Source organism: Pristiophorus japonicus, chromosome 11, assembly GCF_044704955.1.
Source record: "Pristiophorus japonicus isolate sPriJap1 chromosome 11, sPriJap1.hap1, whole genome shotgun sequence".
NCBI classification, from domain to species: Eukaryota; Metazoa; Chordata; class Chondrichthyes; family Pristiophoridae; genus Pristiophorus; species Pristiophorus japonicus.
In genome coordinates this window covers 15,189,548-15,261,636 of record NC_091987.1, presented here as the reverse complement: position 1 = coordinate 15,261,636, position 72,089 = coordinate 15,189,548, and the positions used below count along the sequence as shown (strand labels likewise).

At 47.6% G+C, this 72,089-nt stretch overlaps 1 protein-coding gene across 2 annotated transcripts; it reads right to left on the bottom strand.

Moving 5' to 3' along the window:
* Window positions 1–23,012: 23,012 nt before the first annotated feature.
* Window positions 23,013–55,369, bottom strand: LOC139275694 (lysozyme C, milk isozyme-like). Of its 2 annotated transcripts, none has more exons than XM_070892870.1 (5): window positions 55,283–55,369; window positions 43,766–43,965; window positions 32,198–32,371; window positions 26,766–26,844; window positions 23,013–23,827 (listed from the first exon to the last, which is right to left on the bottom strand). In XM_070892870.1, exons 2-5 carry the CDS (start codon window positions 43,893–43,895, stop codon window positions 23,761–23,763), a joined length of 450 nt encoding a protein of 149 aa, XP_070748971.1. In that variant the 5' UTR covers window positions 43,896–43,965; window positions 55,283–55,369; the 3' UTR covers window positions 23,013–23,760. The 2 variants fall into 2 exon arrangements, with proteins under 2 accessions (XP_070748971.1, XP_070748970.1); XM_070892869.1 differs by having other exon boundaries at window positions 55,316–55,361.
* Window positions 55,370–72,089: the final 16,720 nt, after the last annotated feature.

The window sequence follows — 72,089 nt, the reverse complement described above, 5'->3', positions numbered from 1 at the left end:
AACACAAGTTTCTTACATGGGTCATATAGCGTTAACAGATTGTTGGAACATAACAAATTGCGTGCTCCAGTAAAAGCTCTTTCCTAGCTGTCCCCCAGACCCATTCGCGACCTTTGCATAGAAGCACGTGTAGCGGCTCTAGCAGCGTGCTCAATTTGGGAAGAAAGTTACCAAAATAGTTCAGGAGCCCCAGGAATGAACGCAGCTCCGTCGTGTTACGGGGTCTGGGTGCTCTCTGGATCACTTCCATCTTGGACGCAGTAGGGCTGATCCAGTCTGCTGCTACCCTCATCCCCAGGAATTCTACCTCTGGAGCTAGGAAGACACACTTCGCCTTTTTCAGTCGCAGCCCTACCCGGTCCAGTCTGCGTAGCACCTCCTCCAGCTTGTGGAGGTTTTCTTCACTATCGTAACCCGTGATGAGGATGTCGTCCTGAAAAACCATCGTCCCTGGAATCGACTTGAGGAGGCTTTCCATATTTCGTTGGAAGATCGCGGCGGTCGAGCGAATCCTGAACTGACATCTGTTGTACTCAAACAACACCTTCTGTGTCATGGTGGTGGTCAGCTTCTTCGGCTCACTCGCCAGCTCCTGGGTCATGTAAGCTAAGGTCAGGTCCAATTTTGAAAAAAGTTTGCCACCGGATAGCGTTGCAAAGAGGTCCTCCGCTCTCGGTAGTGGTTACTGGACTTGGAGTGACACCTGATTGTTGGTGGCCTTGTAATCACCACATATCCTGACCGACCCATCCACCTTGAGCACCAGCACAATCGGGCTCGCCTAGTCACTGAATTCGACTGGCGAGATGATGCCTTCCCTCAACAGGCGGTCCAATTCGCCTTCTATCTTTTCCCGCATCACGTACAGCACCGCTCTGGCCTTGTGGTGTACTGGCCTGGCATCCGGGTTTATGTGAATCACTACCTTGGCCCCCATGAAAGTGCCAATGCCGGGTTGAAATAATGAGGCAAATTTGTCCAGGATCTGTGAGCATGATACTTGCTCCACAGAGGAAATTGCACTGACATCGCCCCATTTCCAGTTCATGACAGCAAGCCAACTCCTCCCCAGTAGTGCGGGACCGTCCCCCGGGACAACCCAGAGTGGCAACCTGTTATCCGAATCTTTGTGGGTCACGACTACCGTGGCGCTGCCTAGCACCGGAAAGATCCCCTTTGTGTATGTCCGTAGCTGTGCATCAATCGGCGATAATTTTGGCCTCCTGGCCTTGGACGCCCACAACTTCTTGAACTGTTTGATACCCATCAGGGACTGGCTGCCCCCCGTGTCTAGCTCCATTGATACTGAGATGCCATTGAGGAGCACTTTCATCATTATCGGTGGCATCCTGGTGTATGAACTGTATACGTGCTCCACATGAACTCGCTGAACTTCAGCTTCTAGCGATTTGCCCCAGCGTTCATTTCTGCAATTTCTGCAGGTATTTTGCTCATCTCTGCAAACTCCGGCTGAGTGTGTGCCTCCACACCTCCAACATGAGCTGTTGTTGGAAACAAAAGATCCCTTGCCAGTCAATCGTCACTGACTGCCCCTGTGACTGTCCTGAGTGCACCATTAACAGGTGTTGATGGCCCCATTACTGGCCGCATTGTCCCTTGCAATGGTGTGAATCGCCGTTCAGCTTGCCATTGTCTCTGTCGAACTCCCCTTCTGGGTTCGACTACATGTTGGGGCATGCCCGATTGCCCTTGTCTGCCTGGAGTACTGTGTGCTGCTTTAACAATGTTGAATCTCTGCCCCAACCATTCCTTAACACAGTACCTCTCGCCTGTTCTGGTAGTGGCCATGCTCGCGTGGTTTAAATCCCAGTTTCTTGTCGCCATTGATACGTCCTTCCTATACAGTATAAATGCATATGAGACCCATGCTTGAGAGAAGGTCAGTCTGTGACCTGTCCTTTATTCCTTAGCACTCAAGTGCAAGAAGTGGGTGGAGCTTCCCCTTTTATACCTGAAGGTCCAGGTTAGGAGTGTCTCCCACAAGTTCACCACCTAGTGGTCATTGTTCTCACGGTGTACAACTTAGGTCAGGTTATACATGGGTTACAATGCTGGTTGAATAAATGACACTCTCATTCTTCTAAACTCCAATGAGTATAGGCCGAACCTGATCAACCTTTCTTCATATGACAACCTCTTCATCTCAGGAATCAACCTCATGAACCTTCTCTGAACTGCCTCCAATGCAAGTATATCCTTCGTCAAATAAGGAGACCAAGACTGTATGCAGTACTCCAGGTGTGGTCTTTCCAACGCACTGTAGAGTTAGAGCAGGACTTCGCTGCTTTTATACCCATCCCCCTTGCAATAAAGGCCAACATTCCATTTGCCTTCCTGATTACTTTCTGTACCTGCATATTAACTTTTTGTGTTTCATGTACAAGAACCCCCAGATGACTCTGTACTGCAGCATTGTGTAATCTCTCCTCATTTATATAGAAATTTTATTTTTTATTTTTCCTACCAAAGTTTTGCAGATGCAATAACTCAATCGGCTTAGTACCGTGAACTCAATCAGGTGCGACCTGACTCTACTTTATTAGCTCTCAAAGTGAATTTTAAATATGGAGGCTTTCTTTAGATACAAGGGCTGCACATATGTGCCTGTGGCCCAATGACCTCCGACAGTTGCTCCCCCTGGTGGCAGGTAAACCCAGGCATACATACATGACATCATTCCCCCCCCCCCTCAAGATCTTGGTATCAGTCCTATTTACAAATTGGGACAGTTCGGGACGTTCCACTCCCTCGTTGATCATCTCAGTTCAATTCCCGATCTGGGTGAGCTCTCATGATTTGAGGCTGGGTAGCCGATCTAATGGGAGTGGCAGTGTGCATGTCAGGGATTGAAGGTCCAGATTCCTGACAACAGAGGGTCTTCAGATGGCTGAATATGAATCGGGTGATGGTGCCTTCTTCAAGCTGTTCTGGTTCATCTGTGTGCTGCAATTTTGTTTGATCAATGTGCGTCCTGCATGTTTGCCCATTAGTGAGCCTGACAGTACGCACCCTGTTACCCTCCTTGGCCGTAACAGTACCAGTGACCCACTGGGGGCCTTGACCATAACTTAGCACATACATAGGATCATTAATAGAGATGTCACGTGACACAGCAGTGCGATCATGATACCACTGCTGATGTTGATGTCTGTTTTCGACGTGATCGTTAAGATCAGGGTGGACAAGCGAGAGCCTGGTCTTGAGACCTCTCTTCATCAACAGTTCAGCAGGGGGGACCTCGGTAAGTGTGTGGGGTCTCGTCCTGTAACTAAGCAGTATGCGTGACAAGCGAGTCTGCAAAGAACCGTGAGTTACGCGTTTCAGGCACTGCTTGATGGATTGGACAGCCTGCTCCGCTTGACCATTGGACGCGGGTTTGAATGGTGCTGACCGTATATGTTTGATACCATTGAGTCTCATAAATTCTTGAAACTCCAAACTCGTGAAGCACGATCCGATGTCGCTCACAACGATGTCAGGCAGAACATGGCACGAGGGCTCCCAATGGTGGCTGGATGACATGATTACACATTCTATCCATTTGGAATATGCATCCACCATCACCAAAAACATTTTGCCCAGGAAAGGACCCGCATAGTCGATGTGGATCCTTGACCATGGTTTGGATGGCCAAGACCACAGACTTAGCGGAGATTCCACTGGTGCATTACTTAACTGCGTGAAAATGTTTCACTGATGCACACATGATTCCAAATCAGAGTCAATGCCAGGCCACCAAACGTGAGACCTGGCAATGGCCTTTATCATCACAATACCGGGATGGGTATTGTGTAAATCCCGTACAAATCTCTCCCTGCCTTTCTTGGGCATAACAACATGATTACCCTATAGCAAACAATCAGATTGAATGGATAGTTCGTCTTTGCGCTGGTTGTAAGGTTTGGTCTCATCACACACTTCCCTGGGAATGGCCACTAATGACACAACGTTTTACAACCGATAAGATCGGATCCTGGCTGGTCCAGGTCCTAACCTGTTGAGCAGTGACAGGCGACCTTTCCTCTCAAAGGCATCCATGATCAACATTAGGTTTGCGGGCTGTGGCGTTTCCACTTCCGGTGTGGGCAACGGTAAATGGCTCAATGCATCGGCACAATTCTTGGTACCAGGTCTATGGCGAATGACATAATCATAGACAGATAATATCAGCGCCCACCTCTGGATGCGGGACGACGCGTTGGTATTATTACCTTTACGCTCTGGAAACAAAGATATGAGCGGCTTGTGATTGGTTTCAAGCTCGGAACGAAGCCCAAACAGATATTGGTGCATCTTTTTAACCCCATATATGCAGGTTAAAGCTTCTTTCTCTGCCAAGCCATAGGCTCTTTCTGCTTTAGACATGCTTCTCGACGCGTACGCAACGGGTTGTAGTTTGCCCGACTCATTGGATTGTTGGAGCATGCAACCAACCGCATGTGATGAAACGCATGGGTCATAATATACCAGCCATTTGTTGGAACAAAGCAGATTTCTGGCCTTCTCAAAGGCCCTGTCGTGAGATACACCCCAAACCCAGTTGTCGCCTTTTTTGAGCAGCATGTGCAGTGGCTCTAATAATGTGCTCAATTTAGGTAAGAAATGACCGAAGTTGTTGAGAAGACCAAGTAACAAATGCAGCTCTGTCACATTCTGGGTGCATTTTTGATGGCCTCTGTTTTCAAGCCCATAGGTCTGATGCCGTCTGCAGCAATCTTCCTTCCCAGGAATTCAACTTCCAGTGCCATAAAGACGCACTTTGTACATTTCAGCCTGAGCCCCACTTTGTCCAGACGATATAGAACCTCTTCCAGGTTGTGCAGGTGTTCGGCAGTGTCACGACCTGTGACCAGAATGTCGTTTTGGAACACCACGGTTCTAGGGACAGACTTCAGTAAACTCTCCATGTTTCTCTGAAATATGACTGCAGCTGAGCAAATTCTGAAAGGACACCTGTTGAAAATGAACAGTCCTATATGTGTATTGATGCGCGTAAGTTTCTTTGACGATTCGACAAGCTCCTGTGTCATATAGGCTGACGTCAGATCCAATTTGGTGAATGACTTTCCCCCGGCTAGCATTGCAAACAGGTCATCAGCCTTTGGTAACGGGTACTGATCCTGTTTCGAAACTCGGTTGATCATAACCTTGTCGTCGCCACAAATCCTGACAGTGCCATCACTCTTCAGCGCAGGAACAATGGGACTAGCCCATTCGTTAAATTTGACCGGTAAAATGACCCCTTCATGTTGGAGTCTGCCCAGTTCGATTTCGACCTTCTCCCTCATCATGTATGGAACCGCCCGGGCTTTGTGATGGACGGGTCTTGCATCCGAGTCCAGGTGGATCTACACCTTGGCTCCCGTAAAGTTGCCGATGCCCGGTTCAAACAGCGAGGGAACTTGTTCAGTACTTGAGCACACGAAGCGTCATCCACCGATGACTAAACTTTAATATCATTCCAGTTCCACTTTATTTTTTCGACCAACTCCTGCCGAACAGCGTTGGACCATTGCCTGGAATGATCGACAGCGATAGATCATGAACCGCCCCATCGTACGACACCTTGACTGCTGCACTACCAATCACTGGTATGAGCTGTTTGGTGTAGGTACGCAATTTTGCATTTACTGGACTCAGCTTGGGTGATGTGTCGCAGCACACTTGCTGAGCTGCAAACACATTTGCTGAAGGTGCCCCATTTTCGCACAGCCTCTACAAATATATTGTCTGAAACATCACTGATGAGGCCGATGATTGCCCCCACAATGCCGATAGAGTGAAATCGGATTCGTGCCCAATGGCGGACTTCGAGCAGCTACAGGTTTTGCAAACACAGTCGGGTAGGTCCTGCCAGGTGCAGCTCTGCCAACCGACGACACAATCTGGTGCACAGTACTTGCCGTGGAGTTCCGACTCTGCGAGGATATCTGCTTTGTACTATAGACCGTGGTCAGGCAAGCCTGGGCGATCGTGATGGCCCTGCTCAGATCCAGCGTCTCCGCAGCCAGCAGCTTCCACAGGATCACCTCGTGGTTTATGCCTATTACAAAGACGTCGTGCAGCATGTCTTCCAACGCGGTTCCAAACTTACACGGCCCAGCGAGACGTCTCAGGTCGGCAACAAATTCCACCACGTCCTGGCCCTCAGAATAAACATGCTTGAAATAATGATGCCTTCTTTAGGTTTGAGATGGTCCCGCATCAGAGCACACAATTCCTCGTAGGTCTTTTCCGTTGGATTTGCAGGTGAGAGCAGATTCTTTATGAGGCCATAGATTTTTGGACGACAAATTGTGAGGAAAACCGCCCTGCGCCTAACTGCATCAGCATCTTCATCCAGCTTGTTGGCCACGAAGTACTGGCCGAGGCGATCTGTAAAATCCTCCCAGTCTTCTCCCTCCACGAATCGCTCCAGGATTCCAACGGTGCTCATTTTTTTTTGTGGGTGAAAGTTTGAATTGTGCCTCGTCGCCAAATGTTGCATATCCAATAACTCAATAGGCTTTGTACCGTGAACTCAATCAGGTGTGACCTGACTCTACTTTATTAGCTCGCAGAGTGAGGATTAAACATGGAGGCTTTCTTTATATACAAGGGCTGCACGTGTGTGCCTGTGGCCCAATGACCTCCGACGGTCGCTCTCCCTGGTGGCAGGTAAATCCAGGCATACATACATTACATGGACAACTTCACATTTTCCTACATTATATTCCATTTGCTAAATGTTTTCCCACTCACTGAACCTATCTATATCCCTTTGTAGATTCTTTGCATCCTCCTCACTAATTGCTTTATCATCTATCTTTGTATCATCAGCAAATTTGGCTACGTTACACTCGGGTCCCTTCATCCAAGTCATTAATATAAATTACAAATATTTGAGGCCCAGCACCGATCCCTGTGGCACCCCACTAGTTACAGTTTGCCAACCTGATAAAGACCCATTTATCCCGACTCTCTGTTGTGTGTTAGCTGGCCAATCCTCTATCCACACTAATATATATTACCTCCAACCCCGTGAGCTCTTCTCTTGTGCAGTAACCTTTTATGTAGCACCTTATCGAATGCTATCTGGAAATCCAAATACACAACATCTACTGGTTCCCCCTTAGCCACCCTGCTTGTTACATCTTCAAAGATCTCCAGCAAATTTGTCAAACATGATTTCCCTTTCATACAACCATGCTGACTCTACTTGACTGCATTATGATTTGTTAAATGTCCTGCTATTACTTCCTTAATGATGGACTCCAGCATTTTCCCAATGACAGATGTTAGGCTAACTGGTCTATAGTTTCCTGCTTTTTGTCTCCTTCCTTTCTTAAATAGGGGCGTTACCTTTATGGTTTTGCAGTCCGCTGGGACCTCTCCAGAATCCAGGGAATTTTGGTAGATTACAATCAATGCATCCACTATCTCTGCAGCCACTTCTTTTAAATCCCTAGGATGCAGACCATCAGGTCGAGGGGACTTGTCCGCCTTTTGTCCCAGTAGCTTGCCTAGTACTTTATCTCTAATGACAGTGATTATTTTAAGTTCCCCCCCCAAAGCTCTTTAATTATCAATTATTGGGATGTTTTTAGTGTCTTCTACCGTGAAGACCAATACAAAATATTTGTTGTTCCCCATTGTTAATTTCCCAGTCTCATTCTCGAAGGGATCAAAATTTACTTTAGATACCCGCTTCCTTTTTATATACCTGTAAAAGCTCTTACTGTCAGTTTTTATATTTCTTGCTAGTTTATTCTCATATGCAATTTTCTCCGTCTTTATAATTTTTATTAGTTGTCCTTTGCTGGGTTTTTTTAAATTACCAATCCTCTGGCCTCCCACTAACCTTGGCAACTCTGTATGTCTTTGTTTTCAATTTGATACCATCCTTTACTTCCTTTTTAGTCACGGATGGTTCTCCCTTCTCTTAGAGTCTTTGTTTCTCACTGGAATATGTCTTTGTTGAGAATTATGAAATATCTCCTTAAATGTCTGCCACTGCTTATCAACCATCTTCCGCTTTAATCTATTTTCCTTTTCCACTTTAGTCAACGCTGCTTTTACACCTTTGTAATTGCTTTTATTTAAGATCAGGACACTGGTTTGAGATTCAACTTTCTCACCCTCCAACTGAATTTGAAATTCAACCATGCTATGATCACTCTTTCCTAGAGGATCCTTTACTATGAGATAATTTATTAATCCTGTCTCATTACACAGTACCAGATCCAAGATAGCTTGCTCCCTGGTTGATTCCGCAATGTATTATACAAGGAAACCATCCTGGATACACTCTATCAACTCTTCTTCAAGGCTACCTTGGCCAATTTGATTTGTCCAATAAGAAGATTAAAATCGTCCATGATTATTGCCATACCTTTCTTACAAGCCTCCATTAGTTCTTGATTTGTACTCCGTCCAACAATGTAGCTACTGTTAGGGGGCCTATAGGCTATGCCCATCAGTGACTTCTTCCCCTTATTATTTCTTATCTCCACCCAAACTGATTCTACATTTTGATCTTCTGAGCCAATATCATTTCTCACAACTGCACTGATCCCATTCTTTATTAACAGAGTTACGCCAGTGCACTTCAGTCCTCTCGAGACACTGAACAACTGAGCACAGAACAGTAGATCAGTGAGAGTACCACTGGTGGGGTGACGACCCCTCATTGGAAGGACATCTGCTGCTAGTAATTATGTTCAAACTGGTTAACTAACAGTTGGCACAGGCAAAATCTACCTAAACTGTTTGCACACAGCTGGTAGACTGAATGATATCTGTTGGACAATGTGACTCTATCCGGGTCTGAGGCCTACAACAAACCTCCTTCAAGATGGCGACATCAACACTGGAGCTTGTTACAGTGAGAGGCTGTCATGGTAACTAGTAACTTGCCCCAGCCTTGTTATAATTCCTTCCATTGCTTAAAATCAATTTTATTGTGTATCACACAGAGAATCCAAGGATAAATTCTGCTCTGTAATGCTTCTAGTTGTGATTTAAACCTTGGGGCAGACATTTTTCAGCTGTACTCAATAAATAAACAAAGACAGTAAACATCAGGCTTCGAGTATTTCATTCCCTCTTCACACACATCTTAAATGTTACATTCTCACCGTCACTGATCCGCCCACAAACAGGATTGAGATAAATGACCACTTTTTAATGCTGTTGGTTCAAGAATAAAGTACATATTATTATGTAGCACATCACATTTACAACACAGAAACTGGCCATTGGGCCCAACTGGTCCGTGCCGTGTTTATGCTCCACACGAGCCTCCTCCCACCCCTCTTCATCTCACCCTATCAGCATGTTCCTCTATTCCCTTCTCCCTCATGTCTTTATCTAGCCTCCCATAAATGCATCTCTGCTATTTCGCCTCAACCATTCCTTGCACTAGCGAGTTCCACATTCTCACCACTCTCTGGGTGAAGAAGTTTCTCCTGAATTCCGTATTGGATTTATTAGTGACTATCTTATATTTACGGCCCCTCATCATCATAGGCAGTCTCTCGGAATTGAGGAAGACTTGCATCCACTCTTAGCATGAGTTCTTAGATGGCTGAACGGTCCAATATGAGAGCCACAGTCTCTGTCACAGGTGGGACAGACAGCGGCTGAAGGAAAGGGTGGGCAGGGAGTGTGGTTTGCCACACACTCCTTCCGCTGCTTGCGCTTGGTTTCTGCATGCTCTCGGTGACGAGACTCAAGGAGCTCAGCGCTCTCCTGGATGCACTTCCTCCACTTTGGGCGGTCTTTGGCCAGGGACTCCCAGGTGTCAGTGGGGATGCCGCACTTTATCAGGGAGGCTTTGAGGGTGCCATTGTAACGTTTCCATTGCACACCTTTGGCTCGTTTGGGAGTCTCGCATCTGGCATGCGAACTATGTGGCCTGCCCAGCAGAGCTGATCAAGTGTGGTCAGTGCTTCAATGCTGGGAATGTTGGCCTGGATGAGGACGCTAATGTTGGTGCATCTGTCCTCCCAGGGGATTTGTAGGATTTTGCGGAGACATCATTGGTAGTATTTCTCCAGCGACTTGAGGGGTCTACTGTACATGGTCTACGTCACTGAGCCATACAGGAGGTCAGGTATTACTATGGCCCTGTATACCATGAGCTTGGTGACAGTTTTGAGGGCCTGGTCTTCAAACACTCTTCTCCTCAGGCAGCCGAAGGCTGCACTGGCGCATTGGAGGTGGTGTTGGATCTCGTCGTCAATGCCTACTCTTGTTGATAAGAGGCTCCCGAGATAAGGGAAGTGGTCCACATTGTCCAGGGCCGCGCCGTGGATCTTGATGACTGGGGGGCAGTGCTGTGCGGTGAGGAGATGTTGGTGGAGGACCTTTGTCTTACTGATGTTTAGCGTAAGGCCCATGCTTTCGTAAATATCTTGACGATGGCCCCTAGTTCTGGTCTCGCCCACAAGTGGAAACATTTTCTCTACGTCTTCCCGATCGAACATTTTCGTAATGTTAAAGGTCTCTCTCAGGTCACCACTCATCCTTCCCTTTTCTAAAGAATAAAGCCCCAGCCTTTCAATGCAGGCTAGGACATCAAAAGAGCTCCCCTACTCTTTGAATAGGTTTGTTGCAGGGCTGCCAAACCTGCAGGATTGTCCAGGAGTCGTCAGGAATGAAAGATTCATCTCCAGTACACTGCTGCCAGCAATTCGACAAAAAAATCCATTCGGGATTTTTTAATTTTTTAAAGTGCGTCGTTTGCTTTTATTTTCTTTAAACTCTTTCATTTCTTAGTTATAAAAATAAAGGGGAAACAAGGCTGTTTGACTGGGTGAGGCGGTTGGAGATGGGAGGTCATGTGATGAAACCTTCAAGAATATGGGCAATCAGAGTTGGCAACCCTAATTTCACACACGTTTTTCTGTCCAATGGTGCAGCCTAAGACCTTGCGGTGAGAAAGGGACAATATTTATGAATTGAATATAGAGGGATCAGCTAAAGTTACCACAGCGAAAGAGAAAAGAGCAGCGAAAAGAATTTCGACAGTACCTGGAAGAAGTAATGCTGTGATTATTAATTTTACAGGCTGCAAGCCAGCCAGGGGCAAAATGGAATAAAGAAATGTAAAAAAATTTGCTTCCAAAGTTTAAAGTGAAGAACTAAAAATAAAAGTCAGCAACAAAATACATGAGGGCTTTGAAAGCAGGCAGTTATTTGGACGAGGCTAAGATAAGTTCAAGGCCTCAGTCGCAAGAGAAACCGTGGAACTAAAAGTCAGTTTGCGTGACATCAGTATCAGGAAAATGCTGAAATCCATTATTAAGGAAGTGGTTCGTACTTATTTGGAGGAAGGCAAATTTCAATGGGTTGAGAATTTTTTAGTTAGTTCCTGGGATGTGGGCATTGCTGGCAAGGCCAGCATTTATTGCCCATCCTTAATTGCCCGGGTAAATTGGAATCAAAGAATGACAGGCAAAACTGTAAAGAGAAGATGTTCGGGTGCAGTCGAGGTACATTTCCACAAGGGGGCAACGTAGGGCAACCAAAGCCATGGCTCCCTGGATGACGAAAGGGGTGCACCTTCCGTTTCCTGTAGCTTTTCTCCAACGCATGGGTTGCGGAGGAGATGCCGTCGATATTCGGCACTTGAAAGTTTTTTTTTGCTTGGGGCGGATAGAGTTGCGGCTGAGGGGCTGAAGTGCCCTTGCAATGAGTCGGCCGCCCCGATAACTCATCAGCGACACGCTAATGATGTCAGTTAAAGGGGAGGGCCATTGCATTTTTTAAGTTAGGTCCACTGGGCCACGAGGGAGGGTTTTGGCCGGGCCAATGGCCTGGCACCCAAGAGGGGGTGCCAAGTTGCCTGTTGGCGGCCCGGCCGAACCTGGGGGGGCATAATTATTGGGCCGACTGCCAATAAAAAATAAAATGGCGTCGCCGGCAGCACCACTTCCACTTTAAGGGCGGCCGCGTCACCGACCAACGAGGACCAGCAAGGATTGCACCGACACAAAGAGCTGTCGGGGGCGCACACCCGCGGACAATTCCGCAAAAGGGATGTTTCCCGCGGGGCAATTTCGGCATGGGGTCGCCGCCAGTCGGTAAGGGGTCGGCAGGTGAATGCATGGCAGTCCCCTCCACTGCTCCGCCCCCGACAAAGGCCGATTTCCATAATGGCGGCCCCTCCGCGGAGAGTCGCTGGCCATTCCGCGCCGCCTCGTGGCCGCTGCTTTCAGACAGCCAGACACCTTTTCGGGAGGGGCAACTTCAGCCCCCGAGAGTAACTTGAAGCAGAAAAAGAGCGCGTATGACAGATGTCAGATTGAGAATACAAGTGAGAATGAGGCTGAATATAGAAAGTTTAGAAGAGATGTGTTTGCCCCACCCTTTTTCTTTAAGGGAACATACTTGCTCTGAATCCTCAGGATCTCCTCCTTGAAGGCCTCCCACTGCTCTGACACTGATTGACCATCAAGTAGCCGTTTCCAGTCCACTTTGGCCAAATTGCATCTCAGCTCAGCAAAATTGGCTTTATCCCAGTTGAAAACTTTTATTCCTGGTCCATCCACCTTTGACCTTTTCCATCACTACACTAAATCTTACTGAATTATGATCACTAGCACCAAAATGCTCTCCCACTGATATCCCTTCCACCTGCCCCTCTTCATTCCCCAAAACCAAGTCCAGATCCGCCCCCCTCCTTTGTTGGGCTTGTTACATACTGGCTAAAGAAGTTCTCCTCAATGCATTTTAGGAATTCCGCACCCTCTGTACCATTCACACTGCTTTTTTCCCAGTTACTATTAGGGTAGTTGAAATCCCCTACTATTGCAGCTTGATAGTTTTTGCACTTCACAGCAATTTGCCCACATATTTGTTCTTCTATCTCCCACTGACTGCTTGGGGGCCTATAGTATACTCCCAGTAGTGTGATCACCCTTTTTCTGTTCTTCAATTCAACCCCTATGGCCTCGTTTGATGACCCCTCTAACATAGCATCCCTTCCCACAGTTGAATTCTTTCTTTAATTAATACTGCGACCCCCCCTCCTTTTTTACCCCCTCTCTATCCGTCTGAAAATTCTGTAACCAGGAATGTTGAGCTGCCATACCTACCCTTCTTTCAGCCATGTCTCAATAATAGCTATAATATCGTACACCCAAAGTGTCTATCTGTGCTCTCAGCTCATCTGCTTTATCATCTGCCTTATTCTCTATACTCCTTGCATTGAAGTAGATACCATTTAGTGGTGCCAAACTCCCTTGTTGTCTATTTTCCAGCCTTTATTGCCTCTGTCTTCCAAATTCATAGAAACATAGAAACATAGAAAATAGGTGCAGGAGTCGGCCATTCGGCCCTTCGAGCCTACACCACCATTCAATAAGATCATGGCTGATCATTCCCTCAGAACCCCTTTCCTGCTTTCTCTCCATACCCCTTGATCCCTTTAGCAGCAAGGGCCATACCTAACTCCCTCTTGAATATATCCAATGAACTGGTATCAACAACTCTCTGCGGCAGGGAATTCCACAGGTTAACAACTCTGAGTGAACAAGTTTCTCCTCATCTCAGTCCTAAATGACCTACCCCTTATCCTAAGACTGTGTCCCCTGGCTCTGGACGTACCCATCATTGGGAACATTCTTCCTGCGTCTAACCTGTCCAGTCCCATCAGAATCTTGTAAGTTTCTATGAGACCCCCTCTCATCCTTCTAAACTCCAGTGAATAAAGGCCCAGTTGATCCAGTCTCTTCTCATATGTCAGTCCTGCCATCCCGGAAATCAGTCTGGTGAACCTTCGCTGCACTCCCTCAATAGCAAGAACGTCCTTCGTCAGATTAGGAGACCAAAACTGAACACAATATTCCAGGTGAGGCCTCACCAAGGCCCTGTACAATTGCAGTAAGACTTCCTTGTTCCTGTACTCAATCCCCTAGCTATGAAGGCCAACATACTATTTGCCTTCTTCACCGCCTGCTGTACCTGCATGCCCACTTTCAGTGACTGATGAACCATGACACCTAGGTCTCGTTGCACCTTCCCCTTTCCTAATCTGCCGCCTTCGTGTTTTTGCCCCCAAAGTGGATAACCTCACACTTATCCACATTATACTGCATCTGCCATGCATTTGCCCACTCACCTAACCTGTCCAAGTCACCCTGCAGCCTTTTAGCGTCCTCCTCACAGCTCACACCGCCACCCAGCTTAGTGTCATCTGCATACTTGGAGATATTACACTCAATTCCTTCCTCTAAATCATTGATGTATATTGTAAATAGCTGGGGTCCCAGCACTGAGCCCTGCGGTACTCCATTAGTCTCTGCCTGCCATTCTGAAAAGGACCCGTTTATCCCAATTCTCTGATTCCTGTCTGCCAACCAGTTCTCTATCCACGTTAGTACATTACCCCCAATACCATGTGCTTTGATTTTGCACACCAATTTCTTGTGTGGGACCTTGTCAAAAGCCTTTTGAAAGTCCAAATACACCACATCCATTGGTTCTCCCTTGTCCACTCTACTAGTTACATTCACAAAAAATTCCAGAAGATTTGTCAAGTATGATTTCCCTTTCATAAATCCATGCTGACTTTCAACGATCCTGTCATTGCTTTCCAAATGCGCTGCTATTTCATCTTCAATAATTGATTCCAACATTTTCCCCACTACTGATGTCAGGCTAACTGGTCTATAATTACCCGTTTTCTCTCTCCCTCCTTTTTTAAACAGTGGTGTTACATTAGCTACCCTCCAGTCCATAGGAACTGATCCACAGTCGACAGACTGTTGGAAAATGATCACCAATGCTTCCACTATTTCTATAAGTTCCTTAAGTACTCTGGGATGCAGACTATCAGGCCCCAGGATTTTATCGGCCTTCAATCCCATCAATTTCCCGAACACAATTTCCCGCTTTATAAGAATATCCTTCAGTTCCTCCTTCTCACTGGACCCTCGGTCCCCTAGTATTTCCGGAAGGTTATTTGCGTCCTCCTTCGTGAAGACAGAACCAAAGTATTTGTTTAACTGGTCCGCCATTTCTTTGCTCCCCATTATAAATTCACCTGAATCTGACTGCAAGGGACCTACGTTTGATAGTTCTTTCAAAGAGCTAGCACAGGCACAATGGTCCGAATGGCCTCTATCTGTGTTGTAAGATTCTGCGATTCTAGTGATACAAGCCTGGCAGGGTGGGAAACTGGATAAACAGCCTGGGATTTTAAATTCAATGGATGGAAAATCGCAGTCTGTTTGGCCATGAATTTCCTGCAAAACACTCCCTGCAAGCACTGAGAGAGCAGAATTGGCCTTCTCATGCCCTCTTTCTAATTACAGAACTGTTTCAAGTAGAAATAATGGGGCTCTTTTCCCCTTCATCAACTAAAATTTCTAATATCTGAAATAAGATTTGCAGCATAAAATACATATTTCATATTAACATGATTACATTTAGCAAAGTTGTCTTTGAGTAGCTTCATTAATGTTGGTATTTGAAGGCCTCAGCCTTTCCCAAAAGCATAGATCTTGATAAATGCTTTTGGAGTTTGTTAGCTGCAGGCCGATCCAGTCTGAGCATGTGCAGCATTCACAATTTTGTGGAATGCAGCAGCATCATTTAGTCGGTCAATGAATAATAGCCGCTGGACTTTGAGGTTAGCGGTGAACAGACGGTGCCAGCTGTTCACTACACTTACACTTGCCCATAAACTTTCTGTGGGATTTTGCATGGCAGGTTCCTGTCAGACAACTGTCCAAAAAGCACAGCGCCCTCTACAGGGTGTGTACAGGGCAAACAACTGTGAACCTCCTTAACCAATCAGATTGAAGAATTGTTAATGGGCAGCGCAGAGAGGAAGTGTCAGTAAGAATAGTGAATTCAACGTCAAATCAGGTACAGAAAGCAATATAAAGAGAGGGAATAAAAGATCGGATTAAGAGAGAGAGCAAAGAGACAGAATAAGTTAAAAAAAAGTTATTTCACTTTTTTAATTTTCAAAATCTCCAACAATAATTAAAGCCTGAAGGAATGAGACTCCACACTTCTAAAAGTTCATTTTTAGTGCCAGAGAGACATACCATGTCGTTAAGTGGGTACTTGCACTGGAATGGACAAGCCCTGATATTTTCTGACGAGTTTAGTTCATACATATCAGGTACAGCAACTTCACGCCATTCAATGTATTTTAATGGTGAGTCTCTGTGCAAGATGCTATTATCACGCAGCTTTTAGAGGAGCAGGGCATCTCGGATAGCAACATCTTGATTTTCACGTTTAACTGCGCATGTGCAGTTGCTGGAAGTTGTCCGATTTCCATGTAAATAATGATGAGTGCTGTCAGTCCCACCATTATTTCCACCACAAAATCCATCCCTGCTTCACATTAACATCTAGCAAGATCAAAATTGAAAAGCAAAGCCAAGCGACAAGTGAGAAAGAGATCCATGTGGCTCAGCTTTTGTTTATGTGTTTAAACAATCTGTTTATTTTATTCAATATAAAAATCAAATTGTCTCTATATACAACAGTATTTCAGTTTGCATTTTTGAAATTAATGAAAAGATGGGTTTTAACTAAACTTTTATTTCAGACCGATGTCAAGCTGAGAGGCAGAAAGTGATCTCCATACAAAGAGTGAGAAGGAGACAGGCAGATGGGTAGAAAATCAATGTCTTTCCTCATCATAATTTGAGTTCTTTTCTTTTCCCTACATAATAAACCATGAAATTAAATTTTGAAAATTTCTCAGGCAAATAGAAAGGCTCTGATTACTATCAGTTGTACTTTGTTAATAGTTAGAAAATGTAAGCATTCTAATTAGTAATATGTGAGAGTGAGTGAGTGAGGGGAGAGTGAGTGAGTGAGTGAGCGAGCAAGAGAGAGAGCGAGAGAGAGGCAGGGCGGGAGGCAGGGCGAGAGGCAGGGTGGGAGACAGGGCGAGAGACAGGGCGAGAGACAGGGCAGGAGGCCGGGCGAGAGACAGGGCGGGAGACAGGGCGAGAAGCAGGGCGGGAGACAGGGCGAGAGACAGGGCAGGAGGCCGGGCGAGAGACAGGGCGGGAGACAGGGCGAGAAGCAGGGCGGGAGACAGGGCGAGAGACAGGGCAGGAGGCCGGGCGGGAGACAGGGCGGGAGACAGGGCGAGAAGCAGGGCGGGAGACAGGGCGAGAGACAGGGCAGGAGGCCGGGCGAGAGACAGGGCGGGAGACAGGGCGTCGCATGTCGAAGAACTAATCACAAAATACGGAATTCAATGTTTGCAGAAATCTCTCAGAAACTTATAAAGTAGTGCTGGTCGACTCAGGAAGTTCTTCCTCCATGCTACTAGACCCTTCCTTTCCTTTTCTTCACTGCTGAGTTCTGACAAACCCCAGTAATCCACCAGTGAGATAAACTACACATCTCACCCCTCAGTTCTGCCAAATCCCGGGTTCCACTTTCCTTTAGGGAAGGAAATCTGCCGTACTTACCCGGCCTGGCCTATATGTGACTCCAGACCCACAGCAATGTGGTTGATTCTTAACTCCTCTAGCTTGCAGGGCCATTTCATTCAGTTGTAACAAACTGCTACAAGGAACAATAATAAGAATAAAACTGGACGTTCCACCTGACATAGACCTCGGCATCAGCTACGGACATGACAACGGCACACCCAGCCCAGTCAACCCGACAAAGTCTTCCTCACTAACATCTGGGGACTTGTGCCAAAATTGGGAGAGCTGTCCCACAGACTAGTCAAGCAACAGCCTGACACAGTCATACTCTCAGAATCATACCTTTCAGGCAATGTCCCAGACTCCTCCATCACCATCCCTGGGTATTTTTCTGCTACCCAATTCCAGCTTTGCTTCTCTTCCCACTGAATCTATTCTCAGGTTCCCATCCCCCTGCCAAGCTAGTTTAAACCCTCCCCAACAGCACTGCCAAACCCTTCCACGAGGATACTGGTCCCGGCTCTGTTGAGGTGCAACCCGTCCGGCTTGTACAGGTCCCACCTCCCCCAGAAATGGTCCCAATGCCTCAGGAATCGAAAGCCCTCCCGCCTGAATCATCTCTCCAGCCACGCATTTATGTTCTCTATCCACCTATTTCTGTATTCACTAGCACGTGGCACCAGTAGTAACCCGGAGATTACTACCTTTGAGGTCTCGTTTTTAAATCTCTCTCCCAACTCACTAAACTGCCTGCAAGACCTCATCCCTCTTTCTACCTATGTCATTGGTACTGCTATGGACCACGGCCTCTGGCTGTTCACCCTCTCCCCACAGAATGTCTTTCAGCCGCTCGGTGACATCCTGGACCCTGGCACCAGGGAGGCAACATACCATCCTGGAGTCACATCTGCGGCCGCAGAAACGCCTGTCAAAACCCTTACCAATATTGCTCTTCCATTCTTTTCCTCCCTCTCTGTGCAGCTGAGTCACCCGTGGTGCCATGGACTTGGCTCTGGTTACACTTCCCAGAGGCACCATTGCCCTCACCAGTACTCAGAACAGAATACCGGTTGGAGAGCGAGATGCACTCAGGAGACTACTGCACTACCAGCCTAGTCCTCCTCTTCTGTCTGTTGGTCACCAACTTCCTCTCTGCCTGCACACTCTTTAGCTGCGGGGTGACCACCTCGAGAAACATGCTATCCATGTAGCTCTCAGCCTCGCAGATGCACCGCAGTGACTCCAGCCGCCGCTCCGAAACCCAGACTTTGAGTTGCTGTAGCTGGTGACAGTTCCTGCACATGTGGTCGTCCAGGCTCACCCTCTCTGGGCCTCCCACTCACTGCCACCGCTGCTCCAGTCCGCGCTCTCTCTGGGCCTCCTGCTCGCTGCTGCCACTGCTCCAGTCAACCAATCACTTCCCTGCTTTCCTGTGACATCACACTTTAATTCTTTTTACTTCTTACCCTCCCAGTTCGGTTGGTGCTGCTCCAGGCTCTGGGCTAGCTGTTTTGAGTCCCGCTGCTCACTCGCGCTCCTTTATCTCCGCTCCCAACCTCCCGCTGTTTGGTTGAGGGATAAATATTGGCCCAGGACACCGGGGATAACTTCCCGGCTCTTCTTCAAAATAGTGTCATGGGATCTTTTATATTCACCTGAGAGGGAAGACGGGTCCTCGGTTTAACGTCTCATCTGAAAGACGGCACCTCCGAGACTGCAGCATTCACTCAGCACTGCACTGGAGTCAGCCTATATTTTTGTTCTTAAGTCTCTGGAGTGGGATTTGAACCCATAACGTTTTGACTCAGAGGTAAGCGTGCCATCCAATGAGCCATTAGTTGACAAATAAGTCCATTTCGAGCACCTGCCTTGGTGCTAAGGCCACCAAATGCGGCATTGGATGCACACACTTGGGGTGCAGTGGGTGCAGAGCCCATTAACCCACTGCCACTCCCCCGGGACGGCACTTCAACATTTCCAGCAATCTGTTGGAGCATAGATTGCTGGCTTGCTGTGACACTGCGAAAGCCCCTGGTCGATGGTGGTAAACCCAGCCACGATGGCAGCGGTCAGAGCTTCAAGCCAAGATTGCAGGAGAGCAGTCTGAGCTTCCGCTGCAGCACAAAGAGGTTAGGTCACTTCCGCCTATACTGCAATGGAAGCTGCAACATCACCCATCATGCACGCCATCATGTCTGGGTCGCCACGGGTCTCTCTGGCAGTGTAGCAACATTTCCTGACTGGAAATCCTGGGCTCCATGCTCTGCACAGAGCCCCGTGCAATGTTGGATACAGACTCTTCCACGTTCGTTGATATTGTCGAATGGCCCTCTGGCAGCCTTGCCATTGCACCTATCATTTTCGTGTGCATGCCCATCACCCTTCTTCTGAAGGCCTCCCCATCGAGGTTCTCACCTGAGTCCGGTGCAGCAGAAATCACGTGCAAACTTGCCCTCTGGGGAGCTGCCCTTTGAGCGACCATTTCCCCCTGGCTTTGCTGCAGCCCACTCGTGCCTGATGCCTCACCCTGTGCAGATCCCGCTACACTAGCCTCTAAAGAATGCATAGTGCCTCTATCTGAGTTGATGTCTGTGAGTGAGAGATGCAGTGACGTGGTGTCTTCTTCTGCCTCCTCTTCTTCTCCCCCCTCGGGGATAGGCTGCTCGGGCGCTTGCTGAAAGTGGACAGGCACAAGAGTCGGGTTATGGTGAGGGGAGGGATGGTGGGGAAGCCAGAATTGCATGCATACAGCATGAGTTATTTGAAAGTGAGAAAAGATTGTGGGATGAGGGGAAGCGGGATGTCAGCAGAAGGACTAGGACTGAACACTGTTGTTGTCCCCAAGGGGGTCAACGTTGCCAGTGCCAGGGTGCCGATGAGTTGGTGCCCAATGATCTCCAGCACTCTCGTCTTCAGCTGGCTCAGCTCTTCAATGTTGGCTTCGTCCCCGCCTGAGTGCTCCTGCTCCTGGCGATTGTGAGGGACCTTAGCCTGCAATAGCACGGGAGTGTGTCAGTGAGTGTGGTGCAATCTGTTTGGATGATGAGCCTACCATAGTTGAGTAGCTGTCATTACGTGCAAGGTGTGAAATGTGGGTGCGAGTGTTGCTAGGTAGAGATTGTTGCTGGGTGAGGGCTGGGGGTGTGGTTCACGGAGCAGTGTGGGAAGCTAATTGTACAGATGGTGGTAAGCAGCATTTGCTGAAGACTACCCTCACCCTGACCAGTGTGAGGTTGTTAAACTTCTTCCTGCACTGGGTGTGGGACCTGGGGGCCACAGTGCTGCCTGTGACGTGGTCCACCAGCTCCCACCACATCGGGCAGCAGACTTGTGGCGAGCACCTCCTGCCAGTTGGCGGTTACAGGACCTCCCGCCTTCTCTCCAATGTAAAAACCAATGCCTGAAGAGCTTCATCGGCTCTCTGTCTCTGGTCTGTCATGGTCCCTATGGATGTCTCCTCACTAGTGTTTGGTTTGCTGCTGGGGCAGCTACACACTCAACAATCCTGACAATGAGGTGCTGCAGCATCAATGAACCTCCCCCTTAAGTTGTGGAAAAAAACTGTGACAATGATGACTTGCAATTAGACTTTCCCCTGATATTGATCCAGCTTTTCAGTGTAACATCAATGAGCTTGAGTTTTTAGACTAGAATCATGATTACAATCATTTTAATGAGGTGTTAGCACGAATTTTGCGTGAATTTTGCCAGGACGATTTTCAGGTGGTGCGGCTTAACCTTTTTTAGTCTAAACACTGCCCATTTCTTGGCTATAACGGATTTCTAGCCCCATGATCTCAAGGGTTAGAAGCTGACTGGCCTTTGACCGAGATAGGAATGGACCTAATGCATTGCATAATGTCATTGAGAACAGGAAATTCCACTAAGGACGTATTTAAATATGATTAAGGTGAAATTAGCCATTTAATGAACCCTCCCGCACATTTTGTGTGAGAGCAATCATCACTGGTGGTCAGCCAGAAATGGAAACGACTGTGCTGGTAAAATTCAACAACATGCCATTTCCTGGACCCTCAATGAGCTAAATCGCCAACTCCAGGGATCAGAAAATCAGCCCACAGTTTTACATCCTTCGAGCTGTTAGGTGTTACATCCATCCACCACTCAGGTGCAATGACCATGAGAATATAACGGTTAGGAATATGTGTGTGAAGTGAGAATGAAACATCTAACAACATTCCGGCTGAAGCACTGAAGAGTTGCGCTCCAGAACTAGCCGCGACTCTAGCCAAGCTGTTGCAGTACAGCTACAACACTGGCATCTACCCGACAAAGTGGAAAAATGGCCAAGTATGTGCTGACCACAAAAGCAGGATAAAATCCAATTCGGCCAATTACTGCCCCATCATCAGCAAAGGCATGAAAGGTGTCGTCGGCAGTGCTATCATGCAGTACTTAATCACCAATGCTCAGTTTGGGTACCGCCAGGATCACTCGGCTCCAGACCTCATTGTAGCCTTGGTCCAAACGTCGACAAAAGAGCTAAATTTCAGAGGCAAGGCAAGAGTGACTGTCCTTGACATATAGGCAGCATTTGACCAAGTGTGGCACCAAGTAACCCTGGTAAAATTGAAGCCAATGGTGATCAAGGGAAAACTCTCCATTGGCTGGAGTCATATCTAACACAAAGGAAGATCGTGTGGATGTTGGAGGCCAATCATCTCAACTTCAGGACATCGCTGCAGAAGTTACTCGGGGAAGTGTCCTAGGTCCAACCATCTTCAGCTGTTTCATCAATGACCTTCCCTCCATCAAGGTCAAAAGTGGGGATATTTACTGATGATTGCACAGTATTCAGTTCAATTCGTAATTCCTCAAATAATGAAGCAGTCCATGCCCGTATACAGCAAGACCTGGACAACATCCAAGCTTGGACTGATATGTAGCAAGTAACATTCGCACTACCCATGTGCCAGGCTACGATCATGTCCCCTTGACAAAATGGCATTATCATCAAATTCCCCCACCATCAACATCCTGGAGTCATCATTTACCCGAAACAACTGAACCAGCAAAATACTGTGGCTACAAGAGCAGATCAGAGGCTGGTTATTCTGCGAATCACCTCCTGACTCCTCATTGCTATTTTATCACCTACAAGTCAGGAGTGTAATGGAATATTCTCCACTTGCCCGGATGAGTGCAGCTCCAACATCACTCAAGAAGATCGGCACCATCTAGAACAAAGTAGACTACTTGATAGGCACCACATCCACGACCTTAAACATTCACTCCCTCCACCACCGGTGCACCGTGGTTCACTGCAGAAATTTGCCAAGGCTTCTTCGCCAGCACCTTCCACCTCTACCACAAGGGCAGCAGGCGCAAGGGAACACCATCACCTCCAAGGTCCCCTTCAAGTCATACACCATCAAGACTTGGAAATATATCGCTGTACCTGCATAGCCGCTGGGTCAAAATCCAGGAACTCCCTACCCAACAGCACTGTGGTAGTACCTTCCCCACACGGAGAGCAGAGGTTCAAAGCGGCGGCTCACTAGCATCTTCTAACGGGCGATTAGGAATGGACATATTACTCGGAATAATAAATTTTAAAAAACACGAGGCCTGATATTTGCTGTCTGTTTATTTATTGAATGCAGCTAAAAAATGTATGCCCCAAGGTGGCAGGTACATGGTTTAAATCATAGCTAGAAGCGTTAGAGCAGGATTTATTTTTAGATGCACTGTGATACACCATAAAATGGATTATAAGCAATGGAAGGAACTATAACAAGGCTGGGGCAAGTTACTGGTTACCATGACAGCCACTCATTGTAACAAGCTCCAGTGTTGATGTTGCCATCTTGAAGGAGTTTTGTTGTAGGCCTCAGACCCGGATAGAGTCACATTGTCCACCAGATATCATTCAGTCTACCAGCTATTGCACAAACGTGTGCAGCCAATTTAGTTAAGATTTTTTCTGTGCCAAATTTAGTTAACCAGTTTGAAAATATTTGCGAGCAGCAGATGTCCTTTGTGGCCAGAATCTCTCAATCCAACACGGGGCACTACATCTCCACACTGTCACAGGAAGATGTGTAGATCACATCTACATCAGAGAGCAACATTTCTGTTACTGGACTAATCAGTTCCTTCAAGATGGTGAATATATGACAGTGGGTTCCAATCATTCACCTATCAAATGCAGAGAAAGTGATTACATAACTTTACCGATTTAAGATCTCCGGAAAATGCAGGTTTACCTTTCACTGTCCTTACTGGACTTTTAGCAATATCAAGCTAACAAGGAAAAGCAACACATTCTATGATTTAGGTGCAGCAAGGGGGGCTGGGTCCAAGGAATGGGCTTGTTCAACCGTTACAAGTTGCATTCACGCAGAAAATTGTCAAGATTTCTAATCTTGCAATTATTCTTCCAGCCATACCTGCAAAAGAAAAGTGTTAGACATAAGAGAACATTGGCAATGACTAGAGAGATTCAGCAAACATCCATATTTCTTTAGTGGTATCAGGGGATGGGGGATGCTAAGGGCATTTTCTACCCAAGGTTTGTGCCTCTTCTCCTGAAGGGATTGAACCAGGCTTGGGGTGAAGTTCTGTTGATGCTGGCAGGTCTTCAGCACTTCACTCAAGCAGTCATTCACTGTGGGTGAACCAAGTCAGTGAGTGTGAAGAGTCATTTCACTATGAGTCGATCCCTGCTGATGCTGGGTGTGAGGATTTATTTTTGTTTAAATCCCTTCATGGAATGTGGGCATCACTGGCATTTATTACCCATTCCTAATTGTTCTTGAGAAGGTGGTGGGGAGCTGCCTTCTTGAACCACTGCAGTCCATGAAGTGATGGTACTCCAACCAGTGCTGTTTGGGAGGGAGTTCCATGATTTTGACCCAGCAACGATGAGGGAATGGCAATATACTTCCAAGTCAGGATGGTGTATAACTTGGAGGGGAACTTGTTGGTGGTCGTGTTCCCACGCACCTTGATCTTCTCGGTGGTAGAGGTCACAGGTTCGGGAGGTGCTGTCGAAGAAGCCTTGGCAAGTTGCTGTAGTACAGTTTGTGGTGATGGGGTGCCAATGAATTCCTTTGCTCCATATCCCTTGATAGCCCGACCCAACAATAATCTATCAATCTCAGTCTTGGAGAGAGTTCCAGATTTGCATTACCCTTGTGTGTTAAATATGCTCCCAGATTTCACTCCTGAATGGCCTGGCACTTAATATTATGCCCTCTTGTTCTGGACATCCCACGAGAGGAAAAGGAAAGAAAAAGAAAGACTGCTTTATCTTGAATAGTGTCGACCTTTTGGAGCTGCACTCATCCAGACAAGCAGAGAGTATTCTATCACACTCCTGACTTGTGCCTTGTAGATGGTGGAGTCAGGAGTCACCACTGAATATCGAGCCTCTCATCTCATACAAAGCTCCGCTGCCAGTATTCTATCTCATACCAAGACTTACATTGGCTTTCAGTTCTCAATGCCTCAAATTTAAAATTCTTAGCTTTTTATTTAAATTCTTCCATTTGTACATCCCTTTCTAGCTCTGTAACCTCATCCAGTATTATAACATCATTTTCCACTATTGATGGCCGCAGCTTCTGCCATCTTGGTCCCACATCCGGAATTTTCTCTCCAAACCCACTCTCCTTTCTCCTGCATAAACTTAGTTTATATTCCCGTGAGTCTAAAAGGTTGAGGGATGATTTAATCGAGGGATATAAAATGATACCGGGATTCAGTAGGCTTACAACAGTATTTCCTTGGTTGTTAACCGCTTTGGGACATCTGGTGGTCGTGAAAGGCGCTAGAAAATGCAAGTCTTTCTTTTTCTTTCCTTTTCCTCTCGTGGGATGTCCAGAACAAGAGGGCATAATATTAAGTGCCAGGCCATTCAGGAGTGAAATCTGGGAGCATATTTAACACACAAGGGTAATGCAAATCTGGAACTCTCTCCAAGACTGAGATTGTTAGATTATTGTTGGGTCGGGCTATCAAGGGATATGGAGCAAAGGAATTGAGATGCAGATCAGCCCGGATCTAATTGAGTGGTGGGAAAGACCTGAGAGGCTAAATGGGCCCCAGCTGTTCCTATGTTCCTTTCTCTTTTAAGAAACTCCCTAAAACTCGATGTAATATCTCTGAGCTGACAATCCTTGTTTCCCTCAGCCCTCTGTGAAGCATTTTTGTATGTTAAAGATAGTATAAAGTTGTGCGTGTGATCCCCAATAACCAATCAATAATCCATTGTGATCCACCTTTGGGTATAGCCGAGGTCTTTTTCCCTTCCTACGCCCTTGTTTGGGTCGGGGTGGGGGAACCTCAGTGGTTCCACCTCTGGATGGGTTGGATCCGGCATGCCACTATTTTGTAATTTCGCACCCATCATGCCTCAGAGTCCTCCTGATAGCGATATATTTTTGTTACAAATGGATATGGAGCAAAAGCATGTAAAAATAGTTGAGGTACAGATCAATCTCTGGAGGGGTCAGATGTGGCATGGCCCTATTTTGTAACAATGCCCATTAATGGCAAATCCTAACAGGAGAAGCCTTTTTTATTATTGATAAGAACATAAGATAAGAATTAGGAGCAGGACTCGGTCACTCGGCCTCTCGAGCCTGCTCCGCCATTCAATAAGATCATGGCTGATCTTCGACCTCAACTTCACTTTCCTGCCCGATCCCCATATCCCTTGATTCCCTTGGAGCCCAAAAATCTATTGATTTCAGGCTGTATATATTCAACTACTGAGCATCCACAGTCCTCTGGAGTAGAGAATTCCAAAGATTTACAATCTTCCGAGTGAAGATATTTCTCCTCATCTCAGTGGCCAACCCCTTATCCTGAGACTATGCACCCCTAGTTCTCGACTCTCCAGCCAGGGGAAATAACCTCTCAGCATCTAACCTGTCATTGCCTCTCAGAATCTTATATGTTACAATGAGATTACCTCTCATTATTCTAAACTCCAGAGAGTATGGGCCCAATCCACTCAATCTCTCCTCACAGGACATCCCAGCAATCAATATCTTGCCTTCATGTTTCATTTGTTTTAACTTGAAATTATTGTTCACTTAACCAGTTAAGAACTGAAAACAAGCATGGCAAGCCATTGTGTCACGGTTAGACCTTAAGGCATTGATCAGTGAATGAGCCAATCAAACTAGGCTTCTCTCCAACAGTGTTTGGAGGATGTTTAAAGGTGGCTGATTGTTCTAGTGCATTGTAGCTCTTGCTCTTACAGACAGTTCTCAGAGCAAGGTTGCAGTGTTTGCAGACACCAACATGTAGGGCTCCATTAATTCAAATGGTATTTGAGCACAAACCTAGAGGCAAAAGAGTAAAAAGGTTTTAACATACCAGGCATTCATTCCTTGGGGATCACTCACTACGCTTTTTGCACACTGAATATCATCTGCGATGTTGTCATTGATATAATCTACAAACAAAAATACAATGTGACATTAAAATCAATCCGTTGGATGCCCACCTGCTCCCTCGACCCTAGTCCCATCAAACTGCTGACCACCCAACTTCCTTTTCTGCCTCCCATGTTAGCTGACATTGTTAACATTCTCTCTCATCAGGTACTGTCCCCCTCCCCTTCAAACCTGCCGTCATCACCCCTCTTTTCAAAAAACCCAAGCCTGACCCCTCTGTCCTTGCAAACTACCGCCCCATCTCCAACTTCCCTTTCTGCTCCAAAGTCCTTGAGCGTGTTGTCAGCTCCCAAGTCCGTGCCCATCTTTCCCGGAACTCCATGCTTGAAACCCTCTAACCAGGTTCCTGACCCTGCCACAGTACTGAAATTACTCTTATCAAAGTCACAAATGACATCCTATGTGACTGTGACCACGGTAAACAATCCCTCCATGTCCTTTACGACCTGTCTGCAGCCTTTGAAATGGTTGACCAGACCATTCTCCTCCATAGGCTTTTGACAAGGTCCCACACAAGAGACTGGTGTGTAAAATTAAAGCACATGGTATTGGGGGTAATATACTGACGTGGATAGAGAATTGGTTGGCAAACAGGAAACAGAGTCGGGTAAACGGGTCCTTTTCAGAATGGCAGGCAGTTACTAGTGGGATGCCGCAGAGATCAGTGCTGGGACCCCAGCTATTTGCAATATACATTAATGATTTGGATCAGGGAATTGAGTGTAATATCTCCACGATCGCAGATGACGCTTAGCTGGGTGGCGGTGTGAGCTGTGAGGAGTACGCTAAAAGGCTGCAGGGTGACTTGGACATGTTAGGTGAGTGGGCAAACACGAGGCAGCTGCAGTATAATGTGGATAAATGTGAGGTTATCCACTTTGGTGGCAAAAACACGAAGGCAGAATATTATCTGAATGGTGACAGATTAGGAAAAGGGGAATTGCAACGAGACCTGGGTGTCATGGTTCATCAGTCATTGAAAGTTGGTATGCAGGTACAGCAGGCGGTGAAGAAGGCAAATGGTATGTTGGCCTTCATAGCTAGGGGATTTGAGTATAGGAGCAGGGAAGTCTTGCTGCAGCTATACAGGGCCTGAGTGAGGCCTCACCTGGAATATTGTGTTCAGTTTTGGTCTCCTAATCTGAGGAAGGACGTTCTTGCTATTGAGGGAGTGCAGCGAAGGTTCACCAGACTGATTCCCGGGATGACATATGAGGAGAAACTGGATCGACTGGGCCTTTATTCACTGGAGTTTAGAAGGATGCGGGGATCTCATAGTAACATATACAATTCTGACGGGATTGAACAGGTTATATGCAGGAAGAATGTTAGGGAAGTCCAGAAGCAGGGGACAGAGTCTAAGGGGTAAGCCATTTAGGACTGAGATGAGGAGAAACTTCTTCACTCAGAGAGTTGTTAATCTGTGGAATTCCCTACCGCAGAGAGTTGTTGATGCCAGTTCATTGGATATATTCAAGAGGGAGTTAGATATGGCCCTTAAGGCTAAAGGGATCAAGGGGTATGGAGAGAAAGCAGGAAAGGGATACTGAGGTGAATGATCAGCCAAGATCTTATTGAATGGTGGGGCAGGCTCGAAGGGCTGAATGGCCTACTGCTGCACCTATTTTCTATGTTTCTATGTTTCCATAGCCTCTCCTCCCTTGTCCAGATGTGTAGGTCTGCATTTGCATGGTTCCATTCTTATCTATCCAGTCATAGCCAGAGAATTACCTTCAAAACCTCTCTTGCTGCACTCACATCGTTACCTCTGGAGTCCCCCAAGGATCTATCCTATGTCGCTTCCTATTTATCATCTACATGCTGCCCCTTGGCGACATCATCCGAAAACACAATATCAAGTTCTACATTTACGCTGATGACACCCAGCTCTACCTCACCACACCGCTCTCGATCCTCCACTGTCTCTGATTTGTCACACAGTTTGTACAATATCCAGTTCTGGGTCATAGAATCATTGAATGGTTACAGCACCGAAGGAGGCCTTTGGCCTGTCGAGCCTGTGTCGGCTCTCTGCAAGAGAACTTCAGCTCGTCGCACTCCCATGCCCTTTCCCCGTAACCCTGCATGTTCTTTTCCTTCAGCTACTTTTCCAATTCATTGTTTAAAGCCATAAATGAATCTGCCTTCACCACCCTTTCAGGCAATGAATTCCAAATCCTGACCACTTGCTGTGTAAAAAAGTTTTTCCTCATGTCGCCTTTGGTTCTTCTGCTGATCACCTTAAACCTGTGACCTCTGGTTCACAACTCTTCTGCCAATGGGAAAAGTTTTTCTCCATCTACTGTCTAGACCCCTCAGAATTTTGAAGACCTCTATCAAATCTCTCAACCTTCGCTGTTCTAAGGAGAACAACCCCAGCTTCTCCAGTCTCTCCACGCAGCTGAAGTCCCTCATCCTTGGAACCATTCATGTAAATCTTATCTGCACCCTCTCGAAGGCCTTCACATCCTTCCGAAAGTGCAGTGCCCAGAATTAGACCTAATAATCCAGTTGGGGCTGAACCAGTGTTTTATAAAGATTCATCGTGACTTCATTGCTTTTGTACTCTCTGCCTCTATTAATGAAGCCAAGGATTCCGTAGGCTTTTTTAATCGCTTTCTCAACCGGCCCTGCCACCGTCAACCAATTGTGCACATATACCCCCAGGTCTCTCTGTTCATGCACCCCCTTTAGAATTTTACCCTTTAGTTTACATTGCCTCTCCTTGTTCCTACCAAAATGTGTCACTTTTCTGCATGAAATTTCATCTGCCACGTGTCCGCCCATTCCACCAGCCTGTCTATGTCTTCCTGAAGTCTATCACTCTCCTCCTCACTGTTCACTATACTTCCAAGTTTTGTGTCACCTGCAATTTTGTGCAATGCAATTTTAATCTGTGCCCAGTACACCCACATCTAAATCATTAATATATATCAAGAAGACCAGTGGTCCTAGTACAGAACCCTGAGGAACACCACTCTATATCTTCCTCCAGTCTTAAAAACAACCGTTCACCACTACTCTCTGTTTCCTGTCACTTAGCAAATTTCATTGCTGCCACTGTCCCTTTTATTCCATGGGCTTCAACTTTGCTGGCAAACCTATTATGTGGCACTTTGTCAAACACCTTTTGGAAATCCTTTTACACCACATCAACCGCATTACCCTCATCAACTCTCTCTGTTACCTCATCAAAAAACTCAAATCAAGTTTGTTAAATACGATTTCCCTTTAGCAAATCCATGCTGGCTTTCCTTAACTAATCCATACTTGTCTAAGTGACTGTAAATTTTACCCTTGATCATCATTTCTGAAAGCTTCCCCACGCCAGGGGTTAAACTGAATGGCCTGGAGTAACTGGGTTTATCCTTACACCCCTTTTTGAACAAGAGTGCAACATTTGCACCAGCCCCGAATCCAAGGAGGATTGTGGACAGTACCTCCGCAATTTCCAATTTTACTTCCCTCAGCATCGTAGGATGCATCCCATCTGGTCCTGGTGACTTATATACTTTAAGAACAGCCAGCCTTTCTAGCTCCTCCTCCTTATCAATTTTTAGCCCATCCAGTATCTAAACTACCTCTTCTTTCACGATGACTTTGGCAGCATCTTCTTCCTTGGTAAAGACAGATGCAAAGTACTCATTTAGTACCTCAACCATGCCCTCTGCCTCCATGCATAGGTCTCCATTTTGGTCCCTAATCGGCCCCATTATTACAACCCGTTTACTATTTATATGCGTATAGAAGACTTTTGTATTCCCTTTTATGATAGCTATCAATCTGTTCTCAGTCCCTCTCTTTGCCCCTCTTATTTTCTTTTTCATTTCCCCTCTGAACTTTCTATATTCAGCCTGGTTCTCACTTGTATTCTCAAACTGACATCTGTCATACCCATTCTTTTTCTGCTTCATTTACTCTCTATCTCTTTCGTCATCCAGGGAGCTCTAGCTATAGTTACCCTACATTTCTCCCTCGTGAGAATGTACTCGACTGTACCCAAACCATCTCCTCTTTAAAGGAAGCCCATTGTTCAATTTGTTTTGCCTGCCAATCTTTGATGCCAATTTATCTGGGCCAGATCCATTCTCAACCCACTGAGACTGGCTTTGCTCCAATTAAGTATTTGTACTCTAATTTGCTCCATGTCCTTTTCCATAGCTAGTCAAAACCTTATTACTGTGATTACTGTTCCCTAAATGATCCCCTGCTGACACTTGCTCTACTTGACCCACTTCATTCCCCAGAACCAGATCCAACAATGCCTCCTCCCTCGTTGGGCCGAAACATACTGATCAAGAAAGTTCTCCTGAACACACTTCAGAATTACTTCCCCCTCTCTGCCCGCTACACTATTACCATCCCAGTCTATATGAGGATAGTTGGTCCCTCATTATCACTATTCTATAGTTCTTTCACCTCTCTGTAATTTCCCTGAAAATTTGCTCCTCTATATTCTTCTCACTAGTTGGCGGCCTATATAATGTGCCTCTATTGTTTCTCAACTCTAATCAAATAGATTCTGTCCTTGACCCCTCCAGGACATCCTCTCTCCAGCACTGTAATATTCTCCTTAATCAATACTGCCACCCACCTCCTTTCCTTCCTTCCCTATCTTTCCTGAACAACACATATCCAGGTATATTTAGTACCTAATCTTTCCCTTTTTTGAGTCAAGTCTGTTATCACCATAACCTCATATTCCCATGTGTCTATTTGTGCCTGCAACTCACCAACCTTATTTGCCACTTCGTAGGCCCAGATGATGCACCACTGGATGCAGGAAACATATCTCTTTGAACGTGTAGAGTTTAATTATCTACTCTTCTGTTTCCCACTGAGCATCATAAGTGTCAGCAGTGGCTCAGTGGTAGAACTCTTGCCTCTGAGTCAGAAGGTTCTGAGTTGGAGTCCAACTCCAGGGAGCCCATAATCTAGGAAGAAACTTCAGTACCGTACTAAGGGATTGCGGTTCCTGGTCAATATTTATTCCTCACTCAACAACACTAAAACAGGACATCTGGTCATTATCACATTGCTGTTTGTGGGACCTTGCTGTCCGTAAATTGGTTACCTGAATTTCCTTCATTACTACAGTGACTACACTTCTAAATGTACTTTATTGGCTGTAAAGCGCTATGTGACGCTCTGAGGTTGTGAAAGGCATGATATAAATATGTCTTTCTTTCTTTATTGTGGGAGTACCAACAGCACAAGAACTGCAGCAGTGTAAGGAGAAGGTTCACCATCACATTTTCAGGTCAACAAATGCAGCCTGAGAACAATTAATAAAAAGGATCCTAGGAGAGAATGGAAACTGCCCCTTCGTTTAATGATGTGTTAAATACTCACCATCGCAACTTCTCCTACAGCCATTGCGTGAATTCTGAGTCTGACCATCGTCACACCACCAGTAGCTGTTAATCTGAAAAATCCCGTAGTCTGAAGACACAATCTGTCCAGCTCTACTGTTGCGTCCAATTGCTCTTGTGTTGTAACTGCTTTCATATTGAATCAAACACACCCCTAAAACAAAGAGAAAAAAATATTACACTGTAAATGTGACTCACGTTGCACCTCATGGACAAGCTCCTCAGAGTCAGTCTGGAGCAACTTGGGCTTTGCAACAATTATCTCTCACTTTTCTTTTTCTGGCCCATGTCCCACACACACCTGTGCTGAGGATCCATTCAGTCTCTGCTGGTGCCATTTGCAATTTATAGGTGTAATCTATGCACCCGTGAGTATGCTCACAGGTTGGTGAGCTGTTGAGTTGGCAGTGGCTTAGCTAGTCACATGATCTTCACAAGACTCAATAAAACCCCAGCCAGTTGAGTTCAGGGGATTCACGATGAGGCAGGTGATTGTGAATCTGTGGATGAACTGGTGTGGTGTGATTGTTAAACCGTTTTCTAATGAACCAACTAGTTCTTAAGAATTCATAGCAACACATGGCTATGAATTCTTAAGTAAAAAGTCCATGAAGCAAATGGGCAGTGCTGATAGCTCAGGAAACCACTAGATTTGAGACAAATCCGTTCGTTATAGCGTGATAATGGAAACCAGTGTGGAGCGGAACTTGTATGCTGTGGGAGCTCCTACAAATAGTAGAAATCTGGAATTTTCTCCCCCATAAAGCTGTTGAGGCTGGGAGTCAATTGAGAATTTCAAAACTGAGATTGACGTATTTTTGTTAGGTAAGGTTATCAAAGGTTTGGAACCTAGTCACGTAAATGGAGTTAAGGTCAGCTGTAAACAAATTGAATGCTGGGAACAGGCTCGAGGGACTGAATAGCCTTCTCCTGTTTCTAAAATCTCTCCTAAACCTTTGAAAATGCTCACTGACCTCCTGTATGTTTCTAGCTTCTGTTTTTATTCCAGAATTTAGATACATTACACTGGATAAGCATGATCCAGATCAGGAGAGCAACACACTGAAAATATATCACAAGGTACTCCAGTGTCCCATGGAGCAAGCAGCTATGTGAGGGGAAGAAGTGATAGTGTATAGGAAAGAATGGTGGTGGTTATGTGGTATTAAAGGGTTAGATAGTCTCTTGTGCAGCCCTGAGTGGGGACCCCATTGATCTATTGCCACTAAGGTTAATGATAAAGCACATAACAACAACATGTGATAATGCGAGAAATTCGCTGTAGCCAAGAAATGGGCAATGTTTAGACTAAAAAAGGTTAAGCTGCACCTCCTGAAAATCATCTCGGATGCACGCAAAATTCATGCTCACTCCTCATTAAAATGATTGCAGTCATGATTCTAGTCCAAAAACTCAAGCTCATTGGCCTTACTCTGAAAAGCCACAGACTCAGTCACAGGTGGGACAGATAGTCGTTGAGGGAAGGGGTGGGTGGGACTGGTTTGCCGCATGCTCTTTCCGCTGCCTGCGCTTGATTTCTGCATGCTCTCGGCGTTGAGACTCGAGGTGCTCAGCGCCCTCCCGGATGCTCTTCCTCCACTTAGGGCGGTCTTTGGCCAGGGACTCCCAGGTGTCAGTGGGGATGTCGCACTTCATCAGGGAGGCTTTGAGTGTGTCCTTGTAGCGTTTCCGCTGCCCACCTTTGGCTCGTTTGCCATGAAGGAGCTCCGAGTAGAGCACTTTCTTTGGGAGTCTCGTGTCTGGCATGCGAACTATGTGGCCTGCCCAGCGGAGCTGATCAAGTGTGGTCAGTTCTTCAATGCTGGGGATGTTAGCATGAATGAGGACGCTGATGTTGGTGCGCCTGTCCTCCCAGGGGATTTGTAGGATCTTGCGGAGACATCGTTGGTGATATATCTCCAGCGACTTGAGGTGTCTACTGTACATGGTCCACGTCTCTGAGCCATACAGGAGGGCGGATATTACGACAGCCCTGTAGACCATGAGATTGGTGGCAGTTTTGAGGGCCTGGTCTTCAAACACACTTTTTCTCAGGTGGCCGAAGACTGCCCGATGAAACTCTGGAGGCATTGATTTTAGCGGTGGAGAGAAGGTGGACGAACCTGTAACCACCAACTGGCAAGGGGCCCTTGCCACAAGTCTGCTGCACTATGTGGAGGGAGGTGGCACAGCACGTCACGGGCAGCACTGTGGTCCCCAGGACCCACAGCCAGTGCAGGAAGAAGTTTAACGACTTCACATGGGTCAAGTGTGTGAGTGAAGGCTTCAACAAATGCTACATACCACCGTCTGTACTGCAAGCTTCACACACTATTCAATGCACCACCAGCATTCACCCACCAACAATCTCTACCTTTGGCGTAAAAATAAAATGGGGAAGGTGGCTCAACCATGGCTCACGAGAAATTAGAGATAGTGTTAAATCCAAGGTATGAGAGGAAGCTTGCTGGGAACATAAAAAGTGACTGCAAAAGCTTCTATAGATATGTGAAGAGAAATAGATGAGTGAAAACAAATGTAAGTCCCTTGCAGTCAGAATCAGGTGAATCTATAATGGGGAACAAAGAAATGGCAGAGCAATTGAATACTTTGGTTCTGTCTTCACAAAGGAAGACACAAATAACCTTCCGGAAATACTCGGGGACCAAGGGTCTAGTGAGAAGGAGGAACTGAAGGAAATCCTTATTAGTCAGGAAATTGTGTTAGGGAAATTGATGGGATTGAAGGGTGATAAATCCCCAGGGCCTGATAGTCTGCATCCCAGAGTACTTAAGGAAGTGCCCTAGAAATAGTGGATGCACTGGTGGTCATTTTCCAACATTCTATCGACTCTGGATCAGTTCCTATGGATTGGAGAGTAGCTAATGTAACCCCACTTTTTATAAAAGGAGGAAGAGAGAAAACAGGGAATTATAGACTGGTTAGCTTGACAGCGGTAGTGGGGAGAATGTTGGAATCAAATATTAAAGGTGTAATAGCAGCGCATTTGGAAAGCAGTGACAGGATCGGTCCAAGTCAGCATGGATTTATGTAAGGGAAATCATGCTTGACAAATCTTCTGGAATCTTTTGAGGATGTAACTAGTAGAGTGGACAAGGGAGAACCACTGGATGTGGTGTATTTGGACTTTCCAAAGGCTTTTGACAAGGTCCCACACAAGAGAGTGGTGTGCCAAATTAAAGCACATGGTATTGGGGGTAATGCATTGACGTGGATAGAGAACTGGGGGTTGGCAGACAGGAAGCAAAGAGTAGGAATAAACGGGTCCTTTTCAGAATGGCAGGCAGTGACTACTGGGGTATCGCAAGGTTCAGTGCTGGGACCCCAGCTATTTACAATATACATGAATGATTTAGACGAAGGAATTGAACATAATATCTCCAAGTTTGCAGATGACACAAAGATGGGTGGCAGTGTGAGCTGTGAGGAGGATGCTAAGAGACTGCAGTATGATTTGGACAGGTTAGGTGAGTGGGCAAATGCATGGCAGATGCAGTATAATGTAGATAAATGAGAGGTTATCCACTTTGGTGGCAAAAACAGGAAAGCAGAATATCATCTGAATGATGACAGATTAGGAAAAGGGGAGGTGCAATGAAACCTGGGTGTCATGATAAATCAGTCATTGAAAGTTGGCATATAGGTACAGCAGGCGGTGAAGAGGACAAATGGCATGTTGGCCTTCATAGCGAGATGATTTGAGTATAGGAGCAGGGAGGTCTTGCTGCAATTGTACAGGGCATTGGTGAGGCCACACCTTGAATATGTGTACAGTTTTGGTCTCCTAATCTGAGGAAGGACATTCTTGCTATTGAGGGAGTGCAGCGAAGGTTCACCAGACTGATTCCCGGGATGGCAGGACTGACAGATGAAAAAAGAGTGGATCGACTAGGCTTATATTCACTGAAATTTAGAAGAATGAGAGGGGATCACATGGAAACATATACATTTCTGACGGGATTGGACAGGTTAGATACAGGAAGACTGTTCCCGAAGTTGGGGAAGTCCAGAACCAGGGGTCACAGTCTAAGGATAAGGGGTAGGCCATTTAGGACCGAGATGAGGAGAAACTTCTTCACTCAGAGAATTGTGAACCTGTGGAATTCTCTGCCACAGAAAATTGTTGAGGCCAGGTTGTTCGATATATTCAAAAGGGAGTTAGATGTGGTCCTTATGGCTAAAGGGATCAAGCGGTATGGAGAGAAAGCAGGAATGGGGTACTGAAGTTGCATGTTCAGTCATAATCATATTAAATGGTGGTGCAGGCTTGAAGGGTCGAATGGCCTGCTGCTGCACCTATTTTCTATGTTTCAACACTCACATCTTACACACTGTGATATGGTGTGAGAGCAGGAAGGTATGATGAGGATGTGGTGAGCTATGGAGATCTGGGGTTCCATTCATGCAAATCAGAGTCTGATGAACCAGGCACGGACAGCACGTCTAGAAGACCGATTGTCTGCGTCCTCCCTCCCTCCTGTTCATCTTCATCCTCCTCTCCCTCGTCCTCCTCCTGAGGTGGTCCCGCAATCCCTGGTGGCAAGGGCTGCGCCTCATGATGGCCACATTGTGCAGCATGCAGCAGACTACCACAAAATGTGACACCCACTCAGCCAAGTACTGAAGTGCACCTCCCGAATGGTCAAGGCAGCGGACCGTTGATTCAGTCGGCCTATGGTCTGTTCGATGATATTCTTGGTGCCAGCATGGCTCTCATTATATGAGTGCTGAGCACGAGTGCAGAGGGGAATCATGCGCCAGGTGGAGAGTGGATAGCTCTTGTCTCTGAACAGCCAGCTGCGAGCTTGATGTGGTGGCTGGAAGATTGCTGGCACACTGGTCTGGTGCAGGATGAAGGAATCACAGCTGCTGCCAGGATAGCAGGTATTGACATTGAGGATTTGCTGTGTGCGATCACACACCAACTGCATATAAAGTGAGTGGTAGCCTTTGCGGTTACAGAACATCTCAGGATTGTTATGCAGTGCCCACAAAGCCACATGGGTACAGTCAATGGCGCCCTGCACCATGGGGAAGCCCACTCTCCTGGCAAAGCCACATGTACACTCATTCTGCTTCTATCTGGTGATCGGGAAGCCAATGTAGTCCCTTCTCCTGGTGTAGAGATGCAGCGATGGATGGTGAACTGTGAGATGTTAGCTATGTCTCCTGCTGCAGGCTGGAAGGATCTGCTGGCAAAGAAATTGAGGGCCACGATGACCTTGACAGCCACTGGGACAGCTATTGTCGCCCTAGTCTGAGGCTGGAGGTCTGCTTGCAGGAGATGGCAGAGTTTTGTGACCACCTCCTTGGTGCAGCGAAGCCTCTTAACTGAAGGTAGAAGTGATGTTGGAAGACCCTAGCGGGGTAAGGCTTCCTGTTGAGAGCCCTGATGACTCTCATCCTGTCTTTCTCACTGCCTCTGCTCTCTCTGCTGTAGAACATGGAGGGCGAGGTTGATCGCCAGTGCAGCCTCCATGGCTTTTAGCAAGTGTTGTAATTTGAAGCGTGTCTTTTATGGACGTGCTTATTTGTACTGCAAAAATGGCCACCATGCTCCACCCTTTGTCTATGATTGGTCCCCTTGGAGGATAAGCCACACCATGAAGTTTCACAGGAATGTGTACCTGGAACCGTCCATCCCAAGGTCTCACTGACTTTGCAAATTGTAACTCGATCCACTTTGACTTCCTGAAGTGACAGAGGACAGAGCTACCCAGAAGACAGCAAGGACCAGACAAAGTGCTTTACCCCAGTCCAAGTGCATGCCACCCCTAGCTGAATTGCCTTACCCCAGTCCAAGTGCAAGCCTCCCCCAGCCGAAGTGCCTTACCCCAGCGCAAGTGCATGCCTCTCACCCTCGCCCACTATAGATCGGGCAGGCATTGTGTACGGATTGTTAACAGGTTTATTGGGTATGAAGTGAATCGTGACAGTGTCGTGATTTCTGGATATCATCCACTCCAACAATGTCCCTTGTAGGGGGTTGAAAGAACATGATCCGTCTTCCTTGAGTTCCCTCTCTCCACTCCGATCCCCCCCGCCAGCCGTCTCTCTCTTCCCCAATCTATCTCGCTCTCTTTCTCTCCCACCCTCCCCAGCCTCTCTCACTCTCCCCCAGCCTCTCTACTTACAGCCATTCTCTCTTTCTCTCCCCCAGTCTCTCTCTACACCCCCTAAGTCTCTCTCTACACCCCCCCCTCCCAAGTCTCTCTCACCCTCTCCCCCAATCTCTCACTCTCTCCCACCCAGTCCCTCTTCCCCACCGGCCCCACAACCCAGCCTGTCTCTCTCTCCCCGCCAGGCTCCCCCTCTCTCCCTGTCTCTCTCTGCTCCAAGGCCACCGCTCGGTCCCCCGAGGGGGTCGGGGTCGGAGCGGGGGAGTCGAGAGTCAGGGGGTGGGAGGTGGGGAAGAGAGAGTCGGCGGGGGGTGGAGGGGAGGAAGAATGTCAGGGGGTGGGGGAGGGAAGAGAGTTGGGGCCTAGTGAGTCCTCGGTAATCAGTGGCAGTCCTCGGGAATCAGCGGCAGAAGAGAGTCGGTGGGGCAGGTAGGTTGGGGGGGAAGAGAGTCGGGGCCTCAGCGGAGTCTCGGGCCTCAGGTCCTGCTTCTCGGCACCACGTGGAGGGAATGATTCGGGGCCGGGAGAGGACGGCAGGAGAGGATCTTGACAGGGGGCGGGGCTTGTTGCATGTCTTTCAAAGAAAGTGCAGTACGGGCATGTGGGGGCGGGGCTGGACAGACACCTGTCTGTCAAAAAAAGTGCAGTACAAATAGTTACTACCATTTCTTTACTGGCTCGAACAATCCCTGTTACCAAATAATCTTGAAATAACTAAAGAAAACTCTTGCAGTTGCAGGAAATAAAACACAGCCACTCAAAAGCAAAACCCTGTCAGACACGATGGATTGGTGATGATCCCTTTTACTAGCTTCGCTGCAGCCAGCTTCCTGCTGCTGCATGCCACCTCAACCTATTGTTGCTTTCTTCGGCCAAAGTGAAGTTGGGAAATCGGACATCAAGTGAGCGCTGCACACACACTGATGTCACGATCTCCGCGATTGCGACGTGTCCGCCGATCGAGTTTAGCGGCACGCTACCGGCAGGGAGGATATGGTTGGAACTGCCGTCAGCTGGCGGGAGGGCACTGAACAACATTGTCGTGGCGCTAACATGTGGCGCTAAACACACAAATTTCTCTCCTAGTGTCTTTAACATAGGAAAGGTATTCACACTTCACAGAGACGTCAGGAAAAACACCGACGTAAAGAAGGTGAGATTAGGAAGGGTAGCCAAAAGCTGTTGTCAGGAAGTTGGCTTTGAAGAAGGGTGTTAAAGGATGGGGGTGAAGATGTGGGGAGGGAATTCCAGAGCATAGAGAGGAGGCAGCAGAAGGCATGGCTGCCATTGGTGAGGTAAAGGGAGGAGAGGATACAAAGTAGGCTGGAGTCAGAAGAAAGAGCGGATTATAGAGCTGGAGGAGATTGCAGAGATAAAGAGCGGCGAGGCCATGGAGAGATTTAAACATAATGATGAGAATTTAAAATTTGAGATACAGGGAGACAACAAAATAACAGAATGGTGGAGAAACATAGAAACATAGAAATTAAGTGCAGGAGCAGGCCATTCGGCCCTTCGAGCCTGCACCGCCATTCAATAAGATCATGGCTGATCATTCAACCTCAGTACCCCTTTCCTGCTTTCTCTCCATACCCCTTAATGCCTTTGGCCGTAAGGACCATATCTAACTCCCTTTTGAATGTATCGAACAAACTGGCCTCAACAACTTTCTGCGGTAGAGAATTCCACAGGTTAACCACTCTCTGAGTGAAGAGGTTTCTCCTCATCGTGATGCTAAATGGCTGACCCTTTATTCTTAGACTCTGACCCCTGGTTCCGGAACTCTCCAGCAACAGAAACATTCTTCCTGACTCTAACCTGTCCAATCCCGTCAGAATTTTATATGTTACTGTGAGATCCCCTCTCATTCTTCTAAACTCCAGTGGATACAAGCCCAGTTGATCCAGTCTCTCCTCATATGTCAGTCCTGCCATAAGAACATAAGAATATAAGAATTAGGAACAGGAGTAGGCCATCTAGCCCCTCGAGCCTGCTCCGCCATTCAATAAGATCATGGCTGATCTGGCCGTGGACTCAGCTCCACTTACCCGCCCGCTCCCCGTAACCCTTAATTCACTTATTGGTTAAAAATCTATCTATCTGTGACTTGAATACATTCAATGAGCTAGCATAACCTGCTTCCTTGGGCAGAGAATTCCACAGATTCACAACCCTCTGGGAGAAGAAATTCCTTCTCAACTCGGTTTTAAATTGGCTCCCCCGTATTTTGAGGCTGTGCCCCCTAGTGCTAGTCTCCCCGACCAGTGGAAACAACCTCTCCGCCTCTATCTTGTCTATCCCTTTCATTATTTTAAATGTTTCTATAAGATCACCCCTCATCCTTCTGAACTCCAACGAGTAAAGACCCAGTCTACTCAATCTATCATCATAAGGTAACCCCCTCATCTCCGGAATCAGCCTAGTGAATCGTCTCTGTACCCCCTCCAAAGCTAGTATATCCTTCCTTAAGTAAGGTGATCAAAACTACATGCAGTACTCCAGGTGCGGCCCTATACAGTTGCAGCAGGACCTCCCTGCTTTTGTACTCCATCCCTCTCGCAATGAAGGCCAATATTACATTCGCCTTCCTGATTAACTGCTGCACCTGCAAACTAACTTTTTGGGATTCATGCACAAGGACCCCCAGGTCCCTCTGCACCTCAGCATGTTGTAATTTCTCCCCATTCAAATAATATTCCCTTTTGCTGTTTTTTTTCCCAAGGTGGATGACCTCACACTTTCCGACATTGTATTCCATCTGCCAAATCTTAGCCCATTCGCTTAACCTATCCAAATCTCTTTGCAGCCTCTCTGTGTCCTCTACACAACCCGCTTTCCCACTAATCTTTGTGTCATCTGCAAATTTTATTACACTTCACTCTGTCCCCTCTTCCAGATCATCTATGCATATTGTAAACAGTTGTGGTCCCAGCACCGATCCCTGTGGCACACCACTAACCACCGATTTCCAACCCGAAAAGGACCCATTTATCCCGACTCTCTGCTTTCTGTTAGCCAGCCAATTCTCGATTCATGCTAATACATTTCTTCTGACTCCGCGTACCTCTATCTTCTGCAGTAACCTTTTATGTGGCACCTTATCGAATGCCTTTTGGAAATCTAAATACACCACATCCATCAGTACACCTCGATTCACCATGCTCGTTATATCCTCAAAGAATTCCAGTAAATTAGTTAAACATGATTTCCCCTTCATGAATCCATGCTGCGTCTGCTTGATTGCATTATTCCTATCTAGATGTCCCGCTATTTCTTCCTTAATGATAGTTTCAAGCATTTTCCCCACTACAGCTGTTAAACTAACCGGCCTATAGTTACCTGCCTTTTGTCTGCCCCCTTTTTTAAATACAGGCGTTACATCCGCTGGTATCTCCCCAGAGTCCAGAGAATTTTGGTAGATTATAACGAATGCATCTGCTATAACCTCCGCCATCTCTTTTAATACCCTGGGATGCATTTCATCAGGACTAGGGGACTTGTCTACCTTGAGTCCCATTAGCCTGTCCAGCACTACCCCCCCAGTGATAGTGATTGTCTCAAGGTCCTCCCTTCCCACATTCCTGTGACCAGCAATTTTTGGCATGGTTTTTGTGTCTTCCACTGTGAAGCCCGAAGCAAAATAATTGCTTAAAGTCTCAGCCATTTCCACATTTCCCATTATTAAATCCCGCTTCTCATCTTCTAAGGGACCAACATTTACTTTAGTCACTCTTTTCCGTTTTATATATCGGTTAAAGCTTTTACTATGTGTTTTTTTGTTTTGCGCAAGTTTACCTTCGTAATCTATCTTTCCTTTCTTTATTGCTTTTTTAGTCATTCTTTGCTGTTGTTTAAAATTTTCCCAATCTTCTAGTTTCCCACGAACCTTGGCCACCTTATACACATTGGTCTTTGATTTGATACTCTCCTTTATTTCCTTGTTTATCCACGGCTGGTTATCCCTTCTCTTACCACCCTTCTTTTTCATTGGAATATATTTTTGTTGTGCACTGTGAAAGAGCTCCTTAAAAGTCCTCCACTGTTCCTCAATTGTGCCACCGTTTAGTCTGTGTTTCCAGTCTACTTTAGCCAACTCTGCCCTCATCCCACTGTCGTCCCCTTTGTTTAAGCATAGTACGCTCGTTTCTGACACAACTTCCTCACCCTCAATCTGTATTACAAATTCAACCATACCGTGATCACTCATTCCGAGAGGATCTTTTATGAGGAGATTGTTTATTTTTCCTGTCTCGTTACACAGGACCAGAGCTAAGATAGCTTGCTCCCTTGTAGGTTCTGTAACATACTGTTCTAAGAAACAATCCCGTACGCATTCTATGAATTCCTCCTCCAGGCTACCCCGTGCGATTTGATTTGACCAATCGATATGTAGGTTCAAATCCCCCATGACTACTGCCATTCCTTTTTCACATGCCTCCATTATTCCCTTGATTATTACCCGCCCCACCGTGAAGTTATTGTTTTGGGGCCTATAAACTACGCCCACCAGTGACTTTTTCCCTGTACTATTTCTAATCTCCACCCACAAAGAGTCAACATTTTGTTCATTAGAGCCAATATTGTCTCTCACAACTGCCCCGATATCATCCTGGGAATCAGTCTGGTGAACCTTTGCTGTACTCCCTCAACAGCAAGAATGTCCTTCCTCAGATTAGGAGACGAAAACTGAACACAATATTCCAAGTGTGGCCTCACCAAGGCTCTGTACAACTGCAGTAAAACCTCCCTGCTCCTATACTCAAATCCTTTAGCTATGAAGGTTCTAGGAAGGAAGACTGAGCAACTTGAAGTCCTGGCTAAAGCTAGAACCAACCACAAGAAGGTTGGGCTTGCAAAGTGAGATGGAGGAGTTCGTTCTTTGATTAAAAATCAGGACATCCAGGGTAATTATCTCAAGACAACGCCTGATGTTATGTTCTGAGCCAGTTCACAGAGAAGTAGATTAGACATATTAAAGAGAGGCTTTACAGATGATGTAGAAGGAAGGCTTCAACATATCTAAGTTATTTGCAGTTTCTAGTGCGTGAGTAAACTCTACATCCAGAATGGGCAGTTTTCCCGCTAGATGTTTGCACCTTCTAGCAAGAGATCACTGGCATTATTGGCAGGTACCCTGCTTGCTCTATTTCTCCCTCCTTAGCTCGTGGGTGCTGAGGATAATTATAGTGCGCCATCCTTGTGCTGAAACTAGGACCGGCTGGTCAGTGTGTCTCAGCTCACACCAAGCAGTGAGCATAACAAGTAAAACCACTGAGAGAATCTACAAATGGTGCACTTCACACTGAATATAATGGAAAGGAATCAGTACAAAAGGCCAGCATGGTTAGAGTCTGGTGAGGTGAGGACATTCAGCTGCAATCTACTAGTGCAGAGAAGATGAAACTCACAATTTGCCAGACTGTAGCCATGAAATCCGTCCAATCCATTGTTACGTAAGACACGGGCAAGCTCGCATTTCTCATAGACATAAGGACTTGCGACTGCCAGCAGGGCACTGAGAATGAAAAAGGTCTTCATTTTGTTGGTAATCACACAAGGTGCAGCTCTAATCTGGAAATATCCCTCAGGTTTCTCCTGAAATAAAATTCTGGAACAAAAAAAGAGAAATCGATTTTGTAAGATTGCACCAAGGTGACTAACCTTTTCTTACCCTCCCTCGATCTTTTCATTGGGAACTGCTGGTGTGACGTCGGCCGTCTCAAGTTCTCTGCTCCCCTCGCTCACTTCTCTCAGATCCAATAGTTACCTTGTCATTAAACCGTCTGACAAAGGTGGCGCTGTTGTTGTTTGTCAAACCATTATCTACCTGCGGAGGGTGAACGGCAACTCTCCGACACCTCCTTCTACCTCCCCCGGACCATAACCACCCAAGGTCCGAAGGCCAGTGTAAAAAGAAGTCGCAGGACCTTGGTCAAACAGTTAGTGTAAGTAATATTTTCATTATTTCATTGGAATTGCAATTGTAAATGTGACCATCTGTGTCCCAACCTGCAGAAAAACACCCTCTCTAAAAAGTTATATTTTCATCTTTGCAGAGGAATGTGGACTACAACAAGAGAGAATTATAACAAGGGGAGGCCCAGCAAATCTGCAACCACTGACACCCTTGGAAGAAAGGGTCGCTGCTTTGATGGGTCCTGCCTGAAGAAAAGCAACCATCACTGCACAAGCTGGGCCCACACTTGAGGGAGAGGGTAAGTCCTGCAAATTCAGCAGCCTTTGCTAAATGTTAAATACTGCGTGGGCTAGCCATGCTTCGGTTCATGGGGATGCCTCCATCAGCCACGCTTCAGTTGATGCAATGTACTATCATTCATTTTGGTCCTTCAAATGAGCCTGCTGCCTGCGCTGTGTGAGCCTACTCATGCCACCCTGCCCCCTCCACTGCTGCTAACCATTTGTTTGTTCTGTTATATTTTGCAGAACTTGAGGCCTACCCTGACGAGGCTGAAGCCGATGCAGAAGATGATTCAGACGCGGACGAACTTGAAGAGAACATCTTCCAATCCGATTTTCCAGATCAAGAGCATGGCGGGTGGCGGGGGCGGGGGGAGGGCGAGGATGACCCCCACTCTTGTACTCACTCGGGAGGTGGTGCTGGTGCCGCTTTCCTGAGTGGTGCGATTATTGTGACATTTCATGGTTTCGAACTGTCCGAGGCTGCAAGTCCCAGTGGGGTGCAGCAAGCCACACCCAGAGTGAAGAGGGGAAGGAGAGCTCGACAGCGTTCTCCTGAGGTGCAGGATGTAACAGATGTGGTTCAGATGATGGCAATGAGTGAGGAAAGCATTGACCTTACACAATCACTCCTGGACACCATCGGTGGAGTGGGTGATGAGTCGGGAGAAGTAACAACACTCTCGTGATAAATGGGAACACTGTCCGGGCACATTAGGGATGGAATGACGCAGGTAGCTGATACACTGTCGATGCACATGAGGGAGGGAATGTCGCAGGTAGTTGAAATGCTGGCAGAGCACGAGAGGGAATGTCGGAGGTAGCTGCTGCAATAAGGGAATGCGCCCAGACCCCAGCGGCCACTGACGGAATCAACTACCGTTCCCACTCCAATCCCCAGACCAACCTCTGAAGAGGCCAAAGCCGGGCCTTTCACATTATCGCCTGCCCACGCCCCCCAACAAGAAGCGCACATTACCCGAAAGAATAAACTTGGTACCAACCCGAGAAATGCTGCACGCAGAGGTTGAGTCAAGACCAAGCGCAACGGACGTTCTTAGAATAAGGTGGAGGAGAGATGGGTGCAGCCTTTGTTTGCTGCTCTTGTTATTTTTATTGTTGTTGCTGTTGTAACTGTTCTCAAATTCAAAGTTTTTAGTTAGTGATGTAAATTTACAAGTTTAAAAGTATATTAGTGAAGTTAAGTTAAATACAAACAAGTGTTACATTTTTGAATAAAATATATTTTAAATTATGACTGAATCATTTACATTATTTGTTCTATTATTAACACACCACCACATTACGGAACAGGTCCAAACAGTAAACATGGTCCATTTTGAATAGTTGCCGCTGAGCCTTCAGGCAGCAAAGCGTTCACGGATGAGCTGCTGGCACAAGGCTCGAGCAATCGTTAAAGGGGCACGACGGCCCGCCCGCCTCTGCAGTCATGCTCCGGGTTCAGGTAGTTTCATGGGTTCCTCCTCCTCCTCCTCCTCATCAGACACTCGCACCTCAGGTGGGTCTTCCACTACCAGCTGCTGCTGCCTCATGATGGCTAAGTTGTGCAGCATGCAGCAGACAACAGTGAGCTGACCGACAATCTCAGGGAGTATTGCAAGTAGCCTCCGGAATAGTCCAGGCATCGGAAACGCTGCTTCAAGATGACAATAGACCTCTCTATTATGCTGCGCGTTGCAATGTGCAATATGTTGTATTCCAGCTCAGCTTCCGTCCGGGTTACGCGTAGGGGCGTCATGAGCCAGGTGGCGAGGCCATACCCTTTGACCCCCAACAACCAGCTCTGCCCTTCTAGCTGCTGCTGAAACATGGCAGATATATCGCTCTCGCGTAAGATGAATGCATCATGGGTGCTCCAAGGGTATCTCGCTTCAACTGCCATGATGCGATGCATGTCGTCACAGATGAGCTACATGTTCATGGAGTGGAAGCCTTTTCTGTTTCTGTACATCTCGGAATTCTCCAAAGCTGCTCGCAAGGCGATATGAGTACAATCAATGCAGCCCTGTACCTTGGGGAAGCCAACAATCCTGGAGAATCCCACAGCCCTGTCACGTGTTGCCTGGGCGGTCATGGGGAACTTTATGTAGTCATTCCCCCGGGCATATAGTGCAGCAGTCACCTGCTGAATGCAGATATGTGTTGCATGTTGAGAAATGGCGCACACCTTCCCAATTGTGGCCTGGAATGATCCAGATGCAAAAAATGAAAGTGCAGCTGTAACCTTTACTTCAACTGACAAAGCAGTCCTCCTAACGTTTCTAGGGTGCAGGTCTGCTTTTATTAACTCACAGATCTCGGTTACAACTTCTTTGCGGAAACGCAGCCTTCTCACACAGTCTGCCTCACTCAAGTACAGGTATGAACGCCTGTCTTGATATACCCGATGTGGGTAAGGCCTCCTGCCCATCATCCTATGTGCTCTGAGGTGCCTCAGGTGATGCTGCCTAATCAATCTTCTCTTCCACAGCACCATCATTCAGAAGGCTTGCACAAGGTATGGCATTATCAATATTGCCCCCATAATTAAATTGTAGCTTTGCAACAACCTCAAAACAGCAGGACAAAGCACTCATACCTCTTCTTTCCACTCTCTCTTTCCTAGTATGGACCACGCATGCGCAATAGGCTGGCTTAGAACGGCAAGCTAGGCATTCAAAGAGGACATTTGGGGCAACAAAGAGTAATGCAATACTTGAATTTTTCATTTTTTTCGAAGTACCACCCCACCACTGAATGTCTCCTCACCGGGTTCGAGGGTCAGGGCGTCGGCCGGCAGTATCGCTCCCTTGCCTGGACACAGGGGATCAGCTTCAAAAGAAGCCCGGAGAGGGGCGGGGGGGCGGGGGGAGGGGGGAGGGGAATCCAAGCACCGTGCACATTCGATGGTGGGGTGATACTTTGAAAAAAAATCAAAAAATTAAAGAATTGCATTAGACTTCCAATTTCTCCCTTTTGACTTTGAAAAAATCAGCTTCATGCTACATATTCTCTGCCTCCTTGACTCCCTCAAAAATTTTGGCTGAAAACAATGGTGTCTTTCTGCACTGATTTTGTAATGTGCGCCGATTTTTCTTAAGTGCCCAGAAGGTTTATTGGGAGTGCTCACATATGCCGACCTGGGAAAAATGTAAGTTGGCCAAACTTGCTTAAATCAGAAAAACTGGCACAGACATCAGGATACGCCCCCATGACGAAAATAAATTGTACCTCAGTGAATTACACTGGTGCAGAAATTTTGGGGAAACTCGGAGATTTTCGTTTACTCCAAAGAAAACAATGCACGCCAAAAAAACGGCACAGATAATTAGGGAACATTGAGCCCCATGAAACTACCAGATTGTCATAAAAGCCCATCTGATTCACTAATGTCCTTTAGGGAAGGAGATCATAGAATCATAGAAATTTACAGCACAGAAGGAGGCCATTTCGGCCCATGGTGTCCGCGCCGGCCGACCAAGAGCTATCCAGCCTAATCCAATTTTCCAGCTCTTGGTCTGTAGCTCTGTTGGTTATGGCACTTTAAGTGTACATCCAAGTATCATTTAAATGTGGTGAGGCATTCTGCCTCTACCATCCTTTCAGGCAGTGAGTTCCAGACCCCCACCATCCTCTGGGTGAAGAAATTTCCCCTCATATCTCCTCTATCCCTCCCCCCAATTACTTTAAATCTATGCCCCCCTGGTTGTTGATCCCTCTGCCAAGGCAAACAGGTCCTTACTATCCACTCTATCCAGGCCCCTCATAATTTTATACACCTCAATCAGGTCTCCCCTCAGCCTCCTCTGTTCCAAAGAAAACAGACCCAGCATCTCCAATCTTTCCTCATAGCCAAAATTCTCCAGTACAGGCAACATTCTTGTAAATCTCCTCCGCAACCTTTCCAGTGCAATCACATCTTTCCTGTAATGTGGTGACCAGAATTGCACACAGTACTCCTGCTGCAGGCTAACCAGTGTTTTATATAGTTCAAGCATCACGACCCTGCTCTTGTAATCCATGCCTCGACTAAAAAAGGCAAGTAGTCCGTATGCCTTCTTAACCACCATACCTACCTGGTCTGCTACCTTCAGGGATCTGTGGACCTGCACTCCATTGTCCCTTTGTCCCTCTATACTTTTCAGTGTCGTAACATTTAATGTGTATTCCCTTGGCTTGTTAGACCTCCCCAAAGACATTATCTCACACTTATGCAGACTGAATTCCATTGGCCACTGATGGCTGTGTTATATCTCCATGTGGGTGTATGTAGTTTGTTGCAATGTATGGGGGCTGGGGACCACACTCCTGCTTTGCCTTTGTATTCTGTGTTGCTGGACATGTTGACCATGTGATTTATGTCAATGGTGGAAAAGTGGGATGTGGGCGGGGGTTGGGTGTTATAGGCTGTGTCACTTATGATTTCAGACCAATGTCGGTATTATGTTTAATATGTTGTTATTGAACATAACCTTGTTGTGCATTGTCTCAGATAGCTGGACTGGTGATTCCTTACCGTGAAAGGGTTAACTTTACATCAATCAACGTAAACTTTAACTGGCACTAAGGTGATGGGCACCATTAATGGCTGAGCTGCACACACACAGCAGTGTGTCAGCATTGTCACTCACATCAGCACTCTTTCAGGCAAATCTTTCCGATATCAGCGGCTCACGTAAGAATGGGATTTAACAAATGCCAGCCACACCGCTGACGTCCATCCTGGTTAGTTGCACTTTTTGTGGGCGGTTGTTTGAGCGGGCGATATTCTGGGCGATATGTGTGCGAGGTGGTGAAATTGACGGTGGGCGATCTTCATGGCCGCTAGTTTGGGTAAATATGCTCTTTACGACAAAAAACCGTCGGCGGGCATTATTATTGAATCTCGGCGTTAAGTCCGTGAGGAAAGTAACGCTGAGTGATAATATGGGCGTTGAAATAGCCATTCTGCTGATTCCACCCGAAAAACGTGGGCAGGCGGGAATATTATTTCTCAGCGTTAAGCACATGCGGAAAATAACGCTTGGTGATAAGTCTCCTAAAAAAGCCCATCAGTATACTTTTTGTGCCAAAATGGGTGATATCTGGGCATTATCCGTCATTCCAGCAGTTAAATGGAAGTTAAGTGGGCGTTAAGCAGGCAAAAGTGGAGGTTCTAGCCCCATAAAGGAAATCTGTGTGCAGAAGTGGAAGACGTGCGTATGGTTTTTAATGAATACTTTGCATTTGTTTTCCAATAATTTCCCCACCACTGAGGTTCGGCTGACTGGCCTGTACTTACTCGATCTATCGCTTTCTCCTTTTTAAATAAGAACAAAAGAACATAAGAATTAGGAACAGGAGTAGGCCACCTGGCCCCTCGAGCCTGCTCCGCCATTCAACAAGATCATGGCTGATCTGGCCGTGGACTCAGCTCCACTTACCCGCCCGCTCCCCGTAACCCTTAATTCCCTGATTGGTTAAAAATCTATCTATCTGTGATTTGAATACATTCAATGAGCTAGCCTCAACTGCTTCCTTGGGCAGAGAATTCCACAGATTCACAACCCTCTGGGAGAAGAAATTCCTTCTCAACTCAGTTTTAAATTGGCTCCCCCATATTTTGAGGCTGTGCCCCCTAGTTCTAGTCTCCCCCACCAGTGGAAACAACCTCTCTGCCTCTATCTTGTCTATCCCTTTCATTATTTTAAATGTTTCTATAAGATCACCCCTCATCCTTCTGAACTCCAACGAGTAAAGACCCAGTCTACTCAATCTATCATCATAAGGTAACCCCCTCATCTCCGGAATCAGCCTAGTGAATCGTCTCTGTACCCCTCCAAAGCTAGTATATCCTTCCTTAAGAAAGGTGACCAAAACTGCACTCAGTACTCCAGGTGCGGCCTCACCAATACCCTATACAGTTGCAGCAGGACCTCCCTGCTTTTGTACTCCATCCCTCTCGCAATGAAGGCCAACATTCCATTCGCCTTCCTGATTATCTGCTGCACCTGCAAACTAACTTTTTGGGATTCATGCACAAGGACCCCCAGGTCCCTCTGCACCGCAGCATGTTGTAATTTCTCCCCATTCAAGTAATATTCCCTTTTACTGTTTTTTTTTCCAAGGTGGATGACCTCACATTTTCCAACATTGTATTCCATCTGCCAAACCTTAGCCCATTCACTTAACCTATCCAAATCTCTTTGCAGCCTCTCTGTGTCCTCGACACAACCCGCTTTCCCACTAATCTTTGTGTCATCAGCAAATTTTGTTACACTACACTCTGTCCCCTCTTCCAGGTCATCTACGTATATTGTAAACAGTTGTGGTCCCAGCACCGATCCCTGTGGCACACCACTCACCACCGATTTCCAACCCGAAAAGGACCCATTTATCCCGACTCTCTGCTTTCTGTTAGCTAGCCAATTCTCCAATGCTATGCTAATACAAAGGTATAGGTTGCGCGTTTAAAATTCGGAGTTCCAAAATTCAGAATGTTCCGGAATCCGAACACCGGAGTCGTCTGGAAAATGTTCTGAAATCCGGACTCCCCCCGGCTCGGCGACCCGAATTGTCCCCGGCACTCGGCGGCCCGACCTCGCTCCAGCCCGACCTCGCATCGGCCCGACCTCGCTCCGGCCCTCAGCGGCTCGACCTCGCTCCAGCCCGACCTCGCACTGGCCCTTGGCGGCCCGATCTCACCGCGGCCCTCGATAGCTCGACCTCCCCGTGGCCCGATCTCGGCCCGGCCCTACCTCACTCTGGCCCTCGGCGGCCTGACCTCGCTCCAGCCCTCAGCGGCCCAACCTCCCCCCAGCCCACGGCGGCCTGAACTCACTCTGGCCTGACCTCATCCCGGACCTCGATGGCCCGACATTCCCCCAGCACTCAGCGGCCCAACCTCGCCCCGGCTCACGGCGGCCCGAAATCACTCTGACCTGACCTCGCCCCGGCCCTCGATGGCCCGAATTCACTCCAGCCCGATCTCGCCCTGGCCCTACCTCGCTTCGGCCCTCGGCGGCCCGATCTCACTCCGGCCCTCGGCGGCTCAACCTCGCCCCGGCCCGATCTCACTCCGGCCCTCGGCGGCCCGACCTCACTCCGGCCCTCGGCGGCCCGACCTCGCCCCGGCCCGATCTCACTCCGGCCCTCGGCTGCCCGACCTCGCACCGGCCCGACCTCACTCCGGCCCTCGGCGGCTCAACCTCGCCCCGGCCCGACCTCACGCCGACCCTCGGCGGCCCGACCTCGCCCCGGCCCGACCTCACGCCGACCCTCGGCGGCCCGACCTCGCCCCGGCCCGACCTCACTCCGGCCCTCGGCGGCCCGACCTCGCCCCGGCCCGACCTCACTCCAGCCCTCGGCGGCTCAACCCCGCCCCGGCCCGACCTCACTCCAGCCCTCGGCGGCTCAACCTCGCCCCGGCCCGATCTCACTCCGGCCCTCGGCTGCCCGACCTCGCACCGGCCCGACCTCACTCCGGCCCTCGGCGGCCCGACCTCGCCCCGGCCCGACCTCACGCCGACCCTCGGCGGCCCGACCTCGCCCCGGCCCGACCTCACTCCAGCCCTCGGCGGCCCGACCTCGCCCCGGCCCGACCTCACTCCAGCCCTCGGCGGCTCAACCTCGCCCCGGCCCGACCTCACTCCGACCCTCGGCGGCCCGGCCTCACGCCGACCCTCGGCGGCCCGACCTCGCCCCGGCCCGACCTCACTCCGGCCCTCGGCGGCCCGACCTCGCCCCGGCCCGACCTCACTCCAGCCCTCGGCGGCCCGACCTCGCCCCGGCCCGACCTCACTCCGGCCCTCGGCGGCCCGACCTCGCCCCGGCCCGACCTCACTCCGGCCCTCGGCGGCCCGGCCTCACGCCAGCCCGACCTCACCCCGGCCCGACCTCACCCCGGCCCGACCTCACTCCGACCCTCGGCGGCTCAACCTCGCCCCGGCCCGACCTCGCTCCGGCCCGACCTCGCTCCGGCCCTCGGCGGCCCGGCCTCACGCCAGCCCGACCTCACCCCGGCCCGACCTCACCCCGGCCCTCGGCGGCTCAACCTCACCCCGGCCCGACCTCACTCCGACCCTCGGCGGCTCAACCTCGCCCCGGCCCGACCTCACGCCGACCCTCGGCGGCTCAACCTCGCCCCGGCCCGACCTCGCCCCAGCCCGACCTCGCTCCGGCCCTCGGCGTCCCGACCTCGCCCCAGCTGCCCCACTCTCCCCGTTATCTCGGTGGGCTAACCTGAGCCCCTTAGCTTGGCCCACCTATCGCGGCCCAGGCAAAGACATTCCATAATGCAGAAATACCCAGAATCCGGAACGGCCTCAGTACTGAGGTTTCCGGATTTCGGACACTCAACATTCGTACAACATTAGCAGTCCTCCAGTCCTCTGGCATCACAGCTGCAGCAAGATAGGATTGGAAAATGATGGTCAGAGCCTCTGCCAATTCCTCTTTTGCTTCTCTTAACAGCCTGGGATACATCTCATCCGGGCCTGGGGATTTACCCTCTTTCAAAGCTGCTAAGCCCCGTAATAATTCCTCTCCCACTATGTTTATCTCAACTAATATTTCACACTCCACCTCCCTCATTGCAAAGTCTGCATCGCCCCTCTCTTTTGTGAAAACAAATGCAAAGTATTCATTAAGAATCATACCCACGTCTTCTACCTTCACACACAGATTTCCTTTATGGACTCCAATAGGCCCCACTCTTTCTCTCGTTTTCCTCTTGCTCTTAATGTATTTATAAAATATATTTGGGTTTCCCCTGATTTTACTTGCCAACATTCTCTCATGCTCTCTCTTTGCTTTCCTGATAGCTTTTTTAGTTACACCCCTGCACTTTTTATACTCCTCTAGAGTTTCTGTATTATTGAATTCTCGGTATGTCATAAGCTTCCTTTTTTTTCTTTATCTTACCCTGTATGTCCATTGACATCCAGGGGGCTCCAGATGTGTCAGTCCCACCCTTTTTCTTGAAGGGAACATACTTGCTCTGTGCCCTCAGGATCTCCTCCTTGAATGCCTCACGCTGCTCCGACACTGATTTACATAAGAATATAAGAAATAGGAGCAGGAGTAGGCCATTCGGCCCCTCGAGCCTGCTCCGCCATTCAATAAGATCATGGATGATCTGATCATGGACTCAGCTCCACGTCCCTGCCCACTCCCCATAACCCCTTATCCCCTTATCGTTTAAGAAACTGTCTATTTCTGTCTTAAATTTATTCAATGTCCCAGCTTCCACAGCTCTCTGAGGCACCGAATTCCACTGATTTACAACCCTCAGAGATGAAATTTCTCCTCAATCTCTGTTTTAAATGGGCGGCCCCTTATTCTAAAATTATGCCCTCTAGTTCTAGTCTCCCCCATCAGTGGAAACACCCTCTCTGCATCCACCTTGTCAAGCCCCCTCATAATCTTACATGTTTCGATAAGATCACCTCTCATTCTTCTGAATTCCAATGAGTAGAGGCCCAACCTACTCAACCTTTCCTCATAAGTCAATCCCCTCATCCCCGGAATCAACCTAATGAACCTTCTCTGAACTGCCTCCAAAGCAAGAATATCCTTTCGTAAATATGGAAACCAAAACTGCACGCAGTATTCCCGGTGTGGTCTCACCAATACCCTGTATAACTGTAGCAAGACTTCCTTGCTTGTCTACTCCATCCACTTTGCAATAAAGGCCAAGATACCATTGGCCTTCCTGATCACTTGCTGTACCTGCATACTATCCTTTTGCATTTCACGCACCATCAAGTAGCCGATTCCAGTCTACTCTTTCCAAATCTGACGTCCTGACCCAGTCTGGCCTATATGTGACTCGACCCACACCAATATGCTTGACCCTTAACTGTCCTCTGAGGTTCAAGAAGGCAGCTCACCACACCACCTTCTCAAGGGCAATTAAGTGACGCCCACAATCCATGAACAAATATTTTTAAAAACTCTCGCCCCGCCCCTTTCCCTGTCTCAGTACTTGCTTAAAATCTGTTACATCTCTAACCTTTTCCAGTTCTGACGAAAGGCCAACCTGAAACATTAACTGTGTTTCTCTGTCCACAGATGCTGCCTGACCTGCTGAGTGTTTCCAGCATTTCCTGTTTTCAGCACTAAATTTCACACTGATTTAACGATATGTGATATGGGGATAAGTAACAAAGGAGTTGAACTTTCTCAAATGTGAATCTGGGTACTGATTGTTGATGACTAATCTACTCACCATCCCGGGAATATGGCGGTAGAAATTGGCAGGCATTGTGCCTGATTTTAGGGTGTACATTTGGTGAACATTGAGAATTCCAAACCATTCATTCTTTACATAAAGTTTGATTAATACTGCTGCAGCGGGTGAGCGCGATGTAAATTAATTCTCTTCCAGGTACCAATCAAAGTCAAAATACCTCTTTCACAAAAGCAAATTACTGCGGTTACTGGAAATCTGAAGTAAAAACAGAAAATGCTGGAAATATTTGCAGGGCTATGGAGAAAAAGCAGAGAAGTGGGACTAATTAGATAGCTCTTTCAAAGTGATGGCACAGGCACGATGGGCTGAATAATTCTGTATGATTCTATGATGAAACACTGAAAGAGTCACCGAGATGAGGGATATAAATCCAGTAAGAGGTGTCCACTGAATTTAAATTTAGAATGGACAATATTGAGAGAATATGATTAAACGATTAACTGTAAGGAATAAACCATTTAACTAAATTCTGGCTGACGTAGTCTGAGTCACTTACCGGTTTGGCACAATTTCTAACCAAGATACTCACGTTGATTCACTGCTGATCGTGTCGAGACTGATACCCCTGAGAGCGACTCCCTCAACTGAACCTAGTTCTGTCCGATGGAACAGCTTTATATCTCAGAAATTGTGTTGCACAACTGTCAAGCAGAGCAGCGAAAACAAATATTTCCAGAAATGACGTGCTCAGTATATTCCTGGAAATCAGGTGCAAATGAAAATGTGGAGCCCAGCCACCTTTCTTTTAAAGGAGGCAACAAACTTTGCCAAACCAAAAACCATGGGCCATAAAAATCTGCGGGCACTTGGAAATGTCCCCACACTCTGTAACCTAGACGACAGTGCACCCAGAAACTCGTGGCGAACTTTCTGGGACGGCATTGTAAGGGGCCTTGCTCCTACGCTGGGTGGTGTCAGCTGTGGCTTAGTGGCAGCACCATCGCCTTGGAATCAGGTTGTCTCACTCTACAAGCAATCGGGAATAATGGAATAATGCGTCAACTAACCATGGATTTTCAAGATTAACAATAAGAATAGTGTAATGACACAAAGTTCTCCTACAATCTCAGTTGGATCAAAGGGCAGACAGGGCCTCCATTTAATGTCTCATCTGAAAGACAGCACCTCTGACTGTGCTTCACTCCGTCCGTACTGCATTGGAGTGTCAGCCTCGATTTTTATGCTCAAGTCTCTGGAGTGGGACTTGAATCCACAACCTTCTGACTCAGAGGCGAAAGATGCTACCCACTGAGCCACAGCTGATAATGTCTCAGGGTAGTGCAGAGGATATCCAAACGATTTTGATGTCTAGAGCAAAGCACTGACACATGATCCAGATTATCATAAGAATGTAGGAACAGGAATAGGCCATTTAGCCTCTCGAGGCTGTTCCACCATTCAATGAGATTAAGGCTGATCTGTATTCTAACACCACATACCCGCCTTTGTCCCATAATCCCCTAATACCTTTTGTTACGCTCATAATAAAGGATGAAACTGAGTACTGTATGCTATGAGTAAGTGTGACCTTAGCTCCTTTATTTAGACTCCAGAGTGCAGGTAGAGCGTGGGAGGCCTGCTTAAAAACCGTGCTCCCAAGGGATGCTGGGATACCTTGAGGGTCCAACAGGTCGGCTCTCTGGTTGTGGTGTGACACAGGTTGCCAAGGGATAAATACATAACATCACTCCCTCGTAAAGTCAGGAGTACACTTATTTACAGGGTGAGACGATCTGGGGCTCTTCGCTCCCTTGTCGATAGTCTCGGTACAAATGCAGGTGTGGGTGAGTTGGTTGGTTCTTCACTGGGCCGCTAGGCAGCTGGCCTTGCCGGGCTGCCGGGGATGGTGAGTTCTGCTTCATGGTCAACCGTGATGTCTGTTGCTACTTGTGTGTGTGTTGGTGGGTCGAAGTTAGTGGTATCCTCTTTGGGTTGCTCGTAGCTGTTGGTAAACCGCAATTTGGTTTGGTCCAAATGCTTTCTGCACGTTAGTCCATTGGTCAATTTGACCTGAAACACCCTACTCCCTTCTTTAGCTCTGACCGTGCCAGCGAGCCATTTGGGACCATGTCCATAATTGAATACAAACACAGGGTCATTGACCTCAATATCACGTGACAAATTTGCGCGATCATGGTACATGCTTTGTTGATGCCACCAGCTCTCGACGTGATCATGGAGATCAGGGTGAACAAGAGAGAGCCTTGTTTTGAGTACTCTTTTCATGAGCAGATCAGCTGGTGGAAGCCTGGTGAACGAGTGGGGTCTGGTGCGGTAGCTGAGCAGAACTCGGGACAGTTGGGTCTGCAGGGAGCCTTCTGACACGCGTTTCAAGCTTTGCTTGATGGTCTGAACTGTCCATTCTGCCTGGCCGTTGGATGCGGGCTTGAACAGAGCAGATGTGACGCGCTTGATCCCATTGCGGGTCATGAATTCCTTGAATTCAGCACTGGTGAAACACAGCCCATTGTCACTGACAAGGACATCAGGCAGGCCTTGAGTGGCAAACATGGCTCGTAGGCTCTCAATGGTGGCAGTGGATGTGCTTACAGACATTATTACACATTCAATCCATTTTGAATAAGCATCCACAATAACCAAGAACATTTTGTCTAGAAATGGGCCCGCATAGTCAATGTGGATCCTAGACCACGGTTTGGAGGGCCACGACCACAAACTTAGCGGTGCCTCTCTGGGTGCATTGCTCAGTTGAGAGCAAGTGTTGCACTGGCACATGCATGACTCTAAATCTGAGTCGATGCCAGGCCACCACACATGGGATCTGGCTATGGCTTTCATCATTACAATGCCTGAGTGGGTGCTGTGTAGGTCGCGTATGAACGTTTCTCTGCCTTTCTTGGGCAAGACCACGTGATTACCCCACAAAAGACAAAAAGACAGTCTGCCTGTAAGTACATTTCATCTTTGCGCCTGTCTTCCTGGCTGAATCTCTTCCTGCATCTCCGCTGGGACGCTGGACCAGCTCCCATGGGGGACACAGTTTTTTTACCAGGGACAACATAGGATCCTGGCTGGTCCAGGTCCTGATCTGGCAGGCCCTAACGGGTGATTTCTCGCTCTCGAAAGCATCCATCACCATGAGCAAGTCTGCAGGCTGTGCCATTTCCACACCGGTGGTGGGCAATGGTAGCCGACTGAGAGCATCAGCGCAGTTCTCTGTGCCTGGTCTGTGGCGGATTACATGGTTGTATGACGACAGCGTGAGCGCCCATCTTTGGATGTGGGCAGAGGCATTGGTGTTAATCCCTTTGCTCTCTGAAAATAGCGATATGAGCGGTGTATGGTCAGTTTCTAGCTCAAACTTGAGACCAAACAAATACTGGTGCATTTTTAACACCCCATAAATGCACGCCAGAGCTTCTTTTTCAATAATGCTGGAGGCCCTTTCAGCCTTGGACAGGCTCCTGGAAGCAAAGGCAACCGGTTGCAAAATCCCCGATTCGTTAACCTGTTGTAACAAACACTCGACCCCATATGACGACGCATCAAGCTAGCACATGGGTTCACATGGGTTATACAGAACAAGCAGTTTGTTTGAACATAACAGATTTCTGGCTTTCTCAAAGGCAGCCTCTTGTGAATTCCCCCATACCCATTCGTCTCCACGCAGTAGCATGTGTAGGGGTTCTAGCAAGGTGCTTAACCTGGGTAGGAAATTACCAAAATGGTTGAGGAGTCCCAGGAACAACTGCACCTCCGTCACATTCTGTGGTCTCGGCGCATTCGTGATGGCCTCCGTCTTGGCATCAGTGGGCCTGATGCCATCTGCCGCGATTCTTCTCCTTAAGAACTCGACCTCTGGCGCCAGGAAAACACACTTCGAGCATTTCAACCTGAGTCCCACCGATCTAGCCAACTTAGAACCTCTTCCAGATTCTTCAAGTGTTCGATGGTGTCCCGACCTGTGACCAGTATGTCGTCCTGGAAAACCACGGTGCGTGGAACCGACTTTAGTAGGCTCTCCATGTTCCACTGGAAAATTGCCGCGGCCGAACGAATCCCAAATGGGCATCTGTTATGGATGAACAGACCTTTGTGCGTGTTGGTGCAGGTGAGGCCCTTCGAAGACTCCTCCAGCTCCTGCGTCATGTAGGCCGAGGTTAGGTCCAACTTGGTAAATGTCTTTCCTCCAGCCAGGGTCGCAAATAGGTCGTCTGCCATGGGTAGCGGGTACTGCTCCTGTCGCGAAAAACGGTTAATTGTTACTTTATAGTCCCCACAAATTCAGACCGTGCCGTCACCTTTGAGTACCGGGACAATCAGACTGGCCCACTCATTGAATTCCACCGGCGCGATGATACCTTCTTGCTGCAGCCTGTCCAGCTCAATTTCCACTTTCTCCCACATCATATACGGTACCGCCCGTGCCTTGTGGTGGATGGGTCGTGTACCGGGAACCAAATGGATCTGCACTTTGGCCCCGAGAAACTTCCAATGCTTGGCTCGAACAATGATGGAAATCTGCTCAGAACCAGAGTACATGAGGTGTCGTCGACAGATGAAAGTGCTTGGATGTTGTCCCAGTTCCAGCGGATTTTTCACAGCCAGCTTCTGCCAAACAGTGTGGATATTTCATGGTGAATGTGTGTGCCCGTACACTTCTGCCTCCTCGGTTCAAGTTTCTAGTTCACCTGATCCACCATAGATAGATCTTCTTCTGCAACGCGGTGCTTTGCAGGGTTTGCAGCTCACCTGCACATTTGCTGGAGGTGTCCCATTGTTCTGCAGCCGTTGCACGCATACTGCTTGAAGCGGCATTGATGGGCCCGATGATCACCTCCACAAGGCCAACAAGGTGTTCACTGCCTCGCGTTAACGGTTGATGGCGGACTCTGGGTCATCTGAGGTCGTGCAGCAGCCATGTATATTCCTGCTCAAAAGCGACGTCACTTTGTGCACAGTACTAGCCGAATCCTCTGTGCTGCAAAATTTGTTGAGTGTTATCGCTGTTGGACATAAATGCCTGGACTATCGTCATGGCTTTGCTCAGACTCGGTGTTTCAACAGTCAATAGTTTGCGAAGAATTACCTCATGGCCAATGCCAAGCACAAAAATGTCTCTTCGCATTTGTTCAGGGAATCCAACAAATTCGCAATGTCCTGCAAGGCGCCCAAGTAGCTCGCCACTTCCTGGCCATCCGATCGTTGACACATGTAGAACCGATACCTCGCCATCAAAACATTTTCATTTGGATTTAGGTGCTTCTGGACCAGGATACACAATTCTTCATCGGAATTGGTTGTTGGTTTTACTGGAGCTAGGAGATTCTTCATGAGGCCATAGGTTGTTGCCCCACAGACGGTAAGGAGGATGGCCCAGCTCGTTGGCCACGAAGTACTGGTCGAGTCTCTCCACGAATGCCTCCCAATCGTCCCCTTCTGAGAACTTCTCTAGGATTCCAACAGTTCTTTGCATTTTTGCGCAGTTGTTCGTTACCTCATCGCCAATTGTTACGTTCATAATAAAAGCTGAAACTGAGTACTGTATGCAATGAGTAAATGTGACCTTAGCTCCTTTAATTAGACTCCAGAGTGCAGGTACAGCGTGGGAGGCCTGCTTATATACCGTGCTCCCAAGGAATGCTGGGATCCCTTGGGACTCCAACAGGTAGGCCCTCTGGTGGTGGTGTGATACAGGTTTCCAAGGATTAAATACATAACACCTTTGGTTACAGAAATCTATTAATCTCAGACTTAAAATTAACAATTGATCTCGCATCAATTGTCGTTTGCGAAAGAGAGTTCCAAACTTCCTCCGCCATTTGTGTGTAGAAATGGTTCCTAATTTCATTCCTGAAAGGTCTGGCTCTAATTTTTAGACTATGTCCCCAAGTCCTAGAATCCCCAACCAGCGGAAATAGTTTCTCTCTGTGTACCTTATCTGTTCCCCTTGAAATCTTGAAAACTTCAATCAAATCACTCCTTAACCTTTTAAATTATAGGGAATACAATTCTAGTTTGCGTAAGCTCTCCTTGTGATTTAACCCCTGGAGTCCGGGTATCAAGCAACAAAGTATTTTTAAGCAAATTAGAGTTGATACTGCTGCACTCACTGCAGGCTAAATTTGATAACCCCCGAAATCGGGTGAGGGTATTGCAATGCACGATTAGGCGGCACACGTTGAGTCTGATGCAGGAAGCACATAAACTTTGTGATGTCTGCTAATTTAAATGATAGTAGCATACAACCACAGAGCGGGCACAAGTTTGTGTGAGGCTAGCAGCATTTAAAGCTTGCCTGCACTACTTAAAGCCCGCCTGCACCTCTTAATGGGGAGGTGCTGCAGTGGAAGCACAGACTGCTCTCCCGCAGTCTCAATTTGCTGACAGGTAGCTCAGACTGCTACCATCATCGCTGGGCTTACGAACGTCATACTCGAGCGTGCGGGGGACTGCAAGTAGAGCCCCCATAACTGTGAGCAAGTGGTGTGAGCAGAACCATTCAAATGAGAATCAAGGCCTTCTCCACTTACAGTAACACTTCCTGTGGCTTCAGCAACTTTAACCAATTCTAGACAGTTGCACAAACATAGACAGAGCCAGTAGAAATGAAAAAGCAAGTCAGCTGCAAATTGTTGATAATCCCTTTAAATAGCGCTGCTGGGGGGGCCCTTCCTGCTGCTGAAAGCTTCGTCAGCTGCTTGTGATTAGGAGGGGGCATTAAAACCAGCCTTAATGACCGGCACTAAACCCCCAAATTTCGCGGCCATTGACTTTCATTGGATTTACAAAAAGGGAGAAAAATCTATCTGTTCAAATGCAAGGACAGAGTGGCCGCGAAATTTGACTCCGTTGCGCCTAGTTTTTCGGCATTTCGGATGCCATTGTGGGTCCAAAATAGTGTACGCATCGCGTGAAAACAATTCTGGTTGAGGTCGCACCAGACGCCATTTTGATGAGGACGTTAGCGCTGGGGCGGTGAGGCTGGGAGCGATCGCCGTAAGTATGCAGAGTAAGCAGATAGTGACATCACTCAGCGTGAAATGCCGGTGCTGACATTTTCAACCTCAACGCTCCAGCTAACGTCCTCTCTTAAGCACACACAGCTGAACATGTGTTCAGCAGCAGGAATGACACCCCCACAAGCGCTTTTTAAAGGGATCATTAACCACTCTTAGGTTAGTTGTTGGTTGATTTCTACTGGCTCTTGGTGAGTTTGTAGAAGTGTTTGGTGGTTAGTTATCTTATTTGTGGCAAGTAATTCCAGTCTTCTCCTCAGACCAGTTGCTCCCAGACATGGGTGTCGTAGTTTGTATCCCCCTTGCCTGCAGAATGACAAGAACACAAGAAACAGGAGCAGAGTAGACCATTCAGCCTTTCAAGCCTGCTCCGTCATTCTGTAAGATCCTGATTGACTCTACCTTCCTGCACTATCATATCTTTGATTCCCTTAGTATCTCTGTCTTGAATATACTCAATGACAGTGCAGATTTCGTCCCCTATGAGACACAACGGACACGATTTTTACAGCGCGACAGCTGCAGGAAAAATGCAGGGAACAGCACCAGCCCTTATCATGGCCTTCTTCGATCTCACAAAGCTTTTGACACTCTCAACCGTGAGGGTCTATGGATGCCCCCAAAAGTTCGTCACCATCCTCCGCCTGCTCCACGACGACATGCAGGCAATGATCCTTACCAAAGGGTCTATTACAGACCTAATCCACGTCCGGACCGGTGTCATTGCCCTATCCTCTTCTCAATGTTCCTCGCTGCCATGCTCCACCTCAGTCAACAAGCTCTCCACTGGAGTGGAACTAATCTACAGAACCAGTGGGAACCTGTTCAACCTTCGTCGACTCCAGGCCAGGTCCAAGACCACCCCAACGTCTGTCGTTGAGCTACAGTACGTGGACAATGCCTGCGTATGCGCACATACAGAGGCTGAACTCCAAGTCATAGTCAATGTGTTTAACTGAGGCATACGAAAACATGGGCCTTACGCTTAACATCCATAAGACAAAGGTCCTCCATCAGCCTGTCCTCGCCACACAGCACTCCCTCCCCGCTGCCAGTCATTAAGATCCACGGCGCGGCCCTGGACAACATGGACCATTTCCCATACCTCAGGAGCCTATTATCAATAGGAGCAGACATTGACGACGAGATTCAACACCGCCTCCAGTGCGCCGGTGCAGCCTTCGGCCGCCTGAGGAAAAGAGTGTTTGAAGACCAGGCCCTCAAATCCACCTCCAAGCTCATGGTCTACAAGGCTATAGTAATACCCACCCTCCTGTATGGCTCAGAGACATGGACCATGTACAGTGGACACCTCAAGTCGCTAGAGAAATACCACCAATAATGTCTCCACAAGATCCTACTAATCCCCTGGGAGGACAGACACACCAACATTAGCGTCCTCGACCAAGCCAACATCCCCAGCATTGAAGGACTGACCACACTTGATCAGCTCCATTGGGCAGGCCACATAGTTCACATTCCAGACACGAGGCTCCCTAAGCAAGCGCTCTACTCGAACTTCCTTCACGGCATGCGAGCCAAAGTTGGGCGGAGGAAACATTACAAGGACACCCTCAAAACCTTGCTGATAAAATGCACCTTCCCCACGGACACCTGGGAGTCCCTGGCCAAAGACCACATAAGTGGAGGAAGTGCATCTGGGAGGGCGCTGAGCATCTTGAGTCTCATTGCCGAGAGCATGCAGAAATCAAGCGCAGGCAGCGGAAAGAGCGTGCGGCAAACCAATCCCACCCTCCCTTTCCCTCAACGACTATCTGTCCCACCTGTGACAGGGACTGTGGTTCTCGTATTGGACTGTTCAGCCACCTAAGAATTTATTTTTAGAGTGGAAGCAAGTCTTCCTCGATTCCGAGGGTCTGCCTATGATGATAGTATCTCTGTCATTGAATATACTCAATGATTGAGCATCCACAGCCCTCTGGGGTAAAGAATTCCAAAGATTCACAACCCTTTCAGTGAAGAAATTTCTCCTCATCTCTGTTCTCAAAGGGTGACCCCTTATTCTGAGACTGTGACCCCTAGAATGAGCATAGACGACACAGAACATGACAAGCTGCTCGAAGAGGGAGGAGATAACCTCAGAGGAGGCTATATCCACCCAGGGTCTTCAGGCAGCAATTCTCCTACCTTAAGCCTCAGCGTGGAATAGTGTATGCGACGTCACCGCTTCACTAAGGAGATGCTCACTGAAATCTGTCACCTGTTGCAGGCAGACCTGCAGCCTCAGAGCAGGGCGAGGCCTGCATTGCCTGTGGCTGTGAAGTTGGACTTGGCCATGAATTGTTACGCATCGGGCTCCTTCCAGGTTGGAGCAGGCGACATTTCCAACATTTCCCAATTGGCCATGCACTGTCGCATAAGTGAGGTCACTGAGGCTCTGTATGCACAGAGAGATTAATACACTTCATTCTGTCATGCCAGAGAAAAGCAGATACAGCTAGCACACGGTGTCCTCTTGGCCACAAAAGCCACCACAAACAAACATTCCAAACCAAATTTATAAATCAAACCATGCAATATTCCATCCCAAAGTCAACTAATCACCATTGTACATTCCCTTAGTGCCTGTCTTGTGTATATCTTTTCCTAATCTAATGGTTCTATGAATGCTCCCTCAGTAGCTGCAGCATGGCTGGTGGAAGGCTGCTGACTTTCACGGGGGGAGACTACAGATGGCCTTGCAGCCCTCGAGCAGCTCTGGACCGAGAAGGCCCAGCTGTAGACTGCACCACCTGGTCATGGGCAGCAGCTGCCTGGCCTGGCTGGCTGACAGGCAGTAGCAAGCGGAGTGGCAGTGGATGGAGTAGGAATGCTGTCGCCCTGAGAGAGGACAGCAGGTTTTTGCTCCACAGAGACTCTGCCACTCCCCCTGGGTGTCACCTCAGCATTCCTAGCAATCTGTTGGAGCACAGATTGCTCGGAATGCTGAGATATCATGAAAGCCCATGTTGAAACTTATAAACCCAGCGACATTGGCAGCAGTCTGAGCTTGAATGGCAGCACTCAAGACATTGGGTTGCTTCTGTCTGTGCTGCAAAATCACCATCACACTCAGCATCATCTTTGGGTCCACAAGGTCTCTCATGCAGTTACCCATCATTTTCACCCTAGAAATCCGGGGCTCCAAGCTCTGCACAAAGCCCCGTACAATGTTAGAGCCAGACTCCTCCATGCTCCTTGATACTGATAAGCGGCTCTCTGGCAGGCTTGCCATTGTACTTGGCATTTCTGAGAGCATGCCCATCACCCTTCTTCTGAAGGCTGCCCCATCGAGGTCATCATCAGAATCCTGTGGAGCAGAACTCATGCATGAACTAGCCCTCTGGAGAGCTGGCACCCGAGCTACCCTTTCCCCCGGCCTGGCTGCAGCCCACTCGTGCTCGGTGACTCGACACGTGCAGATCCTGCCTCTATACTACCCTCTAAAGTATGCAGTGCCATTTTCTGAGCTGGTGTCTACGAGTGTCAGATGCATGGCTGATGTCTCGTCTTCTCCAGCAGTCTCTTCCTCAGCTTCAGGGACAGGCTGGCCAGGTTGCAATTCTTGTGCAACTGAAAGCTGAAAGGCACATGGGTCGGGTTGTGGTGAGGGGAGGGGAGCAGGAAAACAAGATATCCATGAATGCACCATAACCAGCTTGTAAGTGAGAAGAAATTGTGGGATGAAGGGGAAGTGGGATGTGAGAAAGATTAGGTAGGAGCATACAGTCATCATCAGCGATGATGTTCAGTCCTCCGCTTGCCATGGACTCTGTCACAGACCCTCCAATTATGTTCAGCACTGCTTCCTCTAGGTCAGTCAGGTTGTCAAACCTTGCTTGGCTGCCTCCTACCTCCTGTTGCTCTCTCTGTTTGTGTGCCACCTTGGCCTGCAAGAGAAAGGGACCTGTGTTGGTGAATGCAGTGCAGTAGGTTTGGGTGATAAGCCTGCCATGGTTGAATAGCTGGCAAGGCGTGAGGTGTGGGTGAGAGTGTTGCAATGGTGGTAAGTGTGTGAGGGTGAACCGAAGCTATGATTGTGAGGGATGACTGGCGATAGTTAGAGATTGGTGGTAGAGGAGTGTTGGGGGTGTGGTGCATTGAGCAGTGTGTGAGGCTTGTGGTGCAGATGAAGGGATATGGCATTTACTGAAGCCTTCACTCACCTTGACCAGCCGTGTGAGGTCATTAAACTTTTTGCGGCACTGGATCCAGGTACTGGGAATAACACTCATCGCAGGGAAGGATTGAGTGATCATCTTCCAGATCCTACTTGTGGTCAAACTTGAAGGTCTCTTGTCCCCATTTGGGTGGAGGACATCCCAGTGTCGCTGGACACCCAGGACCAAAGCCTCCAGTGCCGCAGCTGAAAAACGATTCGCTCTTTCTCTCAGATGTTGCGCCATCCATTCCTTTTACCTGACCATGAGGTGCTGCTGCAACAAAGCACCTCCCCTTTAAATACTGGACAGAGCCTAGGCCAAACTTGATTGGTTCGTAGACTGCTCCCGATATTGCTCCCCCCACCTCACATTGACTGTTAAGCCAATCAGCAGCGTGTTTAATGCTGAGATCAGCACCGTAATTATGTAAATGTGCAGGCAGCACGAATTTTGCGTGCTGCTTGCACCACTTAGAACGGGCACAGACAAATAGTGCTGGACGGTACCACATCTCTTTTCAGGCCTTATCCAATTTCTAGACCCTTGTCTTTCGTTATCAAAATAAGTTAATTTAAAAAAAAAATTCCAGGTGTCATTCATCTTGAAAGGTGGAGAAAAATGAGCCACAGTGAATTGGCAGCTCTTTTAACATGACATTCAATGAAAAGCTAAATCGGACCGCGAGAAAAAGTGGCTGCCAATTCACAATCGTCCATTTTGTGTTTCAGTCCTATTGGTCTCCAATTTCTTTAAATGTATTTCATGAGGTTATTTTGCAATAACAAAGCTTGTTTTCTCGTAAAGAAGAAATTCAACTTTAACCTCCGCATAAGTTCCCGGAGTTTAATGCCTTCAGCTCATAGAGAATATGTAAATACTCGGAATATCTATTTTTCTCCCTATGTTGTCTGGGATCTCTGCCAGATCTTTCTTGTTCTCAAAAAACAGCTCCATTTCCCGACTAGTTGGTGATCAGCAGATAAGGAAAGGTCATTCAGTTTGCTGAAACGGTCATTCAGTCTGTTGAAACACAAGCCTCTAAGAAAGAAAGACATACATTTATATAGCATCTTTCATGATCACCGGAAGTCCCAAAGCTCTTTACAGCCAATGAAGTACTTTTTGAAATGTAATGACTATTGCCAATTTGCGCACAGCAAGTGCCCAGAAACAGCTATGTGATAATGACCAGATAATATTTTTTTTGTTATGGACTTTGTTATATATGTAAACTTGTATTTACTCTGTACAGTCACCAGAGGGCTCATCCTCTGGAGTCCCAAGGGATCCCATAATCCCTTGGGAGCACAGGTATTTAAGGAGGCTTCACAGTTTGGAGAACTGCAATAAAAGACGAAGGTCACACTTTACTTTGAGCTCACAGTGTTCAGTCTGACTCTTTCTCCATACACAACAACTGGCGACGAGATACAGATAGCGAACACAAAGATGCAGAGAACAGTGGGCATCCTGGAGAAATTCTCGGAGGGAGATGATTGGGAAACTTTTGTGGAGTGACTCGACCAATACTTTGTGGCCAATGAGCTAGATGGGGAAGAGAGTGCAGCCAAATGAAGGGCGATCCTCCTCACTGTCTGTGGGGCACCAACATATGGCCTCATGAAGAATCTACTCACTTCAGCGAAACCCACAGAGAAATCATACGACGATTTGTGCACACTGGTCCGAGAGCATTTGAACCTGAAGGAAAGTGTTCTGATGGCGAGGTACCGGTTCTACACCTACAAAAGGTCTGAAGGCCAGGAAGTGGTGAGTGATGTCGCCGAGCTAAGGCACCTTGCAGGACATTGCGAATTTGAAGGACTTTTGGAGCACATGCTCAGAGACTTTTTCGTACTTGGCATTGGCCACGAATCCATACTTAGCAAATTTTCGACTGTAGAGACCGCAACCTTAAGTAAGGCCATAGCGATAGCCCAGGCGTTCATTGCCACCAGTAACAATACGAAGCAAATCTCCCAGCACACAAGTACTGTGAACAAAGTGATGATGTTTTCAAATCATAACGTACAGGGCAGGTCACACATACCTGCAGCTGCACGTCCACCGATGTCTTAGAGTCCACCATCAAGGGTGATGAATGCAAGGCCATTAACAATTTGTTGGCGCTGAGGGGGTGATCCTTGTTTCCATTCATGCTGATTCAAAGAGTGCGTTTGCAAGGGCTGTGGAACAATGGGACACCTCCAACAAGTGCATTTAAACCTGCAAACGACCATGTTGCAGAGGAGGACAGATCCACGGAGGCTCACGACAAACCAGAGCCTCATATCGAGGAGGCAAAGGTACATGGGGTGCACACATTCACCACGGAATTGTCCCCCGATAATGCTGAATGTTGAACTAAATGGACCCCCGGTGTCAATGGAGCTGGACACGGGTGCGAGCCAGTCCATCATGGGCACAAAGACTTTCAAAAGGTTGTGGTGCAACAAGGCCTCATGGCCAGTCTTAACTCCAGTTCGCACAAAACTAAGAACTTACACGAAAGAACTGATACCTGTAATAGGCAGTGCTACCGTAAAGGTCTCCTACGATGGAGCGGTGCACAAGTTACCACTCTGGGTGGTACCGGGCGATGGTCCCACGCTGCTCGGCAGGAGCTGGCTGGGAAAGATACGCTGGAACTGGGACGACATCCGAGCGCTATCACCCGCTGACGACACTTCGTGTGCCCAGGTCTTAAACAAATTTCCTTCGCTGTTCGAACCAGGCATCGGGAAATTCCAAGGAGCAAAAGTGCAGATCCACCTAATTCCGGGGGCGCGACCCATCCATCACAAGGCGAGAGCAGTGCCGTACATGATGAGAGAAAGGGTAGAGATCGAGCTAAACCGGCTGCAAAGAGAGGGCATCATTTCCCCGATCAAGTTCAATGAGTGGGCCAGTCCTAACGTCCCAGTCCTCAAGGGACACGGCATCGTCAGAATCTGTGGCGATTACAAAGTAATTAGCAATCGTTTCTCCCTGCAGTACCAATACCCGCCAGCAAAGGCCGACGACCTCGTTACAATGCCAGCGGGAGAAAAGACGTTCACGAAGCTGGATCTGACTTCAGCCTACATGACGCAGGAACTGGATGAATCATCGAAGGCCCTTCCGCACATCAACACGCACAAAGGTCTTTTTGTTCATAACAGATGCCCGTTTGTAATCCGATCGGCGACAGCGATATTCCAGAGAAATATGGAAAGCTTACTGAAGTTGGTCCCGCACACCGTGGTCTTCCACGATGACATCTTAATCAAGCTCGGAACACAGTTAAGCATCTACAGAACCTGGAGGAGGTTCTTAATCGACTCAACCACGTGGGGCTCAGGTTAAAACACTCGAAGTGCAACACGTGGATGATGTGGAATCGGTATGGGTGGAGCTACGGAATAACAAAGGGCAGAAAATTCTAGTGGGAGTTGTGTACAGACCACCAAACAGTAGTAGTAAGGTTGGGGACAGCATCAAACAAGAAATTAGGGATGCATGCAATAAAGGTACAGCAGTTATCATGGGTGACTTTAATCTACATATAGATTGGGCTAACCAGACTGGCAACAATGTGGTGGAGGAGGATTTCCTGGAGTGTATTAGGGATGGTTTTCTAGACCAATATATCGAGGAACCAATTCTGGAGCTGGCCATCCTTGATTGGGTGATGTGTAATGAGAGAGCAGTGATTGGCAATCTTGTTGTGCGAGGCCCCTTGGGGAAGAGTGATCATAACATGGTCGAGTTCTTTATTAAGATGGAGAGTGACACGTTTAATTCAGAAACTAGGGTCCTGAACCTAAGGAAAGGTAACATCGATGGTTTGAGGCGTGAATTGGCTAGAATAGACTGAAAAATGATACTTAACAGGTTGATGGTAGATAGGCAATGGCAAACATTTAAAGATCACATGGATGAACTTCAGCAATTGTACATCCCTGTCTGGAGTAAAAATAAACGGGGAATGTGGCTGAACCGTGGCTAACAAGGGAAATTAAGGATAGTGTTAAATCCAAGGAAGAGGCCTATAAATTGGCCAGAAAAAGCAACAAACCTGAGGACTGGGAGAAATTTAGAATTCAACAGAGGAGGTCAAAGGGTTTAATTAGGAGGGGGAAAATAGAGTACAAGAAGAAGCTTGCTGGGAACATAAAAATTGACTGCAAAAGCTTCTATAGATATGTGAAGAGAAAAAGATTAGTGAAGACAAACGTTGGTCCCTTGCAGTCAGATTCAGGTGAACTTATAATAGAGAACAAAGAAATCGCAGACCAATTGAACAAATACTTTGGTTCTGTCTTCACGAAGGAAGACACAAATAACCTTCTGGAAGTACTAGGGGACCGAGTGTCTTGTGAGAAAGATATCCTTATTAGGTGGGAAATTGTGTTGGGGAAATTGATAGGATTGAAGGCCGATAAATCTCCGGGGCCGAATAATCTGCATCCCAGAGTACTTAAGGAAGTGGCCATAGAAATAGTGGATGCATTGGTGATCATTTTCCAACAGTTTATCGACTCTGGGTCAGTTCCTATGGATTGGAGCGTAGCTTATGTAACATCACTTTTTAAAAAGGGAGGGAGAGAGAAAGCGGGTAATTATAGACCGGTTAGCCTGACATCTGTAGTGGGGAAAATGTTGGAATCAATTATTAAGGATGAAATAGCAGCACATTTGGAAAGCAGTGACAGGATTGGTCCAAATCAGCATGGATTTATGAAAGGGACATCATGCTTGACAAATCCTCTGGAATTTTTTGAGGATGTAACTAGTCGAGTGGACAATGGAGAACCAGTGCATGTGGTGTATTTGGACTTTCAAAAGGCTGTTGACAAGGTCACACACAAGAGATTGGTGTGCAAAGTCAAAGTACATGGTATTGGGGGTAATATACTGATGTGGATAGAGAACTGGTTGGCAGACAGGAAGCAGAGAGTCACGATAAACGGGTCCTTTTCAAAAAGTCAGGCAGTGACTAGTGGAGTGCAGCAGGGCTCAGTGCTAGGACCCCAGCTCTTTACAATATACATCAATGATTTGGATGAAGGAATATTTCCAAGCTTGCAGATGACGCGAAACTGGGTGGCGGTGTGAGCTGTGAAGGGAATGCTAAAAGGCTGTAGGGTGACTTGGACTGGTTGGGTGAGTGGGCAAATGCATGGCAGATGCAGTATAATGTGGATAAATGTGAGGTTATCAACTTTGGGGGCAAAAACACGAAGACAGAATATTATCTGAATGGTGACAGATTAGGAAAAGGGGAGGTGCAATGAGACCTGGGTGTCACAGTTCATCAGTCATTGAAAGTTGGCATTCAGGTACAGCAGGCGATGAAGAAGGCAAATGGTATGTTGGCCTTCATAGCTCGGGGATTTGAATATAGGAGCAGGGAGGTCTTACTGCAGTTGTACAGGGCCTTGATGAGACCTCACCTGGAATATTGTGTTCAGTTTTGGTCTCCTAATCTGAAGAATGACATTCTTGCTATTGAGGGAGTGCAGCGAAGGTTCATCGGACTGATTCCCGGGATGGCAGGACTGACATATGAGGAGAGACTGGATCAACTGGGCCTTTATACATTGGAGTTTAGAAGAATGAGAGGGGATCTCATAGAAACATATAAGATTCTGATGGGACAGGACACGGTAGATGTGGGTAGAATGTTCCCGATGTTGGGGAAGTCCAGAACCAGGGACACAGTCTTAGGATAAGGGGTAGGCCATTTAGGACTGAGATGAGGAGAAACTTCTTCACTCAGAGAATTGTGAACCTGTGGAATTCTCTAGCACAGAAAGTTGTTGATGCCAGTTTATTGTATATATTCAAGAGGGAGTTAGATATGGCCCTTACGGCTAAGGGGGTCAAGGGGTATGGAGAGAAAGCAAGAAAGGGGTACTGAGGGAATGATCAGCCATGATCTTATTGAATGGTGGTACAGGCTCGAAGGGCTGACTGGCCTACTCCTGCACATATTTTCTATGTTTCTCTGTTTTCCTGGCACCTGAAGTGGAATTCCTCGGAAGGAGGATTGCGGCGGACGGCATCAGGCCCACCAACGTGAAGCTGGGGGCAATCGAGAATGCACTGAGGTAACAGAATGTGATGGAGCTGCAGTCGTTTCTGGGACACCTGAACTACTTTGGTAACTTCTTACCGG

Bases quoted from the DNA above. Each gene is read 5' to 3' on its own strand.
- LOC139275694 (XM_070892870.1), bottom strand. From the start codon at position 43,895: ATGAAGACCTTTTTCATTCTCAGTGCCCTGCTGGCAGTCGCAAGTCCT. The intron at 26,845-32,197 runs GTGAGTATTTAA...TTTTGTTTGTAG, and splicing joins CTGTAGGAGAAGTTGCGATG to ATTATATCAATGACAACATC. The intron at 23,828-26,765 runs GTATGTTAAAAC...TTTCTTTTGCAG, and splicing joins CCCCAAGGAATGAATGCCTG to GTATGGCTGGAAGAATAATT.